The sequence below is a fragment of the Aquarana catesbeiana genome, linkage group LG13, assembly GCF_042186555.1.
Source record: "Aquarana catesbeiana isolate 2022-GZ linkage group LG13, ASM4218655v1, whole genome shotgun sequence".
Classification (NCBI taxonomy): Eukaryota; Metazoa; Chordata; class Amphibia; order Anura; family Ranidae; genus Aquarana; species Aquarana catesbeiana.
Window position 1 is genome coordinate 210062545 of NC_133336.1, and position 72089 is coordinate 210134633.

General features: G+C 43.7%; 1 protein-coding gene across 1 annotated transcript; it reads right to left on the bottom strand.

Moving 5' to 3' along the window:
• Nucleotides 1–4115: 4115 nt before the first annotated feature.
• LOC141116661 (ribonuclease inhibitor-like) lies at nt 4116–56080 on the bottom strand. The gene is made up of 4 exons (XM_073609054.1): nt 56025–56080; nt 21682–21846; nt 15899–16063; nt 4116–4416 (listed from the first exon to the last, which is right to left on the bottom strand). The coding sequence occupies exons 1-4, from the start codon at nt 56078–56080 to the stop codon at nt 4368–4370; spliced, it is 435 nt and encodes a 144-aa protein (XP_073465155.1). The 3' UTR covers nt 4116–4367.
• Between the last annotated feature and the right edge of the window lie 16009 nt (nt 56081–72089).

The window sequence follows — 72089 nt, forward strand, 5'->3', positions numbered from 1 at the left end:
AAGTACACTCTGGTTAACATATACCTGCCAAACAACAACCAATTGAGATTCCTTAAAAAAATTTGGAAAAAAGTAGAATCCCTGAAACAGGGTCATGTAATCTTGTGCGGAGATTTCAACGCAATACCTGACAAAACCATTGACTGCACTAACCCTAAGCAAGTGACTTACCGAAGAACAACACTGGGAAAATTTATCAACACATCAGAACTATTCGACGTATGGAGATGCCAACATTCTTCAGAGAAGGATTTTACCTTTTTTTCTAATGTGCATAACACCTACTCGCGCATAGATTTATTTTTGGTAGACAAATTTTTATTACAGAAAATTGTAAAATCAGACATTGATATTATATCCTGGTCTGACCATGCTCCAGTTTCCATTAGCGTGGGAGGGAGGAATGCCGAGACAGGAGCGAATAGATGGCGGAACGACATTTTTACTATGTCCAAACCAGAAAATCTTAAATCACTTAGAAGTTCACTAAAAGAATTTTTTGAAATTAATGCTCCTTCGGTATCTGACCCTTTCACACTGTGGAACACTCATAAGGTGGTCATGAGAGGACTTTTAATACAACTAAGCGCTAGGGCCAAGAGGCAGAGGGCGGCGAGGGTTAATGACCTGCTCAATAAAATGAAGTCCCTAGAATCATCCAACAAACAAAATTCTACCCAAAAGACAAGAGACCTATTATTCTATGCCAGACAAGAATTAAGAACCACCCTGGTTTCTCAGCAGGAGAACCGCCTTCGCACCTTAAAAGCACAAAACTACCGTTGCAGCAACAAGGCGGGGAAACTGCTGGCAAACCAATTAAAAGAAAAAATGGCAAAACAAAGAATTCTGCACATAGAGAACCCAAAAGCAAAAAAAAAGTCTTTAACCCCAAAGAAATAGCAGACGCTTTCTGTGACTACTATGAGGTATTATACAACCTCAAGGACGACCCTAACACATCCCAACCTTCAGACAATCTGATCTCAGAATTTCTGGAAGCCATAAACCTTCCAAAAGTCCCACAACCAGCACTTAACAAACTAAACTTACCCTTTACTACCCATGAAATTGAGAAAACAATTAAAAACATGCCTCATGGTAAGTCACCAGGACCAGATGGCTATTCATCTGAATATTATCAACTGTTTCAAACGGAATTATCCCCTTACCTAAAGCAGGTCTTTGATGCCGCAATGTCCAATGCCTCGTTCCCAAAAGATATGTTAACTGCTACTATTATAACGCTGCCAAAACCCGGTAAGGACTTATCTGCTCCACAAAATTTCAGACCCATCTCTTTGTTGAATGTGGATGTGAAATTATACGCTAAGATTATAGCCAATAGATTGTCTTTGTTATTACCAGTTCTCATCAATCAAGACCAAGTGGGTTTTGTATCAGGCAGGCAAACGAATGACGCTACTAGGAGAATGGTAAATATAATCCATCTTGCGGAGGAGTCTCAAAGGCCTTCTCTGCTCCTTACTTTGGATGCGGAGAAGGCCTTTGATAGAGTCCACTGGAGATATTTGGCCAGGGTACTAGAGAAATTCGGTCTGATAGGCCCAATTCAGCAGGCAATTCTAGCCCTGTACTCATCCCCATCAGCATATGTTTTCACCGAAGGTTTGTTCTCTAGAAATTTTCAAATAACAAATGGGACAAGACAGGGGTGCCCATTGTCACCCTTAATCTTCGCATTGATTATGGAACCACTAGCAGAAACAATTAGAAGTAACACAATGATCAGAGGCATCCCATCCCAAGATAATGAACACAAAATATCATTATTCGCAGATGACGTTATCTTAACACTATCTGACCCGTACAAATCATTAAAAGCAGCACACGCAACACTAACACAATTCAGCAAAGTAGCATATTATAAAGTTAATGCCTCCAAATCCAGTATTTTAGGAATAGCAATTGACAAAACCACTAAATCAACCATGCAAAAAGACTTCCCATACCCATGGTCCACAGATTCTATCTCCTACCTAGGATTACAACTAACAACACCCGTAGCCAAACTATTCCAACTCAACTACCAACCTTTATTGAATGACTTCAAAAAAGATATTCTTAAATATCAGAAACTTCACCTTTCATGGCACGGCCGCCTAGCAGCATATAAAATGCTACTTTTACCAAAACTAATGTACCTCTTCAGGGCCCTCCCAATACCTATCCCAACCCCATTCTTCAAAGCTATGCAAACACAAATGACAAACTTTATCTGGGAAGGCAAAAGAACTAGATTCCCAGCCCAAATGCAAGGGAAACACAAAGAGGTGGGAGGTCTAGGAATTCCAAATCTAAAAGACTATCACGCTGCAGCAATTCTAGATCAACTGAGAAACTGGTTTAGCCAAAAAGAGACAAAACATTGGTGCCAACTAGAACAAAACTGGATTTACCCCAGATCCCTTCAATCACTTATACTAGCACACAACATACATCCAATCGTAGTTCAAATTAACCATCCCACTATACAGGCCACTTTACAGGCATGGTCTCATCTAAAAAAGTTCACCAATCCCAAAGCGAGCCACACGGAAATTCCTATCCCACTAGAAGCACTTCACTGGCTGATCCCGAATGTCTCCTTGACACAATGGCACAAAGTAAACATTCTATTACTGGAAGACATAACAAGTACAGGCAGTGTAGCTCCTTTTGGTGTACTGCAGGAAAGATTCAACCTAAACCCCTCAGAATTCTTGACATACCTACAGATAGTTTCATGGTTTAAGACATGGAAAGTATCTGACTCTCAAATCCCAACACAAGCATGGAAATATCTTCAATCCACCAACCTAAAAGCAAAAGGCATATCCCAGATGTATACCCTAATCCATGACAAAAGAACATTCACGAAATTCAATACTCTAAATAGATGGGAGACAGAACTGGGCCAAAAATTCACTGATAAACAATGGTCACTAGCATTCCAGTGTAACCGCAGATTCTCGAGGTGCTCCAACTATGAGGAACTGGCGGCAAAATTATTAGCAAGATGGCATTACGCGCCATACATGATGGCGAAATTCTCCAGTGAAAACTCTAACTTGTGCTGGAGAGGGTGCGGGCAGGTGGGAACCCTGGTCCACATGCTCTGGTCTTGCCAGCATATTAGAAGCTTCTGGTCAGAAATATTCAAATTAATAGCGAAAACCACAGGTGTTTTCACCACACCTTCAGCTGAGAAAGCAATTTTAAGTATAAACATGGTAGACTACCCTATCCTAGTCAGATCAATAGCGATGCATATTCTATTTGCTGCCAGGTCCTTATTGGTGAGCAGATGGAAATCCAATGAAATCCCAAGCGTAAGAGAACTGAAAACAAAAATCAATATAATTTCTGAGTATGAAAAAATAATGGCATTCAAAGATGGCACTCAAGCAAAATACACGTCTAATTGGAATATATGGAACACAATGTACCAAAGCTTGGTATAATCTGTTACCTGTAGTGGGACACCCACATAAGATAACCCTTTCCTTCCTTTCCTTTCTTTGTTTTTTTTTTTTTATTTAGTTTTGCTTTTCTTCTTCCTTTATCTCTTAACAGTTTTTGCACTAATGGTGTGTTGATCTAACGCCATAATCTTTACCTCAACGGGTTAATATAAAACAAGGAACAAGTTTGATTAAGTATCACATATTCATTAAAGATAAGTACTTACATATGTTTTACAAAACGGCATAGTTTACCAACACTGTTGTTGATAACATTGACAACAATACATTCACTGAAAATTACAAGTGATATTATATGTGGACTCATATTCAATATGTCTGTATCATTTGTTTTTTCTTTGTATCATTAACCAACTTCGGCTGAAGAAACCTGATGTATCTTCTTAATTTGTACGCATGTTAAATTTCAATAAAAATTATTCTTAAAAAAAACAAAAACATTTATTTATTGACCAGAAATCTGTAGAAGAATGCTATACCTGACTCCAGCTGGGCTCCTCCACTTCTTCCTGGCTGGAAGGCTCAGGTTGGACATCAGAAGCCTCAGCTGGTATGGAAGGAAGCGTGGAAGGAAGAGTAGAGAGGGATTCCCTGACTTCAGTCTGGTCTGACAGAAATCACAGTCTCTCGTAGTACCACAGCCTGGGGACATAAATGTCATCTGCTGCAGCTCCGTATCTCTGGGAATCTGTGACCTTCTTGCGCTCCCTAAGATAAGTGCTCCTCAGGCCACCAATTTAAGCTTTCAAATAGGTGATGGTTGCTGTGGGGACCACCGGCTTCACCAACTCCAGCAGTTTCTCCAGCGCTGCCTGCCTCTTCTGTTTGTGGTTATAATGGGGGTGTCTGACCTGCCACAGACAGGGCAGCTCTCTGTACTTGTCAATAAACAGGGGCAGGAAATTGTGGTCGTTGAACCCATCCATTTTCTCTGCAAGACACAACACAAGACAAACCCTAATGTCAGGCCAAACTCCCCTAATCTTGTTACAATATAGGCTTCCATTTCGAAGCAGTATAGGCCCAAGTTTAGATCCTACCTTCGTTAGCACGATTGGCGTCTCCGATGCTCCTTCCTCCGCTCACAGATCGTACGTAAGACGCGCGCGTTACGATTTATACACACTGCGCATGCATATAACTCCGCCCGCCCCTGAAGTTCTTTCTAGTCTATTCCCCGCCCCTTTTCGTTCGGCGCAGTGGGGGAAGAGCACATGGCGGATAGACAGCAGGTGCTTGCTAACTGTAGCAACGAGGAGGAGGAGGAGGAAAGGCCGGAGCCTGAAACGTCCCGATCCATAAGGAGATTAAAGGACTCAAATATGTCCTTTGGGGAGATGTTGGAGATGGTGGACATCCTGAAGAGGGCCGACTATAAGGGAAAGTATGGGCCTTACCCCAACACCAATGTCCGAAAGGCCAAGATCATGGCGAAAGTGGTCAGGAGTCTGCACCGGAATTTTGGGGTACAACGATCCAAAGATCAGCTCAGGAAGCGGTGATCGGACCTCAAATTAAGAGAACATGAGCAGTACAGAAAGATCCGGAGAGTGCTGCAAAAAAGTAAGTAGTTGTGCTGTGTTCCTATTTTTTTGGTGTTTATTACGTTTGTGCTGCTCCATGTGCTTTTAGGAACTGTTGTACAGTTTAAAATGGCAACTTTCATGTTCATGGGCACATTATTCGTTCGGATCACACATTTTTATTTCGGACAATAAAATACCATTGTTTAGGCCATATGCATTTGGCCACCATTTTGACGCCCTATACTTGTCTTCAAAGAATTGGGTTGTGTAGATGGCTTTGTTACTAGAATGAAATGCAAACTAGATTGTGTGTAAGGAGAGGACACTGAGCAGCTGTTTTCACGTCTGGACACTGGAGCACTAGTGTGGGACACAAGAACACCCTTTTTATTAGGGGGCCCACACAGGTGCTCCAGTGTATACTATAGGGGGGTCTCCATCTGTGAAGCTTGTACAAAACAGGTAAAGTATTGCAGCTTGACAAAGGACACTAAAAAAGCTACATCTTGGAACTCTGCTAAAATTGACAATTGTACCCCACTTCCAAGCAATGTTTCATCTTTATAGTTCTGCCATCAAATATCTGTGTGCTAATTATACCATTTTTGTTTTACATAGGGGAGAAAAGACTCGGAGGACACCCCTCATCCGAGGAGACCAGAGCCCCCCCCCCTCTGGAAGAAGGGGAAATCCCCCCAACACAAGATGAGCAGGAGGAAGAAGACGTGGTGGAAGTAGTCACCACAACAGGTGAGTGTCTGCGACCACAGGCTCAGATAAGAGATGGATGGCGGCATTTTTTTTAAACCAAATTTATTTTGGGGTTCCTCTCTTTTTAGGTGATCGTGAGGTTGTGGATGAAGATCCTTTCACATCCGAAAGTGCCCAGATCCTGATCGGGGAGATCATGGGGTGTAATTTACAGTTGGAAAACATCAAGCAAAACATCAATGATGTTATTCCAAAATATAAAAACATCATTGATGTTTTGGGGCGAGTTTAAAGCCCCTCCAAATCACTTTCTTCTTTTGTGTGCTACAATGTGCGAAATGTTTTTGTGATTTTTCCCTAAGCCAAATTTGGAGGATGCACACAGTGTGTCAACATGTGCTATCTGCCATCACGGGAGATCAATGGACGCATTTTGGGGGTGCAACCCCTTCCTCAATAATAAAGTAGCGGTGAGGAAGGGCTTTCTCCCCCAAAACACGTCCCTTGATACCCCGTGATGGCAGCTAGCACATGTTGACATTGTGAAATTTGTGTGCATCTTCCAAATTTGGCTTTTCCTGGGGTGATTTCCCCCCATCTGAACGCAATATCAAACACAGTTCCTAAATACTCATGTCTGATATTGCCTTCAAGTTCTACCAAATGTGACGTTTGTAAGATCAAGATTTGTGTCTTTCTTGTGGCTTTTACACAGGCCTGTTTTCTATAAAATGCACATTTTGATTTTGGATAATGACAACACAAAAATTGTTATACAACAAACATGTTGGTTTGTCAGAAAAACCTTTGGTAAATGCACATGTGATTGTGCAGGTATTAAAAAGATTGTTCATCAAGAATGTGTGGATTATTGTCTCAACGCTACAACATTTTTGGGGTGATGTAATTGTTGTTTTATGAGAAAATGGGGGTAATTTCCTAAGAGCAAATACTCTTTGCACTACAAGTGCAGTTTCAGTGTAGTAGTGCAAAGTGTCTTTGCATTTAGTAAATAACAGCCAACAGTGCTTTGTATAAGGTTACACAATCACGACATTTTCTGAACTCCACACATTTCTGTCAGGGTCAGCTCAAACAAACACAAGCAGTAAATGTCCACAAAGAAGAGCCTGGGGGGAGATGCCTGTCGAGAACTTGAGGTCCTGCAGGCTTCTCCCTGTGGCCAAATACCGCAAGGTAGCGACCAACCTCTGCTCCGGAGTGATTGCTTGCCTCATGCAGGTATCCTTCCTGCTGATATAGGGGGTCAGCGAAGCCAACAGACGGTGAAACACGGGGTCCGTCATCCGGAGAAAGTTCCTGAAATCATCAGGATTATTCACACGGATCTCACGGAGCAAAGGCATATGACAGAACTGGTCACGCTGAAGCAACCAATTCTTGGTCCATGAACTCCTCCCCACCCTGTTCATGGACTGGACTTGTGTCAAGGTCAGGACCCCAACACCAAGCCCCCGCACAGCACGAACTCTACGAGGAGTACACATACGAAACATGGCTAGAAGACGATCGGCTGCTCAGAACGAAGTAACAGAATGCACTGAAGAACAGCAAGGCCTGTGAAGAGCGACCTGAAAAACAGTAACGAACGAACAAGAATACAATGACTAAGTCACGCGGAACTTGCTTGCACGCACTGAAGAGCAGATACAAACCCACAAGCACAAACTGAACAGCAGAAAACGATCTGAAAGCCACGAGTCTGAAAAAGCGCGAATCGTCTCTCACCAAACTTTTACTAACACGAGATTAGCAAAAGGAGCCCAAAGGGTGCCGCGCTTGGTTCTGAACCGGCCTTTTCTAGTCTCGTCGTACGTGGTGTACGTGACCGTGTGAAATTCCGACAACTTTGTGCGACCGTGTGTAGGCAAAACAAGTTTGAGCCAACATCCGTCGGAAAAAATCCAAGGATTTTGTTGTCGGAATGTCCGAACAATGTCCGACCGTGTGTACGGGGCTATATACATAGAATTATATTATACTATTTGTACTTCTATATCAGACTTCCTGCTGGCGGCTGGTTTTCATTCATTAGATTTGCACAAAGTTGTTCATGTTTTTTAGTGCAGATATTAAATGTTTTATATTTTTATATCCAGCTTTAGAGAACTGTCTGATATTGGTGATATATAAAGACAACCAGGAGATGAAATATATCTCCATTATTAAGTTTATGTAGTTTAGACATACACTATATTACCAAAAGTATTGTGACGCCTGCCTTTACAAGCACATGAACTTTAATGGCATCTCAGTCTTAATCCTCGTACACACAATCAGATTTTTGGATGACCGTTCGTCCATTTTTTTGTGGCATGCTAGTCTCATATCGAAAGTGAAGAGGTTACTCTCCATATGAAAATTCCCTTCTGACAGAATACAACTTCAGAAGTGACGTGATGTGTTGAATAGTTTTGTATGTATTCTTTCATTTCTTAGCATGCATAGTCTTGCTCTCACAATTTATTTTGGATTAAACAAAAATCAGATACTGAGTTCATGTACGATAAAAATTTTATAGCCTGCACATCCAGCTTTTGTCGGACGAAAAATTGGAATTGGCTGTCAAAAGCACCATACTAACGATCATGTTGGATTAGAAGGCCTGGCTTGCAGTCTCCACTCTAAATAATACCAAAGATGTTCTATCGGGTTGAGGTCAGGTCTCTGTGCAGGCCAGTCAAGTTCCTCCACCCCAAACTCACTCATCTATGTCTTTATGGACCTTGCTTTGTGCACTGGCAAATCATTTGGTGGAGGGGTGATTATGGTGTGGGGGGTATTATGGAGTGGGGGGAGGGGGGATTATGGTGTGGGGGGAGGGGGGATTATGGTGTGGGGGGTGTTTTTCAGGGGTTGGATTTGGCCTCTTAATTCCAGTGAAGGGAACTCTTAAGGCATCAGCATACCAAGACATTTTGGACAATTTCATTCTCTCAACTTTGTGGGAACAGTTTGGGGATGGCTCCTTCCTGTTCCAAAATGACTGTGTACCAGTGCACAAAGCAAGGTCCATAAAAACATGGATGAGCGAGTTTGGGGTGGAGGAACTTGACTGGCCTGCACAGAGTCCTGACCTCAACCCGATAGGACGCCTTTGGGATGAATTAGAGCAGAGTCTGCGAGCCAGGCCTTCTCATCCAACATTAGTGCCTGACCTCACAAATGTGCTTCTGGAAGAATGGTCAAACATTCCCATAGACACACTCCTAAACCTTGTGGACAGCATTCCCAGAAGAAATTAAGCTGTTATAGCTGAAAAGGGTGGGCCAACTCCATATTGAACCCTACAGACTAAGACTGGGATGCCATTAAAGTTCATGTGTGTGTAAAGACAGGTGTCCTAATACTTTTGGTAATCTAGTGTAATAGTCCAGTATTGGATATTTAGGCTCCATGCACACTGGCTTGATACATTGCTGCTACTATAGGAGTTTTGTATTCTGCCTGTAGAAGCAGCTCCATGTTCCAAGACATACTTTGAGCTCAATGTTTAGAGGCAGGAAAAAAACCTTCTGGTTCATGTTTCTGATTGGAGCTTTCTGGCAGAAAAAATGCAAAACTCTCCTAAACTCGTCTAAACTTTGTACAATAAAATCTCTATATGAAAGTTTTTTCTGCCAAGGGAACTGACATTTTTTAAGCCCAGTGTGCATGGAGCCTTATGGAGTCTAAAGATGGAAAGTGATGACATTTTCATATTTCTATATTATTTATGTGGTTTAGATATAAAACTGTCCCAGAATATTATTGTCTCAGTCAGTCCTGTTATACTCACTCTAATTCCTCTATCCGGCTTGTTGTCAGAGCTTCCATCAGATCCCTGAATTGAGGACCCTCCAGATTGTTCCCAGACAGGCTCAGTGTCCTCAGTGTCTGGTTATTTCTTATTCCAGATGCCAGGTGGGGGCAGGAACTGTCTGTCAGGTGATTACCCATCAATCTGTAGAAGAAGAGAAGAATGTTACCAGAAGAAAATGAATTTCTCCCCCAGGAATGAATGTAACTATTCTCTACATGAATGGAACTCATTTCTCTTTATTGGAATCATTAATATGAGATCACTTTATAAAAGACGATCGATCATCTACACTATTGGAGGATTTCTCTTTTTGTGGACCCCAATTACTAAATGTGACATGAGAAGTGGATGAGGTGGTGTGATCCATTCATTATTCCTGTATGGGGATTGGACCATACACACTCACACTGACCTCTAGGCTTTCACCTCCAACCTTCTGCTAAGTCTTGGATTCAGTTGTGGAGATTCACTTTGATGGTCACAGAAGTCTCACTCATGTTGTGGACACTTCATTGACTAAAAGTGACACCATTGTACTTTGGGATTTCCTTTGAACATCATGGTGGAGGATTTGATCTTATGGTGTGGAGAAGATTTTATTATTACCGTTCTTTATTTGGAACTTTTTTGAAAATGTTGTACTAATATTGCTGCACTAATTTTATATCTGCTGATTATAAATTCTCTTCATTAGTTATCAGTGAAATAGTCTCCATACCATTATTATATATACACTTATAGGGAGTTTTGTGATGAGGAGTCTCACTTTTATTGTTATATTGTCACATTTATATTGTGTGAATGTTATATACTAGTGCTACAGTCTTCATATTATACTAGATGTGATAATTCCACCAATAGGGATCAGATATAACAATTCCATTCACTACAAAAATACTTTCATACATGTGAGGAAGGGCAGATCTCCTCCAATCTATTCACAGCTACTTCAATCTATATAACATATAATGTACAAAAATACATAAACATGAAGAGCAACAAAGTTATCTTATAAAATTACAAATATCAAGAGAAAGTTCATAAATGTGAAAAAGCAGATTTCCTACAAGCCATTCACCACTACTTCCATCTCCAATCACCATACAGTGACTTGTGTAGTAAGACCCCTTTCACACTGCAGAGTCGATAAAACATCCCTAAATCGCCGGTCATTTTTGAGGTGCTTTAGCTGCGCTTTTCGTGCGCTTGTGGGCCGGTGACAACGGGACCTTAAAATGGAGCTCCACCCATATTTTAAAGTAATTTCCCTCCAAATCTGCTGTGTGTGCTGATAAAGAATTGGCCTATTTTTTCCTTAAACTCACTTTTATATACTGTATAGTAGTTGGCACTTCCTGTCCTCAGCCGCGGCCCAGCATTTCCTCCCCTCTCTGCAATGCCTCCTGGGAGATATTTGTCATCAATCCCAGGAGACAATAGGCATCGCTGGGCCGTAGCATCGCTTTTGTTGCCATGGTTACCAAAGCTTCTCATACACAGTGATGGGCGGTGGGGGAGGTGGCTGGAGCATCTCAGCTCTGATGACATACAGAGCCCGGGGGAGGGGACAGACACACCATGTACTGATTTATAATAGAGGAATATGATGGGGCAGTTTTAAGGGGGCAATTCTGATGGGGCAGTTTTGATGGGGCAGTTCTGATGGAAGCAATTTTGATGGGGCAGTTTTGATGGTGGCAATATGATGGGGCAGTTTTTTATTGGGCAATTTTTATGGGGCAGTTTTGATGGGGGCAGTTTTGATGGTAGCAATATGATGGGGCAGTTTTGATGGGGGCAGTTTTGATGGGGCAATATGATGGGGCAGTTTTGGTGGGGCGATTCTGATGGGGGCAGTTTTGATAGGGGTATAATGGGGCAGTTTTGATGGTGGCAATATGATGGAGCAGTTTTGATGGGGCAGCTTTGATGGGCCAGTTTTGATGGGGGCAATTCTGATGGTGTTAATATGATGGGGCAGTTTTGATGGGGAAGTTTTGATGGGGCAATTCTGATGGGGGCAATTTTGATGGGGCTGTTTTGATGGTGGCAATATGATGGGGCAGTTTTGATGGGGCAGTTCTGATGGTGGCAATATGATGGGGCAGTTTTGATGGGGCAATTCTGATGGGGGCAATTTTGATGGACCAGTTTTGATGGTGGCAATATGATGGGGCAGTTTTGATGGGGGCATGTGATGGGTGTTATGATACGCTTTGCTGGGGGCAATGTGATGCGATTTGTGGGGGGTGTTGTGATGCGAATTGCGGGGAGTGATGTAATGCCATTTGCGGGGGATGTTGTGAAGCAATTTGCAGGGGGCCATGTGATGCGATTTGCGGGGGTGTTGTGATGTGATTTGCAGGGAGCGATGTGATGCCATTTGTGGGGGTGTTGTAATACGATTTGTGGGGGGCTATGTGATGTGATTTTTGGTTGTGTTGTGATGCAATTTTTGGGGGGTGTTGTGATGCGATTTACGGGAGCTGTATGATGTGATTTGCTGGAGGCAATGTGATGCGATTTTTTCGGGGGGTGTTGTGATACAATTTGCAGGGAGCAATGTGAAGCCATTTGTGGGGGGTGTTGTGATGCGATTTGCGGGGGCTATGTGATGCGATTTGTGAGGGTGTTGTGATGCAATTTGCGGGGGGTGTTGTGATGTGATTTGTGGGGAGCTGTATGATGCGATTTGCAGGGGGTATTGTGATGCGATTTGCGGGGCTATGTGATGCGATTTGCGGGGGTGTTGTGATGCAATTTGCGGGGGGTGTTGTGATGTGATTTGTGGGGAGCTGTATGATGCGATTTGCAGGGGGTGTTGTGATGCGATTTGCGGGGCTATGTGATGCGATTTGTGGGGGTGTTGTGATGCAATTTGCGGGGGTGTTGTGATGCGATTTGCGGGGGTGTTGTGATGCAATTTGCGGGGGTGTTGTGATGTGATTTGCGGGGGCTATGTGATGCGATTTGCGGGGGTGTTGTGATGCGATTTGCGGGGGTTGTTGTGATGTGATTTGTGGGGGCTATGTGATGCGATTTGCGGGGGGCTATGTGATGCGATTTGCGGGGGTGTTGTGATGCGATTTGCGGGGGTGTTGTGATGCGATTTGCGGGGGGTTGTTGTGATGCAATTTTCTCAGGACGATGTGATGTCATAGAAATTCATCTTTACTTGATCTACGCCATTTGCAGGTAGGCAATGCAAGAAATAATGCAATTGTAATTTATTTACTTATTCCTGGAGGGAGGAGGGGAGGAGAGGTTTGCATAGCTAAGGGGCAGTAACTTCCTCTGACACTGCCGTAGCTATGGAAACCTGACCTGAAACCTATCACACTGCTTGTGCTGCACTGAGCATGTGCGAGATCTGCAAGGATGAGATCCAGGAAGAAATACAGTCTGGCTTCAGATGCCCACACTTAAGATGGCCACGGCCTGCTGGAAGTTTATAAAATAACAAACTAATGCTATAATCTAACAAAACGGACCTTAGTTTACAGACTAACTTTACTAGAATACATTAAGCTTGTGTATTATAGGGCTATTTTTATTTAAAAAGTATACATTCGGCCGGAACACAGCTTTAAAAAAAGAAAAAAGACCAGTTTTGCGGCGCGTTCAAAGTGCTTGGAAGTGCTGCCCATTCATTTCAATGGGTAGGGGCGTTTTGGGAGCGCTATTTATAATGCTCATAACCCGCCCCAAAGATGCTGCTTGCAGGACTTTTTCTAATGTCCCACAAGCGCACCGCCCCAGTGTGAAAGCACTCATACAAATAAATGGGAGGCAGTTTTCAGGTGCTATTTCTAGCGCTGAAATGTCTGAAAACTGCCTCAGTGTGAAGGGGGTCTAACAGAAATACCAGAGATTCATCCAGATGGATTAAATCAATGCTGATCAACTTCCACCTCTTTGCAGCAACTTCAATCAACCTCCCCCACACCGGTGAGCAAACATGTCACTTACCAAAAGGTTTGTCCCCACAAGGCCCAGACACGCTTGTTTATATCCTTCCAGCAGCGCCACTCCACTCAAGCCGGCTTCCGATGAGAACAGACTGTGCCACGGAATGTCAGACCTCCAGGTAGTATCTCCAATATCACCCGAGGTATCCAGACAATGGCCGCAATCACATTACATAGAAAAGAAAAAGCCTCCATAGTGCATAATCCTTAAATATATATAGAATCACAGATTGTACACTTCCATCATATACACGAGTATACACAGAACTCAGAGCACACACCGCTCCGGACTGCAGCCGTGTATGATGGAGTCCAGGCAGTGACATGGAGGCTTTTTATCTTCTATGTAATGTGATTGCGGCCATTGTCTGGACACCTCGGGTGATATTGTATTTTTGTACATTATATGTTATACAGATTGAAGTAGCTGTGAATTTGTATTATTGATCAGTATTGGTGGAGTTATCACATCTACATTAGAAGTGTTGGTATTCGGACACATTGTAGGTAGCAGATTTCTCATTTGTCTCATCACACATTTTATCACTAAGTGTAGGGCTCTATACATAGAATTATATTATACTATTTGTACTTCTATATCAGACTTCCTGCTGGCGGCTGGTTTTCATTCATTCGATTTGCACAAAGTTGTTCGTGTTTTTTAGCGCAGATATTAAATGTTTTATATTTTTATATCCAGCTTTAGAGAACTGTCTGATATTGGTGATATATAAAGACAACCAGGAGATGAAATATATCTCCATTATTATTAGGTTTATGTAGTTTAGACATACACTATATTACCAAAAGTATTGTGACGCCTGCCTTTACAAGCACATGAACTTTAATGGCATCTCAGTCTTAATCCTCGTACACACGATCAGATTTTTGGATGACCGTTCGTCCATTTTTTTGTGGCATGCTAGTCTCATATCGAAAGTGAAGAGGTTACTCTCCATATGAAAATTCCCTTCTGACAGAATACAACTTCAGAAGTGACGTGATGTGTTGAATAGTTTTGTATGTATTCTTTTGTTTCTTAGCATGCATAGTCTTGCTCTCACAATTTATTTTGGATTAAACAAAAATCAGATGCTGAGTTCATGTACGATAAAAATTTTATAGCCTGCACATCCAGCTTTTGTCAGATGAAGAATCAGAATTGGCTGTCAAAAGCACCATACTAACGATCATGTTGGATTAGAAGGCCTGGCTTGCAGTCTCCACTCTAAATAATACCAAAGATGTTCTATCGGGTTGAGGTCAGGTCTCTGTGCAGGCCAGTCAAGTTCCTCCACCCCAAACTCACTCATCTATGTCTTTATAGACCTTGCTTTGTGCACTGGCAAATCATTTGGTGGAGGGGCGATTATGGTGTGGGGGGGTATTATGGAGTGGGGGGAGGGGGGATTATGGTGTGGGGGGAGGGGGGATTATGGTGTGGGGGGTGTTTTTCAGGGGTTGGATTTGGCCTCTTAATTCCAGTGAAGGGAACTCTTAAGGCATCAGCATACCAAGACATTTTGGACAATTTCATTCTCTCAACTTTGTGGGAACAGTTTGGGGATGGCTCCTTCCTGTTCCAAAATGACTGTGTACCAGTGCACAAAGCAAGGTCCATAAAAACATGGATGAGCGAGTTTGGGGTGAAGGAACTTGACTGGCCTGCACATAGTCCTGACCTCAACCCGATAGGACGCCTTTGGGATGAATTAGAGCAGAGTCTGCGAGCCAGGCCTTCTCATCCAACATTAGTGCCTGACCTCACAAATGTGCTTCTGGAAAAATGGTCAAACATTCCCATAGACACACTCCTAAACCTTGTGGACAGCATTCCCAGAAGAAATGAAGCTGTTATAGCTGAAAAGGGTGGGCCAACTCCATATTGAACCCTACAGACTAAGACTGGGATGCCATTAAAGTTCATGTGTGTGTAAAGGCAGGTGTCCCAATACTTTTGGTAATCTAGTGTAATAGTCCAGTATTGGATATTTAGGCTCCATGCACACTGGCTTGATACATTGCTGCTACTATAGGAGTTTTGTATTCTGCCTGTAGAAGCAGCTCCATGTTCCAAGACATACTTTGAGCTCAATGTTTAGAGGCAGGAAAAAAAAACCTTCTGGTTCATGTTTCTGATTGGAGCTTTCTGGCAGAAAAAATGCAAAACTCTCCTAAACTCGTCTAAACTTTGTACAATAAAATCTCTATATGAAAGTTTTTTCTGCCAAGGGAACTGACATTTTTTAAGCCCAGTGTGCATGGAGCCTTATGGAGTCTAAAGATGGAAAGTGATGACATTTTCATATTTCTATATTATTTATGTGGTTTAGATATAAAACTGTCCCAGAATATTATTGTCTCAGTCAGTCCTGTTATACTCACTGTAATTCCTCTATCCGGCTTGTTGTCAGAGCTTCCATCAGATCCCTGAATTGAGGACCCTCCAGATTGTTCCCAGACAGGCTCAGTGTCCTCAGTGTCTGGTTATTTCTTATTCCAGATGCCAGGTGGGGGCAGGAACTGTCTGTCAGGTGATTATAGGACAATCTGTAGAAGAAGAGAAGAATGTTACCAGAAGAAAATGAATTTCTCCCCCAGGAATGAATGTAACTATTCTCTACATGAATGGAACTCATTTCTCTTTATTGGAATCATTAATATGAGATCACTTTATAAAAGACGATCGATCATCTACACTATTGGAGGATTTCTCTTTTTGTGGATCCCAATTACTAAATGTGACATGAGAAGTGGATGAGGTGGTGTGATCCATTCATTATTCCTGTATGGGGATTGGACCATACACACTCACACTGACCTCTAGGCTTTCACCTCCAACCTTCTGCTAAGTTTTGGATTCATTTGTGGGGATTCACTTTGATGGTCACAGAAGTCTCACTCATGTTGTGGAAACTTCATTGACTAAAAGTGACACCATTGTACTTTGGGATTTCCTTAGAACATCATGGTGGAGGATTTGATCTTATGGTGTGGAGAAGATTTTATTATTATCGTTCTTTATTTGGAACTTTTTTGAAAATGTTGTACTAATATTGCTGCACTAATTTTATATCTGCTGATTATAAATTCTCTTCATTAGTTATCAGTGAAATAGTCTCCATACCATTGTTATTTATACACTTATAGGGAGTTTTGTGATGAGGAGTCTCACTTTTATTGTTATATTTTCACATTTATATTGTGTGAATGTTATATACTAGTGCTGCAGTCTTCCATATTATACTAGATGTGATAATTCCACCAATAGGGATCAGATATAACAATTCCATTCACTACAAAAATACTTTCATACATGTGAGGAAGGGCAGATCAACTCCAATCTATTCACAGCTACTTCAATCTATATAACATATAATGTACAAAAATACATAAACATGAAGAGCAACAAAGTTATCTTATAAAATTACAAATATCAAGAGAAAGTTCATAAATGTGAAAAAGCGGATTTCCTACAAGCCATTCACCACTACTTCCATCTCCAATCACCATACAGTGACTTGTGTAGTAAGACCCCTTTCACACTGCAGAGCCGATAAAACAGCCCTAAATCGCTGGTCATTTTTGCGGTGCTTTAGCTGCGCTTTTCATGCGCTAGTGGGCCGGTGACAACGGGACCTTAAAGTGGAGCTCCACCCATATTTTAAAGTAATTTCCCTCCAAATCTGCTGTGTGTGCTGATAAAGAATTGGCCTATTTTTCCCTTAAACTCACTGTTATATACTGTATAGTAGTCGGCACTTCCTGTCCTCGGCCGCGGCCCAGCATTTCCTCCCCTCTCTGCAATGCCTCCTGGGAGATATTTGTCATCAATCCCAGGAGACAATAGGCATCGCTGGGCCGTAGCATCGCTTTTGTTGCCATGGTTACCAAAGCTTCTCATACACAGTGATGGGCAGTGGGGGAGGTGGCTGGAGCATCTCAGCTCTGATGACATACAGAGCCCGGGGGAGGGGACAGACACACCATGTACTGATTTATAATAGAGGAATATGACGGGGCAGTTTTAAGGGGGCAATTCTGATGGGGCAATTCTGATGGGGCAATTTTGATGAGGGCAATATGATGGAGCAGTTTTGATGGTGGCAATATGATGGGGCAGTTTTGATGGGGCAGTTCTGATGGAAGCAATTTTGATGGGGCAGTTTTGATGGTGGCAATATGATGGGGCAATTTTGATGGGGCAATTCTGATGGTGGCAATATGATGGGGCAGTTTTGATGGGGCAATTCTGATGGGGGCAATTTTGATGGGGCAGTTTTGATGATGGCAATATGATGGGGTAGTTTTGGTGGGGCAATTCTGATGGAGGCAGTTTTGATGGGGCAATATAATGGGGCAGTTTTGATGGTGGCAATATGATGGAGCAGTTTTGATGGAGGCAGTTTTGATGGGGCAATTTTGATGGGGGCAATATGATGGGGCAGTTTTTATGGGGCAATTCTGATGGTGTCAATATGATGGGGCAGTTTTTATGGGGCAATTCTGATGGTGGCAATATGATGGGGCAGTTTTGATGGGGACATTCTGATGGGGTCAAGTTTGATGGGGCAGTTTTGATGGTGGCAATATGATGGGGCAGTTTTGATGGGGGCAGTTTTGATGGGGAAAATTTTGATGGGGGGCAGCTTTGATGGGGGCAGTTTTGATGGGGCAGTTTTGATGGGGTAATTCTGATGGTGGCAATATGATGGGCAGTTTTGATGGTGGCAGTTTTGATGGGGCAATTCTGATGGGGGCAATTTTGATGGGGCAGTTTTGATGGTGGCAATATGATGGGGCAGTTTTGATGGGGGCATGTGATGGGTGTTATGATACGCTTTGCTGGGGGCTATGTGATGCGATTTGCGGGGGTGTTGTGATGTGATTTGTGGGGGCTATGTGATGCGATTTGCGGGGGTGTTGTGATGCCATTTGCGGGGGTGTTGTGATGCGATTTGCGGGGGTTGTTGTGATGCAATTTTCTCAGGACGATGTGATGTCATAGAAATTCATCTTTACTTGATCTACGCCATTTGCAGGTAGGCAATGCAAGAAATAATGCAATTGTAATTTATTTCCTTATTTCTGGAGGGAGGAGGGGAGGAGAGTTTTGCATAGCTAAGGGGCAGTAACTTCCTCTGACACTGCCGTAGCTATGGAAACCTGACCTGAAACCTATCACGCTGCTTGTGCTGCACTAAGCATGTGCGAGATCTACAAGGATGAGATCCAGGAAGAAATACAGTCTGGCTTCAGATGCCCACACTTAAGATGGCCACGGCCTGCTGGAAGTTTATAAAATAACAAACTAATGCTATAATCTAACAAAACGGACCTTAGTTTACAGACTAACTTTACTAGCATACATTAAGCTTGTGTATTATAGGGCTATTTTTATTTAAAAAGTATACATTCGGCCAGAACACAGCTTTAAAAAAAGAAAAAAGACCAGTTTTGCGGCGCGTTCAAAGTGCTTGGAAGTGCTGCCCATTCATTTCAATGGGTAGGGGCGTTTTGGGAGCGCTATTTATAATGCTCATAACCCGCCCCAAAGATGCTGCTTGCAGGACTTTTTCTAATGTCCCACAAGCACACCGCCCGAGTGTGAAAGCACTCATACAAATAAATGGGAGGCAGTTTTCAGGTGCTATTTCTAGCGCTGAAATGTCTGAAAACTGCCTCAGTGTGAAGGGGGTCTAACAGAAATACCAGAGATTCATCCAGATGGATTAAATCAATGCTGATCAACTTCCACCTCTTTGCAGCAACTTCAATCAACCTCCCCCACACCGGTGAGCAAACAGGTCACTTACCAAAAGGTTTGTCCCCACAAGGCCCAGACACGCTTGTTTATATCCTTCCAGCAGCACCACTCCGCTCAAGCCAGCTTCCGATGAGAACAGACTGTCCCACGGAATGTCAGACCTCCAGGTAGTATCTCCAATATCACCCGAGGTATCCAGACAATGGCCGCAATCACATTACATAGAAAAGAAAAAGCCTCCATAGTGCATAATCCTTAAATATATATAGAATCACAGATTGTACACTTCCATCATATACACGAGTATACACAGAACTCAGAGCACACACCGCTCCGGACTGCAGCCGTGTATGATGGAGTCCAGGCAGTGACATGGAGGCTTTTCCTTTTCTATGTAATGTGATTGTGGCCATTGTCTGGACACCTCGGGTGATATTGTATTTTTGCACATTATATGTTATACAGACTGAAGTAGCTGTGAATTTGTATTATTGATCAGTATTGGTGGAGTTATCACATCTACATTAGAAGTGTTGGTATTCGGACACATTGTAGGTTGCAGATTTCTCATTTGTCTCATCACACATTTTATCACTAAGTGTAGGGCTCTATACATAGAATTATATTATACTATTTGTACTTCTATATCAGACTTCCTGCTGGCGGCTGGTTTTCATTCATTCGATTTGCACAAAGTTGTTCATGTTTTTTAGCGCAGATATTAAATGTTTTATATTTTTATATCCAGCTTTAGAGAACTGTCTGATATTGGTGATATATAAAGACAACCAGGAGATGAACTATATCTCCATTATTAGGTTTATGTAGTTTAGACATACACTATATTACCAAAAGTATTGTGACGCCTGCCTTTACAAGTACATGAACTTTAATGGCATCTCAGTCTTAATCCTCGTACACACGATCAGATTTTTGGATGACCGTTCGTCCATTTTTTTGTGGCATGCTAGTCTCATATCGAAAGTGAAGAGGTTACTCTCCATATGAAAATTCCCTTCTGACAGAATACAACTTCAGAAGTGACGTGATGTGTTGAATAGTTTTGTATGTATTCTTTCATTTCTTGCTCTCACAATTTATTTTGGATTAAACAAAAATCAGATGCTGAGTTCATGTACGATAAAAAATTTTATAGCCTGCACATCCAGCTTTTGTCAGACGAAAAATCGGAATTGGCTGTCAAAAGCACCATACTAACGATCATATTGGATTAGAAGGCCTGGCTTGCAGTCTCCACTCTAAATAATACCAAAGATGTTCTATCGGGTTGAGGTCAGGTCTCTGTGCAGGCCAGTCAATTTCCTCCACCCCAAACTCACTCATCTATGTCTTTATGGACCTTGCTTTGTGCACTGGCAAATCATTTGGTGGAGGGGCGATTATGGTGTGGGGGGGTATTATGGAGTGGGGGGAGGGGGGATTATGGTGTGGGGGGAGGGGGGATTATGGTGTGGGGGGTGTTTTTCAGGGGTTGGATTTGGTCTCTTAATTCCAGTGAAGGGAACTCTTAAGGCATCAGCATACCAAGACATTTTGGACAATTTCATTCTCTCAACTTTGTGGGAACAGTTTGGGGATGGCTCCTTCCTGTCCCAAAATGACTGTGTACCAGTGCACAAAGCAAGGTCCATAAAAACATGGATGAGTGAGTTTGGGGTGGAGGAACTTGACTAGCCTGCACAGAGTCCTGACCTCAACCCGATAGGACACCTTTGGGATGAATTAGAGCAGAGCCTGCGAGCCAGGCCTTCTCATCCAACATTAGTGCCTGACCTCACAAATGTGCTTCTGGAAGAATGGTCAAACATTCCCATAGACACACTCCTAATCCTTGTGGACAGCATTCCCAGAAGAAATTAAGCTGTTATAGCTGAAAAGGGTGGGCCAACTCCATATTGAAGTCTACAGACTAAGACTGGGATGCCATTAAAGTTCATGTGTGTGTAAAGGCAGGTGTCCCAATACTTTTGGTAATCTAGTGTAATAGTCCAGTATTGGATATTTAGGCTCCATGCACACTGGCTTGATACATTGCTGCTACTATAGGAGTTTTGTATTCTGCCTGTAGAAGCAGCTCCATGTTCCAAGACATACTTTGAGCTCAATGTTTAGAGGCAGGAAACATGTTTCTGATTGGAGCTTTCTGGCAGAAAAAATGCAAAACTCTCCTAAACTCATCTAAACTTTGTACAATGAAATCTCTATATGAAAGTGTTTTTCTGCCAAGGGAACTGACATTTTTTAAGCCCAGTGTGCATGGAGCCTTATGGAGTCTAAAGATGGAAAGTGATGACATTCTCATATTTCTATATTATTTATGTGGTTTAGATATAAAACTGTCCCAGAATATTATTGTCTCAGTCAGTCCTGTTATACTCACTGTAATTCCTCTATCCGGCTTGTTGTCAGAGCTTCCATCAGATCCCTGAAATGAGGACCCTCCAGATTGTTCCCAGACAGGCCCAGTGTCCTCAGTGTCTGGTTATATCTTATTCCAGATGCCAGGTGGGGGCAGGAACTGTCTGTCAGGTGATTAGAGGTCAATCTGTAGAAGAAGAGAAGAATGTTACCAGAAGAAAATGAATTTCTCCCCCAGGAATGAATGTAACTATTCTCTACATGAATGGAACTCATTTCTCTTTATTGGAATCATTAATATGAGATCACTTTATAAAAGACGATCGATCATCTACACTATTGGAGGATTTCTCTTTTTGTGGATCCCAATTACTAAATGTGACATGAGAAGTGGATGAGGTGGTGTGATCCATTCATTATTCCTGTATGGGGATTGGACCATACACACTCACACTGACCTCTAGGCTTTCACCTCCAACCTTCTCCTAAGTCTTGGATTCAGTTGTGGAGATTCACTTTGGTGGTCACAGAAGTCTCACTTATGTTGTGGAAACTTCATTGACTAAAAGTGACACCATTGTACTTTGGGATTTCCTTTGAACATCATGGTGGAGGATTTGATCTCATGGTGTGGCGAAGATTTTATTATTACCGTTCTTTATTTGGAACTTTTTTGAAAATGTTGTACTAATATTGCAGCACTAATTTTATATCTGCTGATTATAAATTCTCTTCATTAGTTATCAGTGAAATAGTCTCCATACCATTGTTATATATACACTTATAGGGAGTTTTGTGATGAGGAGTCTCACTTTTATTGTTATATTGTCACATTTATATTGTGTGAATGTTATATACTAGTGCTGCAGTCTTCCATATTATACTAGATGTGATAATTCCACCAATAGGGATCAGATATAACAATTACATTCACTACAAAAATACTTTCATACATGTGAGGAAGGGCAGATCTCCTCCAATCTATTCACAGCTACTTCAATCTATATAACATATAATGTACAAAAATACATAAACATGAAGAGCAACAAAGTTATCTTATAAAATTACAAACATCAAGAGAAAGTTCATAAATGTGAAAAAGCGGATTTCCTACAACCCATTCACCACTACTTCCATCTCCAATCACCATACAGTGACTTGTGTAGTAAGACCCCTTTCACACTGCAGAGCCGATAAAACAGCCCTAAATCGCTTGTCATTTTTGCGGTGCTTTAGCTGCGCTTTTCATGCGCTAGTGGGCCGGTGACAACGGGACCTTAAAGTGGAGCTCCACCCATATTTTAAAGTAATTTCCCTCCAAATCCGCTGTGTGTGCTGATAAAGAATTGGCCTATTTTTCCCTTAAACTCACTTTTATATACTGTATAGTAGTCGGCACTTCCTGTCCTCGGCCGCGGCCCAGCATTTCCTCCCCCCTCTGCAATGCCTCCTGGGAGATATTTGTCATCAATCCCAGGAGACAATAGGCATTGCTGGGCCGTAGCATCGCTTTTGTTGCCATGGTTACCAAAGCTTCTCATACACAGTGATGGGCGGTGGGGGAGGTGGCTGGAGCATCTCAGCTCTGATGACATACAGAGCCCGGGGGAGGGGACAGACACACCATGTACTGATTTATAATAGAGGAATATGATGGGGCAGTTTTAAGGGGGCAATTCTGATGGGGCAATTCTGATGGGGCAGTTTTGATGAGGGCAATATGATGGAGCAGTTTTGATGGTGGCAATATGATGGGGCAGTTTTGATGGGGCAGTTCTGATGGAAGCAATTTTGATGGGGCAGTTTTGATGGTGGCAATATGATGGGGCAATTTTGATGGGGCAATTCTGATGGTGGCAATATGATGGGGCAGTTTTGATGGGGCAATTCTGATGGGGCAATTTTGATGGGGCAGTTTTGATGGTGGCAATATCATGGGGCAGTTTTGATGGGGCAATTCTGATGGGGGCAATTTTGATGGGGCAGTCTTGATGATGGCAATATGATGGGGTAGTTTTGGTGGGGCAATTCTGATGGAGGCAGTTTTGATGGGGCAATATAATGGGGCAGTTTTGATGGTGGCAATATGATGGAGCAGTTTTGATGGAGGCAGTTTTGATGGGGCAATTTTGATGGGGGCAATATGATGGGGCAGTTTTTATGGGGCAATTCTGATGGTGTCAATATGATGGGGCAGTTTTTATGGGGCAATTCTGATGGTGGCAATATGATGGGGCAGTTTTGATGGGGACATTCTGATGGGGTCAAGTTTGATGGGGCAGTTTTGATGGTGGCAATATGATGGGGCAGTTTTGATGGGGGCAGTTTTGATGGGGAAAATTTTGATGGGGGGCAGCTTTGATGGGGGCAGTTTTGATGGGGCAGTTTTGATGGGGTAATTCTGATGGTGGCAATATGATGGGCAGTTTTGATGGTGGCAGTTTTGATGGGGCAATTCTGATGGGGGCAATTTTGATGGGGCAGTTTTGATGGTGGCAATATGATGGGGCAGTTTTGATGGGGGCATGTGATGGGTGTTATGATACGCTTTGCTGGGGGCAATGTGATGCGATTTGTGGGGGGTGTTGTAATGCGAATTGCGGGGAGTGATGTAATGCCATTTGCGGGGGATGTTGTGAAGCAATTTGCAGGGGGCTATGTGATGCGATTTGCGGGGGGTGTTGTGATGTGATTTGCAGGGAGTGATGTGATGCCATTTGTGGGGGTGTTGTGATACGATTTGTGGGGGGCTATGTGATGCGATTTGTGGGGGTGTTGTGATGCAATTTTCGGGGGGTGTTGTGATGCGATTTAGGGGAGCTGTATGATGTGATTTGCTGGGGGCAATGTGATGCAATTTTTTCGGGGGGTGTTGTGATACAATTTGCAGGGAGCGATGTGAAGCCATTTGTGGGGGGTGTTGTGATGCGATTTGCGGGGGGCTATGTGATGCGATTTGTAAGGGTGTTGTGATGCAATTTGCGGGGGGTGTTGTGATGTGATTTGTGGGGAGCTGTATGATGCGATTTGCGGGGGCTACGTGATGCGATTTGCAGGGGCTATGTGATGCGATTTGCGGGGGTGTTGTGATGTGATTTGTGGGGGCTATGTGATGCGATTTGCGGGGGTGTTGTGATGCGATTTGCGGGGGTGTTGTGATGCGATTTGCGGGGGTTGTTGTGATGCAATTTTCTCAGGACGATGTGATGTCATAGAAATTCATCTTTACTTGATCTACGCCATTTGCAGGTAGGCAATGCAAGAAATAATGCAATTGTAATTTATTTCCTTATTCCTGGAGGGAGGAGGGGAGGAGAGGTTTGCATAGCTAAGGGGCAGTAACTTCCTCTGACACTGCCGTAGCTATGGAAACCTGACCTGAAACCTATCACACTGCTTGTGCTGCACTGAGCATGTGCGAGATCTGCAAGGATGAGATCCAGGAAGAAATACAGTCTGGCTTCAGATGCCCACACTTAAGTTGGCCACGGCCTGCTGGAAGTTTATAAAATAACAAACTAATGATATAATCTAACAAAACGGACCTTAGTTTACAGACTAACTTTACTAGAATACATTAAGCTTGTGTATTATAGGGCTATTTTTATTTAAAAAGTATACATTCGGCCAGAACACAGCTTTAAAAAAAGAAAAAAGACCAGTTTTGCGGCGCGTTCAAAGTGCTTGGAAGTGCTGCCCATTCATTTCAATGGGTAGGGGCATTTTGGGAGCGCTATTTATAATGCTCATAACCCGCCCCAAAGATGCTGCTTGCAGGACTTTTTCTAATGTCCCACAAGCGCACCGCCCGAGTGTGAAAGCACTCATACAAATAAATGGGAGGCAGTTTTCAGGTGCTATTTCTAGCGCTAAAATGTCTGAAAACTGCCTCAGTGTGAAGGGGGTCTAACAGAAATACCAGAGATTCATCCAGATGGATTAAATCAATGCTGATCAACTTCCACCTCTTTGCAGCAACTTCAATCAACCTCCCCCACACCGGTGAGCAAACAGGTCACTTACGAAAAGGTTTCTCCCCACAAGGCCCAGACACGCTTGTTTATATCCTTCCAGCAGCGCCACTCCACTCAAGCCGGCTTCCGATGAGAACAGACTGTGCCACGGAATGTCAGACCTCCAGGTAGTATCTTCAATATCACCCGAGGTATCCAGACAATGGCCGCAATCACATTACATAGAAAAGAAAAAGCCTCCATAGTGCATATTCCTTAAATATATATAGAATCACAGATTGTACACTTCCATCATATACACGAGTATACACAGAACTCAGAGCACACACCGCTCCGGACTGCAGCCGTGTATGATGGAGTCCAGGCAGTGACATGGAGGATTTTTATCTTCTATGTAATGTGATTGCGGCCATTGTCTGGATACCTCGGGTGATATTGTATTTTTGCACATTATATGTTATACAGACTGAAGTAGCTGTGAATTTTTATTATTGATCAGTATTGGTGGAGTTATCACATCTACATTAGAAGTGTTGGTATTCGGACACATTGTAGGTTGCAGATTTCTCATTTGTCTCATCACACATTTTATCACTAAGTGTAGGGCTCTATACATAGAATTATATTATACTATTTGTACTTCTATATCAGACTTCCTGCTGGCGGCTGGTTTTCATTCATTGGATTTGCACAAAGTTGTTTGTGTTTTTTAGCGCAGATATTAAATGTTTTATATTTTTATATCCAGCTTTAGAGAACTGTCTGATATTGGTGATATATAAAGACAACCAGGAGATGAAATATATCTCCATTATTATTAGGTTTATGTAGTTTAGACATACACTATATTACCAAAAGTATTGTGACGCCTGCCTTTACAAACACATGAACTTTAATGGCATCTCAGTCTTAATCCTCGTACACACGATCAGATTTTTAGATGACCGTTCGTCCATTTTTTGTGGCATGCTAGTCTCATATCGAAAGTGAAGAGGTTACTCTCCATATGAAAATTCCCTTCTGACAGAATACAACTTCAGAAGTGACGTGATGTGTTGAATAGTTTTGTATGTATTCTTTCGTTTCTTAGCATGCATAGTCTTGCTCTCACAATTTATTTTGGATCAAACAAAAATCAGATGCTGAGTTCATGTACGATAAAAATTTTATAGCCTGCACATCCAGCTTTTGTCAGATGAAAAATCGGAATTGGCTGTCAAAAGCACCATACTAACGATCATGTTTGATTAGAAGGCCTGGCTTGCAGTCTCCACTCTAAATAATACCAAAGATGTTCTATCGGGTTGAGGTCAGGTCTCTGTGCAGGCCAGTCAAGTTCCTCCACCCCAAACTCACTCATCTATGTTTTTATGGACCTTGCTTTATGCACTGGCAAATCATTTGGTGGAGGGGCGATTATGGTGTGGGGGGTATTATGGAGTGGGGGGAGGGGGGATTATGGTGTGGGGGGAGGGGGGATTATGGTGTGCGGGGTGTTTTTCAGGGGTTGGATTTGGCCTCTTAATTCCAGTGAAGGGAACTCTTAAGGCATCAGCATACCAAGACATTTTGGACAATTTCATTCTCTCAACTTTGTGGGAACAGTTTGGGGATGGCTCCTTCCTGTTCCAAAATGACTGTGTACCAGTGCACAAAGCAAGGTCCATAAAAACATGGATGAGCGAGTTTGGGGTGGAGGAACTTGACTGGCCTGCACAGAGTCCTGACCTCAACCCGATAGGACACCTTTGGGATGAATTAGAGCAGAGTCTGCGAGCCAGGCCTTCTCATCCAACATTAGTGCCTGACCTCACAAATGTGCTTCTGGAAGAATGGTCAAACATTCCCATAGACACACTCCTAAACCTTGTGGACAGCATTCCCAGAAGAAATTAAGCTGTTATAGCTGAAAAGGGTGGGCCAACTCCATATTGAACCCTACAGACTAAGACTGGGATGCCATTAAAGTTCATGTGTGTGTAAAGGCAGGTGTCCCAATACTTTTGGTAATCTAGTGTAATAGTCCAGTATTGGATATTTAGGCTCCATGCACACTGGCTTGATACATTGCTGCTACTATAGGAGTTTTGTATTCTGCCTGTAGAAGCAGCTCCATGTTCCAAGACATACTTTGAGCTCAATGTTTAGAGGCAGGAAAAAAAACCTTCCGGTTCGTGTTTCTGATTGGAGCTTTCTGGCAGAAAAAATGCAAAACTCTCCTAAACTCGTCTAAACTTTGTACAATAAAATCTCTATATGAAAGTTTTTTCTGCCAAGGGAACTGACATTTTTTAAGCCCAGTGTGCATGGAGCCTTATGGAGTCTAAAGATGGAATGTGATGACATTCTCATATTTCTATATTATTTATGTGGTTTAGATATAAAACTGTCCCAGAATATTATTGTCTCAGTCAGTCCTGTTATACTCACTGTAATTCCTCTATCCGGCTTGTTGTCAGAGCTTCCATCAGATCCCTGAATTGAGGACCCTCCAGATTGTTCCCAGACAGGTTCAGTGTCCTCAGTGTCTGGTTATTTCTTATTCCAGATGCCAGGTGGGGGCAGGAACTGTCTGTCAGGTCATTATTATACAATCTGTAGAAGAAGAGAAGAATGTTACCAGAAGAAAATGAATTTCTCCCCCAGGAATGAATGTAACTATTCTCTACATGAATGGAACTCATTTCTCTTTATTGGAATCATTAATATGAGATCACTTTATAAAAGACGATCGATCATCTACACTATTGGAGGATTTCTCTTTTTGTGGATCCCAATTACTAAATGTGACATGAGAAGTGGATGAGGTGGTGTGATCCATTCATTATTCCTGTATGGGGATTGGACCATACACACTCACACTGACCTCTAGGCTTTCACCTCCAACCTTCTGCTAAGTCTTGGATTCAGTTGTGGAGATTCACTTTGATGGTCACAAAAGTCTCACTCATGTTGTGGAAACTTCATTGACTAAAAGTGACACCATTGTACTTTGGGATTTCCTTAGAACATCATGGTGGAGGATTTGATCTTATGGTGTGGAGAAGATTTTATTATTATCGTTCTTTATTTGGACCTTTTTTGAAAATGTTGTACTAATATTGCTGCACTAATTTTATATCTGCTGATTATAAATTCTCTTCATTAGTTATCAGTGAAATATTCTCCATACCATTGTTATATATACACTTATAGGGAGTTTTGTGATGAGGAGTCTCACTTTTATTGTTATATTGTCACATTTATATTGTGTGAATGTTATATACTAGTGCTGCAGTCTTCATATTATACTAGATGTGATAATTCCACCAATAGGGATCAGATATAACAATTCCATTCACTACAAAAATACTTTCATACATGTGAGGAAGGGCAGATCTCCTCCAATCTATTCACAGCTACTTCAATCTATATAACATATAATGTACAAAAATACATAAACATGAAGAGCAACAAAGTTATCTTATAAAATTACAAATATCAAGAGAAAGTTCATAAATGTGAAAAAGCAGATTTCCTACAAGCCATTCACCACTACTTCCATCTCCAATCACCATACAGTGACTTGTGTAGTAAGACCCCTTTCACACTGCAGAGCCGATAAAACAGCCCTAAATCGCTGGTCATTTTTGCGGTGCTTTAGCTGCGCTTTTTGTGCCCTAGTGGGCCGGTGACCTTAAAGTGGAGCTCCACCCATATTTTAAAGTAATTTCCCTCCAAATCTGCTGTGTGTGCTGATAAAGAATTGGCCTATTTTTCCCTTAAACTCACTTTTATATACTGTATAGTAGTCGGCACTTCCTGTCCTCGGCCGCGGCCCAGCATTTCCTCCCCTCTCTGCAATGCCTCCTGGGAGATGTTTGTCATCAATCCCAGGAGACAATAGGCATCGCTGGGCCGTAGGATCGCTTTTGTTGCCATGGTTACCAAAGCTTCTCATACACAGTGATGGGCGGTGGGGGAGGCGGCTGGAGCATCTCAGCTCTGATGACATACAGAGCCCGGGGGAGGGGACAGACACACCATGTATTGATTTATAATAGAGGAATATGATGGGGCAGTTTTAAGGGGGCAATATGATGGGACAGTCTTGATGGGGGCGGTTTTGATGGGGCAATTCTGATGGGAGCAATTTTGATGGGGCAGTTTTGATGGTGGCAATATGATGGGGCAGTTTTGATGGGGGCAGTTTTGATGGGGCAATTCTGATGGGGTCAATTTTGATGGGGTGGTTTTGATGGGGGCAACATGATGGGGCAGTTTTGATGGGGCAATTCTGATGGTGGCAATATGATGGGGGCAGTTTTGATGGGGGCAGTTTTGATGGGGGCAATTTTAATAGGGGCAGTTTTGATTGGGGCAGTTTTGATGGGGCAGTTCTGATGGTGGCAATATGATGGGCAGTTTCAATGGGGGCAGTTTTGATGGGGCAATTCTGATGGGGAAATTTTGATGGGGCAGTTTTGATGGTGGCAATATGATGGGGCAGTTTTGATGGGGGCATGTGATGGGTGTTATGATACACTTTGCTGGGGGCAATGTGATGTGATTTGTGGGTGGTGTTGTGATGCGAATTGCGGGGAGTGATGTGATGCCATTTGTGGGGGATATTGTGAAGCAATTTGCAGGGGACTATGTGATGTGATTTGTGGGTGGTGTTGTGATGTGATTTGCAGGGAGCGATGTGATGCCATTTGTGGGGGTGCTGTGATATGATTTGTGGGGGGCTATGTGATGCGATTTGTGGGGGTGTTATGATGCAATTTTCGGGGGGTGTTGTGATACGATTTGGGGGAGCTGTATGATGCGATTTGCTGGGGGCAATGTGATGCGATTTGCAGGGGGGTTGTGATACGATTTGCGGGGGGTGCTGTGATGCGATTTGCGGGGGGTGTTGTGATGCTATTTGTGGGGGTTGTTGTGATGCAATTTTCTCGGGGTGATGTGATGTCATAGAAATTCATTTTTACTTGATCTACGCCATTTGCAGGTAGGCAATGCAAGAAATAATGCAATTGTAATTTATTTCCTGGAGGGAGGTGGGAAGGAGAGGTTTGCATAGCTAAGGGACAGCAACTTCCTCTGACACTGCCGTAGCTATGGAAACCTGACCTGAAACCTATCACACTGCTTGTGCTGCACTGAGCATGTGCGAGATCTGCAAGGATGAGATCCAGGAAGAAATACAGTCTGGCTTCAGATGCCCACACTTAAGATGGCCACGGCCTGCTGGAAGTTTATAAAATAACAAACTAATGCTATAATCTAACAAAACGGACCTTAGTTTACAGACTAACTTTACTAGAATACATTATGCTTGTGTATTATAGGAGTATTTTTATTTAAAAAGTATACATTCGGCTGGAACACCGCTTTAAAAAAATAAAAAAAGATCAGGATCATAACAACAGCAATTGTCTTCAGGTAGCTTTAGGTGCACACTGTGCAGAGGACACAATACACTAATTGTAAATACTGTAGCTGTCTGCCTGTGGTATTAATAGGATCAGAAGAACACCACCAATTTTATTCAGGTAGCTTTAGGTGCACACTGTGCAGAGGACACAGTACACTAACTGTAAATACTGTAGCTGCCTGCCTGTGGTATTAATAGGAGCAGATCAACAGCAATTGTCTCCAGGTAGCTTTAGGTGCACACTGTGCAGAGGAAGCACTACACTAACTGAAAATACTGTAGCTGCCTGCCTGTGGTATTAATAGGATCAGAAGAACACCACTAATTTTCTTCAGGTAGCTTTAGATGCACACTGTGCAGAGGACACAGTACACTAACTGTAAATACTGTAGCTGTCTGCCTGTGGTATTAATAGGATCAGAAGAACACCACTAATTTTCTTCAGGTAGCTTTAGGTGCACACTGTGCAGAGGACACAGTACACTAATGCTCTGTACACACGATAGGATTTTCCGCTGGAAAATGTGTGATAGGAGCTCGTTGTCGGAAATTCTGACCGTAAGGCTCCATCACACATTTTCCATAGGAATTTCCGACACACAAAGTTTGAGAGCTTGCTATAAAATTTTCCGACAACAAAATCCATTGTCGGAAATTCCTATCGTGTGTACACAAATCCGACGCACAAAGTGCCACGCATGCTCAGAATAAATTAAGAGACAAAAGCTATTGGCTACTGCCCCGTTTATAGTCCTGACATACGTGTTTTACGTCACCGCGTTCAGACCGATCGGATTTTCCGACAACTTTGTGTGACCGTGTGTATGCAAGACAAGTTTGAGCCAACATCCGTTGGAAAAAATCCTAGGATTTTCTTGTCAGAATGTACGATCAATGTCCGACCGTGTGTATGGGCCATAACTGTAAATACTGTAGCTGCCTGCCTGTGGTATTAATAGGAGCAGAACAACAGCAATTGTCTTCAGGTATCTTTAGGTGCACACTGTGCAGAGGACACCGTACACTAACTGTAAATACTGTAGCTGCCTGCCTGTGGTATTAATATAGGATCAGAAGAACACCACAAATTTTCTTCAGGTAGCTTTAGATGCACACTGTGCAGAGGATGCACTACACTAACTGTAAATACTGTAGCTAATAGGACTAATAGGATCAGAAGAACACCAGCAATTTTCTTTAAGTAGCTGTAAATACTGTAAAAACACCTGTCTGCCTGTCATTAGTAGGGATGAGCCGAACACCCCCTTGTTCGGTTCGCACCAGAACATGCGAACAGGAAAAAAGTTTGTTCGAACATGCGAACACCGTTAAAGTCTATGGGACACGAACATGAATAATCAAAAGTGCTAATTTTAAAGGCTTATATGCAAGTTATTGACCTGGGTCCTGCCCCAGGGGACATGGATCAATGCAAAAAAAAGTTTTAAAAATGGCCGTTTTTTCGGGAGCAGTGATTTTAATAATGCTTAAAGTGAAACAATAAAAGTGTAATATCCCTTTAAATTTCGTACCTGGGGGGTGTCTATGGTATGCCTGTAAAGGGGCACATGTTTACCGTGTTTAGAACAGTCTGACAGCAAAATGACATTTCAAAGGAAAAAAAGTAATTTAAAACTACTCGCGGCTATAAATGCATTGCCGGTCCGACAATACACATAGAAGTTCATTGATAAAAACGGCATGGGAATTCCCCACAGGGGAACCCCGAACCAAAGTTTTAAAAAAAAATGACGTGGGGGTCCCCCTAAATTCCATACCAGGCCCTTCAGGTCTGGTATGGATATTAACCACTTGACCACTGGGCACTTAAACCCCCTTAATAACCAGACCAATTTTCAGCTTTTGGTGCTCTCACATTTTGAATGACAATTACTCAGTCATGCAACACTGTATCTATATGAAGTTTTTGTCCTTTTTTCACACAAATATAGCTTTCTTTTGGTGGTATTTAATCACCGCTGGGTTCTTTATTTTTTGCGCTATAAAAGAAAAAAGACCGAAAAATCTGTCAAAGAATGCATTTTTCTTCGTTTCTGTTATAAAATTTTGCAAATTAGTAAATTTTCTTCATATATTTTGGCCAAAATTTATACCGTTACATATCTTTGGTAAAAATAACCCAAATTAGTGTATATTATTTGGTCTTTGTGAAAGTTATAGCATCCACAAGCTATGGTGTATGGTGCCAATATCTGAAAATTGATCACACCTGAATTACTGACGGCCTATCTCATTTCTTGAGACCCTAACATGCCAGAAAAGTACAAATACCCCCCAAATGACCCCTTTTTGGAAAGAAGACATTCCAAGGTATTTAGAAAGATGCATGGTGAGTTTTTTGAAGTTGTAATTTTTTCCCACAATTCTTTGCAAAATCAAGGTTTTTTTTCTTGTTTTTTTTTCACAAAATTGTCATATTAGCAGGTTATTTCTCACACACAGCATATGCATACCACAAATTACACCCCAAAACACATTCTGCTATTACTCCCGAGTATGGCGATACCACATTTGTGAGACTTTTAAACAGCCTGGCCACATACAGAGGCCCAACATGCAGGGAGCACCTTCAGGCGTTCTGGAGCACCCAGGCATTGACATTTCTCTCCTACATGTAAAAATCATGATTTATTTGCTAGAAAATTACATAGAATCCCAAAACATTATATATGTTTTTTTAGCAAAGACCCTAGAGAATACAATAGTGGTCATTGCAACTTTTTATCTCGCACGATATTTGCGCAGCAATTTTTCAAATGCATTTTTTTGGGGGAAAGAAACTGTTTTGTGCTTTAAAAAACCAAAACGGTAAGGTTAGCCCAATGTTTTTGCATAATATGAAAGATGAATTTATGCCAAGTAAATAGATACCTAACATGTCACCTTTCAAAATTGCACACGCTTGTGGAATGGCCACAAACTTCGCTACTTAAAAATCCCCATAGGCGACGCTTTAAAATTTTTTACTGGTTACAAATTTTGAGTTACAGAGGAGGTCTAGGGCCAAAATTATTGCTCTCACTCTACCGATCGCACATGTGTGGTTTGAACACCGTTTTCATATGTGGGCGGGACTGACGTATGCGTTCGCTTCTGCATGCGAGTACACGGACAGGGGCGCTTTAATTTTTTTTTTTAATTGTTCATTTTACTTTATTTATTTTAGTTTGACACTTTTTTCCAAAAAAAATATTTTTGATCACTTTTATTCCTATTACAAGGAATGTAAATATCCCTTGTAATAGGAATATGGCATGACAGGTCCTCTTTACAGTGAGATATGGGGTCAATAAGACCCCACATCTCACCTCTAGGCTGTGCCTGAAATGAAAAAAAAAAAACGATCCTGGCTTTGATTGTAGCGGTGAGTCGGTAGAAGCACCGGAGGGCAGTGGGAGGGGGGAGTCCCCTCTCGCCTCCCGTAAGAATGATCAAGCAGTGTAACAGCCGCTATGATCATTCTTATGGCGTAGGGTATCGCCGGCTGAAAAAGCTGATATCTGAATGATGCCTGTAGCTGCACCCATCATTCAGATATCCCCGCACAAAGTCAAGGACGTCGTATGATGGCAGGAGGGAAGTGGTTAAAATGCTTTTTTTTTAAACACAAAGTTGTCCATTTAAACAATATTTCTAACACATAGCATGTACATACCAAAAATGACACCCCAAAATAGATTCTCCTACTCCTCCTGAGTACGGTGATACCACATGTGTGAGACTTCCACAGCCTGGCCACATACAGAGGCAGAGTATGGCTGAGCATGGCCGAGTATGGCTGAGCATGGCCGAGTATGGCTGAGCATAGCTGGGTATTGCAGAGTATCGCCGAGTATGACTGGGTATGGCAGAGTATGGCTGGGTATCACCGAGTATTGCAGAGTATGGCTGGGTATTGCGGGGTATTGCAGAGTATGGCTGGGTATGGCAGAGTATTGCGGGTTATGGCAGAGTATTGCAGATTTTTGCGGGGTATTGCAGAGCATGACTGGGTATGGCAGAGTATGGCAGAGTATGACAGAGTATGGCTGGGTATCACCGAGTATTGCAGAGTATGGCTGGGTACTGCGGGGTATTGCAGAGTATTGCGGGATATTTCGGGGTATTGCAGGGTATGGCAGAGTATTGCGGGTTATTTGGGGGTATTGCAGGGTATGGCAGAGTATTGCGGGGTATTGCAGAGTATTGCGGGGTATTGCAGGGTATGGCAGAGTATTGCGGGGTATTGCAGAGTATTGTGGGGTATTTCGGGGTATTGCAGGGTATGGCAGAGTATTGCGGGGTATTTCGGGGTATTGCAGGGTATGGCAGAGTATTGCGGGGTATTTCAGGGTATGGCAGAGTATTGCGGGGTATTGCAGGGTATGGCAGAGTATTGCGGGGTATTTCGGGGTATTGCAGGGTATGGCAGAGTATTGCGGGGTATTGCAGAGTATTGTGGGGCATTGCAGAGTTTTGTGGGGCATTGCAGAGTATTGTGGGGTATTGTGGGGCATTGCAGAGTATTGTGGGGCATTGCAGAGTATTGCACAGCATTGCAGGGCATTGCAGAGTAGTGAGGGATGGCTGAGCATGGATGGATGGATGGCTTGATGCCTCTATGCAGCGCTGTGGGCACTACAGATGCAGCCCACAGCACTGCTACCATCCATCCATCCCCCTCTCCGCTCACAGTGTACCGATCGGTACACAGGAGGGGTGGAGAGGAACCGGCATCATGAGATGACGCCGGTTCGTTTACATGTGATCGCTCCGTCATTTGACGGAGCGATCACATGGTAAACGGCCGCGATTAGCGGGGGGGCACGCGAGAGCAGAATTCTGGGAGGACGTCCCTGGATGCCCTCCCAGAGTTAAGCAACCGCCCTGTAGCCTTCATTTGGCTATGGGCTGGTTGTTAAGTGGTTAAGGGGAACCACACACCAAAATTTTTTAAAAAAACGGCGTGGGGTCCCCCAAAAATCCATACCAGACCCTTATCCGAGCATGCAACCTGGCAGGCTGCAGGAAAAGAGGGGGGACGAGAGAGCACCCCCCCCTTGAACCATACCAGTCCACATGCCCTCAACATTGGGAGGGTGCTTTGGGGTAGCCCCCAAAACACCTTGTCCCCATGTTGATGAGGACAAGGGCCTCATCCCCACAACCCTGGCTGGTGGTTGTGGGGGTCTGCGGGCGGGGGGCTTATCGGAATCTGGAAGCCCCCTTTAACAAGGGGACCTCCAGATCCCAGCCCTCCCCCCTGTGTGAAACGGTAGGGGGGTACAAAAGTACCCCTACCATTTCACTAAAAAAGTGTCAAAAATGTTAAAAATGACAAGAGACAGTTTTTGACAATTCCTTTATTTAAATGCTTCTTCTTTCTTCTATCTTCCTTCATCTTCTTCTTCTTCTTCTGGTTCTTCTGGCTCTTCTGGTTCTTCCTCCGGTTTTCTCGTCCAGCATCTCCTCCGCGGCTTCTTCTTCCCTTCTTCTCCTCGGGCCGCTCCGCATCCATGACATGGGGGGAGGCTCCCGCTCTTCTCTTCATCTTCTTCTCTTCTGCATCTTCTTCATCTTCTTCTCCGGGCCGCTCCACACCCATGCTGGCATGGAGGGAGGCTCCCGCTGTGTGATGCTTCTCCTCTTCTGACGGTTCTTAAATAACGGGGGTGGGGCCACCCAGTGACCCCGCCCCCTCTGACACACGGGGACATGACGGGACTTCCCTGTGGCATTCCCCATGATGCCACAGGGAAGTCCCGTCAAGTCACTGTGCGTCAGAGGGGGGCGGGGTCACCGGGTGGCCCCGCCCCCGTTATTTAAGAACCGTCAGAAGAGGAGAAGCATCACACAGCGGGAGCCTTCCTCCATGCCAGCATTGGTGCAGAGCGGACCAGAGAAGAATATGAAGAAGATGAAGAGAAGAGCGGGAGCCTCCCCCCATGCCATGGATGCAGAGTGGCCCGAGGAGAAGAAGGGAAGAAGAGGACGCGGAGGAAATGCTGGACGAGAACACTGGAGGAAGAACCAGAAGAGCCAGAAGAACCAGAAGAAGAAGAAGATGAAGGAAGATAGAAGAAAGAAGAAGCATTTAAATAAAGGAATTGTTAAAAACTGTCTCTTGTCATTTTTAACATTATTGACACTTTTTTAGTGAAATGGTAGGGGTACAAAACCCCCTTACCATTTCACACAGGGGGGAGGGCCGGGATCTGGGGGTCCCCTTGTTAAAGGGGGCTTCCAGATTCCAATAAGCCCCCCACCCGCAGACCCCCACAACCACCGGCCAGGGTTGTGGGGATGAGGCCCTTGTCCTCATCAACATGGGGACAAGGTGTTTTGGGGGCTACCCCAAAGCACCCTCCCAATGTTGAGGGCATGTGGCCTGGTATGATTCAGGAGGGAGGGCGCTCTCTTGTCCCCCCTCTTTTCCTGCGGCCTGCCAGGTTGTGTGCTTGGATAAGGGTCTGGTATTGATTTTTCGGGGGACCCCACGCCGTTTTTTTTTTAAATTTTGGTGCAGGGTTCCCCTTAATATCCATACCAGACCTGAAGGGCCTGGCATGGAATTTAGGGGGACCCCCCACGTCATTTTAAAAAAAATTTGTCCAGGGTTCCCCTTAATATCCATACCAGACCTGAAGGGCCTGGTATGGAATTTAGGAGGACCCCCCACGTCATTTTTACCCTGTGGGGAATTCCCATGCAGTTTTTATCAATGAACTTCTATGTGTATTGTCGGACCGGCAATTCATTAATAGCCGCAAGTAGTTTTAAATTACTTTTTTTCCTTTGAAATGTCATTTTGCTGTCAGACTGTTCTAAACACAGGAAACATGCGCCCCTTTACAGGCATACTATAGACCAGTGTTTCTCAACTCCAGTCCTCAAGGCACCCCAACAGGTCATGTTTTCAGGATTTCCCTCAGATGAAACGGCTGTGGTAATTACTAAGGCAGTGAAACTGATCAAATCACCTGTGCAAAATAATGGCAAGCCAGGAAACATGACCTCTTGGGGCGCCTTGAGGACTGGAGTTGAGAAACACTGCTATAGACACCCCCCAGGTACGAAATTTAAAGGGATATTACACTTTTATTGTTTCACTTTAAGCATTATTAAAATCACTACTCCTGAAAAAACTGCCTTTTTAAAACTTTTTTTTTTGCATTGATACATGTCCCCTGGGGCAGGACCCAGGTCCCCAAACACTTTTTATGACAATACCATGCATATAAGCCTTTAAAATTAGCACTTTTGATTTCTCCCATAGACTTTTAAAGGGTGTTCCGCGGCATTCGAATTTGCCGCAAACACCCCAAATTGTTCGCTGTTTGGTGAACTTGCGAACAGCCGATGTTCGACTCGAACGCGAAGCTCATCCCTAGTCAGTAGTAGGGAGAGAATAACAGGAACGGATCTAGCTAAAATGAATACAGTATATATATGTATATATATATATATATATATATATATATATATATATATATATATATATATATATATATATATTGTAATAGTGAGAGTCCCTGTCACTGTGAAAAGGGATGGAAAATGGACACAGAGTTTGCATGTCAGGTGACTGCAGTGCTACAAAGCATAGCTTTGAAAGGGAGAAAACTGTGTTGGCAGCTTTCTCCAGGTTTTGGTATTCGGTCATGGGGCTCTGTAGTTTGGAGATTCCATAGTGTCTTGGGTGGGACAGGATCTCCAACCCTGTGTCCAGACTTTGTAGATTACCAGCAGGGTGTGTGCTCAGGTGAGCACAGCACTTATAATGAGGATATGGGAAGACCTCATGGCTCCCAGTTGGAGACGGCTCCACACCCAGAGAGACACGAGGTCTCCAGGAGTCAGAGGGGCTGCAGGAGGCAGCCAGAACATGTGACTGAAAGAGGCAGTGGAACGGCCTGAGGACTAAGGCCAAAGCAGAGCTGTGGGCGCTAAAGTGAAGCCATCCACATTGAGGAATCCTGTGGTCTGTGTGACCAGGATAAAGAGCAGAGGTACTGCTAAAGAGAGCCAGGTGGGCTAGCATTTTCTATTGTGTTTATTAGCTGGAGATGAACCCCTGCGTGGGAACCCTTTATGTTACGGACTTTTATTTGCCTTTTTAATAAAAATGGGCTACCATGCCCTTAAATATAGTTCCTGACTGGCTTGAATCACTGACAAACGCATCTGCCACAAGAGCTAATGGTCCCCGATATTACAAGTGGTTGTTGGATGCGGGCACGAGACAGTGGAATCCGGGTCCTTGCTCCACAGTGAGTTCAAGTCAGTAACTATTGGCTGTGTGTGGAAGTGCAGCCAGGCAAAAGGCATTACGTGTTGCAGGTGGTGTACCTGTGAATGAAAAGTCAAACTTATTTTTTTTTTTTTTGCTATGAACTGTGTTTGTGTGCATGAGACAGCACAATCTGTGTGTGCACTGTGCAGGTGAGGAAAGCTTGCATGAAGTGAAAAGCAACTTGCTTTAAAGTGACAGTGCTTCATTCTTTGCTGGAGGCCGCAAACGTGCAGTGGAGTGACTGCGAATATAGAAAGTCCACCAGTGTTTGAATCGGCTGTGGACTGGTGCAAGCGGCACCTGGCAGTGCTGAACCAAGCTACAGAGGAAAGAAAGCCAACCCTCAGTGTAAGGGGAGAGTGGCTGGATGTCCATAACTGGAAGAGGGGTGTTGTTGCCCCTGGCAACACTGCTGCAGTTAAAACAGTAGCTATTGTGAAAAATGTCAATGTGTCAGGATCCAGCAGAGAGAAGCCCATGCTATTTACAAAGAGAAAGGCTGAGACCAAGAGTGGTTGTCTACAGCAACACAGAGCAAGCCAGTCAGGCTGTCTGTGTACCATGGGGTGTGTCTAACCAGGATCGTGGCAAGTGGCTTCAGGAGAAGCCGATACATCATGTTGGAGAGAGCCAGCAAAGTTCTGCTGGGAGAGCGCGATCTCCCATGGCGACGAGAGTGAAAGTGGTGCCAGACAGGAGGAGCTGCAGTGGAGATTTGGCTCAGCATCCCCGCAAAGAGGCTTGTGCGTTCCAGCCAGCTGGGAATCACCAGGAGAGAAGCGCTCTGGGAAAAAGTCATCCAGTACCATGCCTGGAATGTGGCCAGCTGGGGCGTGGCATGTTTTCTTGTCCTAGGTTCTGGAATTCAGCTGGAGATAATATTGCTGAGAAAAAGTCTTTATCTGTGGGCCCAGATTCCTGTGAAAATATGTTTGCAGTCACCCCTAGCAACAAGAAGGAGTTTCCTGTTGTGTCGGCAGGTGGTGCTAAACAGTGGGAGATGCCTGCTGTAGTTTCATCCCATGGCCAGTAAACGTGCAGCAGAGGATTGGTAAATGGCCAGTAAACGTGCAGCAGGGGGAGTTGGCCAGTAAACGTGCAGCAGAGGATTGGTTCATAAGACAACGTACTCAAATGAAGATGGTGACCCCAACTACTGCGGTGGGTAAGACTGTCTTTAATGAAATGATGGCTGGAACTGCTGATTTCCGGTATAAAAGGACTGGTTACAAGACTGTCCCTGATGATGTGAGAGTGACTCCAGTTAGTGGGGCCACTGAATGTGTTCTTGAGGGTGACTTGTCCCTGTGCAGTACCTAGAGTTGCCACCTCATCCCTTTAAGCCTGAACACCTATGAATTACACATGTTCTGAGGCTAATTAAATGCAGATAAGGCACCAAGTGAGTTTAATTACCACCTTAATCAGCCACAGAACCTGTGTAATTAATATGTGTTCGGGTTTAAAGGGATGAGGTGGCAACCCTAGCAGTACCCTGTGCAGTGGGGAGGCAGGGGTTAAACTCAAACCTGCACCTGTGTGTGCATCTCAAGAGGAAAATAGTGATGTGTCTAATGTCTGCCAGTCTCAAGTTGGCAGTGGGCTAGGACAGCCTGCAAGAGGTACAAATGCTATCAATGTTGATGATTATGGAAAATGTTTTGCTGTTGGGAAACCCCCAGGTTCTTGCAGAGCAAAAGCTGTAATCAAAAATGGGCCATTGCCCATAGCAACGGGTGGTAAGACAGCACAGTTGTCCCTAGACATCTCCAGGGAACTCCCGTTTATTGGAGCCGGAGGTTGCCCTGGACAACTGCGATGTCACTCTGGTGGGACAGTGTGGAACTGTACCGTGTAATGGTAATGTGTTAGTGCAAACTGCTAGTACTAAAAATGTGCAGGTAAATGGTGGGTTAACACAACCTGTGAAAAATGCGAAGGTGTGTGAGGTTTATGAAGCGCCAGCCGAGCAAGGTGGTGAATATGGTATATTGCAACCTGCTGTGTTAAAACGCGTATTACCACAACCTGACATGATTCACAATGATTTGTGTAATGAGCCTGAGCCCATCTGTTATGTGTCCCCTTGGGCGGATGAATCGGTTCTGAGGAGTACAGGTGAATGGAGCGCACAAACAATGGATTGGGAAAGTTGGGGTAAAAATCTTATCTCCATGATAGATAAGGTTTTTATGCACAAAAATAAGGTGGACACTGGTTCTGCTGTGCCAGCAGGAGGAACTGCAGAACAGCTTGTACCAGAGTGTGCAGTGGCTGCTGCAGGGGTTAACCCTCATGAGCAGGATCAACCAAATAAGGGTGAGCGCACAGCAGACATTGTCCGTGACCCATAAAACTGAGGTTGACATGGAGTGTCAAAGTGACGTTGTCACTGGTAAGGTTCTGGAGCAGTTCACTGATGCTGAGCCTGAGAAGTTGGGTATGAGTCCAGCACCTGGCAGTGCTCTGGGTGAGCACCAGGCTGTGGTTACCTCCAGCTGGGAGGATGTTGGTTTGACAATTGCAACTTCTCAAGTTTCAGCAAATGAGTCTGTCTGCATTCCCAATGTAATGGAAGTCCCCAGAAAGGACTTGGGTCTGGGATTAAGGGTCTGGTCTGTAACCAAAGCATTAAAGGAGATGCTTAAACTTTGGGATTAACAGCCAATCTATATTGGGGTGTCTCCTCCACAGTCAGATGGCCTGGTACTGTGGAGTACCACTAGGTGGAGCACTAAATGGCAGGCTGTACAGAACAAAGGAGAACAAGACAGAAATGGTTTATTCTTGAATGTATTACTCTTGTTAAAAGTTGCTTCTGGGTATGCTGCTGGGTTAGTTCCTGAAAAAATGTTATATGGGAGATGCTTTGGAGAAACTAAAAATGAGTCCAAAATGTCTGAGGTTTCACCTCCTAACAGCCCGATGGGAAGCATGTCTGCGGCTATGGTGCAGGGTGGTGCTGGTCAGTTGTCGGTGAAGGGCATGTATACTGCACCGGTGGACAAACCACGTGAGATGGAAGGGCCGAGCATGGACCAGAAAACAGCAGAAATCCTGACTGGGGCTCAGACAGAGGTGGTTAAAGAGACTGGGGTCACCAGTCCAATAATAGGTTTATGTGACAAACCTGATATGGTCCCTGAGACAGGGAAATGGGTAAAAAGTGCAATAAGGTTGGTACGCCGATCAGACGAGAGCTCGCCTGTTCTGGTTTTGGATAGAAATCCAGGTGGTATTAAAGGTCAAGTGGTAGGACAGCTGTCTGCAGAGTGGGTGAACCCAGGGGAGGTGACATCGTGTGAGGTTCCCGTGGGTGATGGCGGCCCTCCGGTATGTGTGCCCTCTGCAGACTCTGCCCTAGCAAATGCTGAAAAAAAGGCATTGGTGACATGTGCAACATTGAGAGGTGTAAGGTTGGTTTTAAAATGTCTGTCAATGATGAACCAAGTAATGTGTTAATGGTACATTATAATGTGGTGTCCAAAGGTACAGGTAAACCTGGTAAACAATTAGTGACTGCTGAGTCAGGTACCAGAAATAAGAGGAGGGGTCCCATTATAAACACCATAGAAATAGGCCCCCTACAGTCTCAGAACAGTAATGCTGAGAGAGGTTTTGGGAAACCAGGAAAATTGAAGCGTGGAGGCAAAAGACTTGGAAACCCAAGAGACCTATTGTGATGGGAAAATGGGTACCAGTGAGGGAAAAGGTGGTTACTCATCAGGCGTAGTGTCTGGAGCAGGTTCTCTACAGAATCAGGAAACTGAGTTGGAAGGAAGTAGCAGGAAAGGCAGGGGGCCAACAGAAAAGAAATGTGAGCTCAGGAACCCCAAGGACAGAGGGAGTACGCTAAGTATAGGGAAATGTAGGACCCTGTTAAGATCCAGGGTGGGACGTACCTGGAAGCGCACCCAAAAAAAAGGTTGGGCCTACGTGGCTGACAGCCAGCACAGAGGTGTCCCAACCATGACGGGTGCTGGTGTTCCTCCCTCCGGATCGAAACAAAGGGGGGGATATGTAATAGTGAGAGTCCCTGTCACTGTGAAAAGGGATGGAAATGGACACAGAGTTTGCATGTCAGGTGACTGCAGTGCTACAAAGCATAGCTTTGAAAGGGAGAAAGCTGTGTTGGCAGCTTTCTCCAGGTTTTGGTATTCGGTCATGGGGCTCTGTAGTTTGGAGATTCCATAGTGTCTTGGGTGGGACAGGATCTCCAACCCTGTGTCCAGACTTTGTAGATTACCAGCAGGGTGTGTGCTCAGGTGAGCACAGCACTTATAATGAGGGTATGGGAAGACCTCATGGCTCCCAGTTGGAGACGGCTCCACACCCAGAGAGACAGGAGGTCTCCAGGAGGCAGAGGGGCTGCAGGAGGCAGCCAGAACATGTGACTGAAAGAGGCAGTGGAACGGCCTGAGGACTAAGGCCAAAGCAGAGCTGTGGGCGCTAAAGTGAAGCCATCCACATTGAGGAATCCTGTGGTCTGTGTGACCAGGATAAAGAGCAGAGGTACTGCTAAAGAGAGCCAGGTGGGCTAGCATTTTCTATTGTGTTTATTTGCTGGAGATGAACCCCTGCGTGGGAACCCTTTATGTTACAGACTTTTATTTGCCTTTTTAATAAAAATGGGCTACCATGCACTTAAATATAGTTCCTGACTGGCTTGAATCACTGACAAACGCATCTGCCATGAGAGCTAATGGTCCCCGATATTACAATATATATGTATAATGCCTTGTGTGTGTGTGTGTGTGTGTGTGTGTGTGTGTGTGTGTGTGTGTGTGTGTGTGTGTATATATAATAAAAATAAATATATATATATATATATATATATATATATATATATATATATATATATATTATATACATACACTGTAAGTGCAGCTAACTGACTCGCCTGCCTACTCTATCTAACCTAAATCAAATGACACTGTCTCTCTGTCTATCTCTCTCTCAACGCCGGAACACACTACACAGGGCCGCCGTGTAGGCAGCCTTATATAGTGTGGGGCGTGTACTATACCCCCTGAGCCATAATTGGCCAAAGCCACTGTAACTTTGGACAATTACGGCCCTCTGTACAGGCGGCGCTGTGATTGGCCAAGCATGCGGGTCATAGTGCATGCTTGGCCAATCATCAGCCAGCAATGCACTGCGATGCCGCAATGAATTATGGGCTGTGATGTGCCACTCACATTTGGCGCGAACGGCCCATATCTTTCGTAATTCGGCGAACGGCCGAACACACGATGCTCATCCCTAGTTTACACACACAGATCCATGGTCCTGCTGTGTTACCAGGCAATCGCGGGTGCCCCGCCGGACATTGCGGCCACCGGACACCCGCATCGGTTCCCCAGTGACACGGTGTGCGTGATTGCTGTCGGCGGCACACACGCACCCCCTGGTGGGTCGGGAAGGCAAGGGCATCATATGACGGCCTCCCAGAATGAGAGCCGTGCCGCCTTGCCGTCATATGACAGCCAGTGGGCGGCAAGCGGCTAACTATGTTCGCGTGTTCAAACAAATTTTTTGCCTGTTCACATGTTCTGGTGCAAACCGAACAGGGAGGGGGTGTTCGGCCCATCCCTACTACATACTTGTTGGAAGATTGAACAGAGATTGTACAATCAGACTGTAATGTGTGTGATGAGAATTAGATATCCTGGAGGTTTTCTCTTTTTGTGGATCCCAATTACTAAATGTGAGATGAGAAGTGGATGAGGTGGTGTGATCCATTCATTATTCCTGTATGGGGATTGGACCATACACACTCACACTGACCTCTAGGCTTTCACCTCCAACCTTCTGCTAAGTCTTGGATTCAGTTGTGGAGATTCACTTTGATGGTCACAGAAGTCTCACTCATGTTGTGGAAACTTCATTGATGAAAACTGACACCATTGTACTTTGGGATTTCCTCTGAACATCATGGTGGAGGATTTGATCTTATGGTGTGGAGAAGATTTTATCATTAACATTCTTTATTTTTACTTTGACGATTTGTACTAATATTGCTACACTAATTTTATATCTGCTGATTATAAATTCTCTTCATTAGTTATCAGTGGAATAGTCTCCATACCATTGTTATATATACACTTATAGGGAGTTTTGTGATGAGTCTCATGTTTATTGTTATATTTTCACATTTATATTGTGTGAATGTTATATACTAGTGCTGCAGTCTTCCATATTATACTAGATGTGATAATTCCACCAATAGGGATCAGATATAACAATTCCATTCACTACAAAAATACACTTTCATAAATGTGAGCAAGGGTAGATCTCCTCCAACCTATTCACAGCTACTTCAATCTATATAACAACATATAATACATAAACATGACGAGCAACAAAGTTATCTTATAAAATTGCAAACAACAAGACTTTATACATGTTAAAAAAGCTGATTTCCTACAACCCCTTTACCACTACTTCCATCACCGTACAGTAACAGAAAAGGGAAGTCCCAGAGATTCATCCAGATGGTTTAAATCAATGCTGATCAGCTGCCGCCTCTTTGCAGAAAATTCAGTCAACCTCCACCACACCGATGAGCAAACAGGTCACTTACCAAAAGATTTGTCCCCACAAGCAAGGCCCAGATCAGCAGGCAGGAGCGTAGCTGGGACACAAGCCAAAAGGTCCTTACCACATGGGCAGCGAAGGTACAGGAACATAAGATGGAAGCAGAGTCAGGATAGAGGCCAGAGTCGGTACACAGTCAGGCAGAACGGCAGAGAAGCACAAGACAGGAAAAGAGTCAGAGTACAAGCCAAGGTCACAATAGGCAGGCAGGAATCCAGAGACTGGTCAAGGGCAAGCCAGGTCAAGCATGTGTAGGCAGATATAGAAGGTCAAGGCGCATTTAACCACTTCAGCCCCGGAAGGATTTACCCCCTTCCTGACCAGAGCACTTTTTACAATTCGGCACTGCGTCGCTTTTAACTAATTGTGCGGTCATGCAATGCTGTACCCAAACAAAATTTGCGTCCTTTTCTTCCCACAAATAGAACTTTCTTTTGATGGTATTTAATCACCTCTGCCTTTTTTTTATTTTTTGCGCTATAAACGTAAAAAAGACCGCAAATTTTGAAAAAAAAATATTTTCTACTTTTTGTTATAAAAAAAATCCAATAAACTCAATTTTAGTCATACATTTAGGCCAAAATGTATTCGGCCACTTGTCTTTGGTAAAAAAAATGTCAATAAGCGTATATTTATTGGTTTGCGCAAAAGTTATAGCGTCTACAAAAGGGTACATTTTCTGGAATTTACACAGCTTTTAGTTTATGACTGCCTATGTCATTTCTTGAGGTGCTAAAATGGCAGGGCAGTACAAACCCCCCCCCCCCCCCAAATGACCCCATTTTGGAAAGTAGACACCCCAAGGAAATTGCTGAGAGGCATGTTGAGCCCATTGAATATTTTTTTTGTCCCAAGTGATTGAATGACAAAAAAAGAAAAAAAATACAAAAAGTTGTCACTAAATGATATATTGCTCACACAGGCCATGGGCATATGTGGAATTGCACCCCAAAATACATTCAACTGCTTCTCCTGAGTATGGGGATACCACATGTGTGGGACTTTTTGGGAGCCTAGCTGCGTACGGGGCCCCGAAAACCAAGCACCGCCTTTAGGATTTCTAAGGGCGTAAATTTTTGATTTCACTCCTCACTACCTATCACAGTTTTGAAGGCCATAAAATGCCAAGATGGCACAACCCCCCCCCCCCCAAATGACCCCATTTTGGAAAGTAGACACCCCAAGCTATTTGCTGAGAGGCATGGCGAGTATTTTGAAGCTCTCATTTGTTTTTGAAAATGAAGAAAGACCAGAATTTTTTTTTTTTTTTTCAAAACTTTGACAAAAAGTGAGGTCTGCAATATACTCACTATACCTCTCAGCAAATAGCTTGGGGTGTCTACTATCCAAAATGGGGTCATTTGGGGGATTTTGTGCCACCTGGGCATTCCATGGCCTCCGAAACTGTGATAGGCAGTGAAGAGTGAAATCAAAAATTTACGCCCTTAGAAAGCCTGAAGGCGGTGCTTGGTTTTCGGGGTCCCGTGCGCGGCTAGGCTCCCAAAAAGTCCCACACATGTGGTATCCCCATAATTCCCCATCGATCGATACTGCACTTGGGTGGGCTGGGCTGGGCCGGGCGGAGGGGCAAAATACAGGTGCTAGCAGGTATCTGGGCTGATCCCGCTAACACTGCGTTTTTCGGAACCCTAAACTGCTGGGGACACTAGTATAGATATGATCAGATATTGATCCGTTCAGATACTAAACCACTAAGGGAGGTGTATGCTGCATGCGTGGGTGTAGCAATACTGGCGCTAATCTGACGCTGCCTGGGGTGACGCATATCACCGCCAGGCTATCAGGGGGCTAAACCTTTATTCGGTAATAAACGGTGGGTGCCCTGACACTATAAAAAATAAATGAACTAACCAGCATCACCCGTAACGGTTATACGGTGATCAGTGGTGAAAGGGTTAACTAGGTGCAATCAAGGGGTTAAAACATTTATTGGGTAGTATATGGGGGTCCCTGCCGCTATAAAACGCTGACGGCGAACCTAAATATTTAACTCCCTAACTAGCGTCACCAGTGACACTAATACAGCGATCAGAAAAATGATCGCTTAGCGACACTGGTGACGGGGGGTGATCAAGGGGTTAAAACTTTGTTAATGGGGTACCCTAGACCTAAAGGGGGCTAATACTAACTGCCCTAACACTTCTAACTGTCACAAACTGACACCATCCAGTAATCAGGAAAAAAAACCTGCTTGGTGTCAGTATGACTGGGGGGGGGGGGGGATCGGGGGGAATCGGGGGTGTTTAGTGTGCCTGGCATGTTCTACTGTGTAGTGTTTTACACTTCCTCAGATGTCTTCTCTCCTCAGCGCCGGAACGGAAACTGCAGAGCCGAGGAGAGATGACATCACATCCTCTGCCTCTGTGTACTATACAGAGGCAGGGGATGTTTCTCATTGGCTGGGAGCGACTGCGGGGGGGGCCACGATCGGATGGCCTCCCCCTCACCTCTCAACACTCCCAGACAAATGCCGACCGCCGCTGGCACCGGGGGGGTCTGATCGGACCCCCCCGCTCGCGGGAAGGCAATCACGTACCAGGTACGTGATTTTGCCTGCCCGTGCCATTGTGTTCACGTATATAGGCGTTAGGCGGTCGGCAAGTGGTTAAACAAACTAGCTGAAGACCACTCGGCAATCTATTCATGCCATAGTTCAGCTTAAATTTGGCACCCGTGCACACACTTGTACGTGTGTGTGTGCTCATGCACATTTTATTCTTGTGTACATTCTAATACATTTACACATGTGCACTAATGCCCATTCTGTATTGAGCCTTTGCTCATAATTATGAGCATGTAATGGCCTTATGGTTCCACTACACTACACTGACAAACTTCAATATACTGCATGGAAACACTACACTGACAAACTTCAATATACTGCAGTAAAACTGCATGGAAACACTACACTGACACTACAGTAAAACTGCATGGACGCACTACACTTAACTGTGCACTATCACTATATTCACACTACACTATCACTATACTGACACTCTACTCTCACAACAGAATCACAATAGCAAACTAGAGCACACTAACTCACTAGTAGCAATGAACAGCGCCCTGTTCTATATCTCGCCACTCCAACATCGCACTGCAAATGGCTCCCCTGGGCAGGAACCTTTTTATAGTGTGGGGTGAGTCTATGAGCAATGAGCCATGATTGGGCTAAGTCATCATGACTTTCTCCAATCATGGCTCTCACAATGCTCTGTGCCCTGATTGGGCAAAGCCTTTATTGCTTCAGCCAATCAGGGCTTAGAATTCACTGTGCGGTGTGCAGTGCATTGTGGGACATATGATGGGCGGAACAAACAGTTGAACCATTTGCCCAACACTAGTCTTTTACCCTACTACAGTACTTCCTCACAAACACATATTGCCTCTTAGGAATATCCATAAGCCAACTTTTTTATGACAGCAGGTATTCAGCATGTAACTGTTACAATCTACCTTCTCTCCATTTATGTGGGGTAAAATGCAGATTGGAAGAGTTAGCTTTCACATTTTCCAAAACAAATCCATTTATGCTATAGAGCCCTTACATATACATATAGTGGATGTAATGGGGGTTTACATACTAAAACTGGAGAGGGCAAAATCTGGTGCAGCTCTGAATGGCAGCCAATCGGCTTCTAACTTCAGCTTGTTCGGTTAAGTTTTGATACAAAATACTGGAAGCTGATTGGTTTCTATGCAGAGCTGCAGCAGATTTTGCCCTCTGTTCTGGATGAAGCCGTTTCTATGTAGTGTGATCACAAAGGCTAACCGCCTACTGCAGTCTCTGCCGTTTGACAGTTCTTATATAGATAAGGGGCAGATCCACCTGGTGACGTCACCTGTTGCCCCCCTTGTGATGTCACTGATCCAGCATGCATCGGTTGGTGACATTGTAAGGGGGCAGGGTCACCAGCTGATATCATCGAGTGACTCCGCCCCTTAGCTATTCAAGAAATGTGAAGTGGAGAAGCTGGCATTTGGCAGGGAGCATTCAACAAGGCCAGAGGTTTTTTCTTTTTACGGGTCCGTTGTTGCAGTGAGCGGCGTGATTGACGATGGAGCTACATCGGGAGACATTGTTTTTTTATTTTTATAATAAAGGAATTGTCAAACTTTTGTACTGTCTTTATTCTCTTTTTGCACTTTTTTGGTGAATGGGTAGGGGTAAGCAAAGTTAATTTGTGAAACTAGTCAACTCCTGCTGTGGTTCATCTGTACCTGTGTTTGTCATGAACTGTTCATCTCTTCAATAAAGCAATTTGTTTATCCTCTATGTTGTGGAGTGTGGTCAATACATTTTTTTTTGAGGGGTACTATGTATCCCATACTCATTCACATGGGGGGAACCAGGATCTGCCCCCCCCCCAGTTAAAGGGGACTTCCAGATTCCGATAAGCCCGCAGAACCCCACAACCACAGCCCAGGGTTGTGGGAAAGAGGCCATTGTCCTTGTCAACATAAGGACAAGGTGCTTTGGGGTGTGGGGGGGCAGAGGCCCCCTGCCCTAAAACACCCTCCATGTTGAGGGCATGTGGCCTGGTATGGTTCAGGAGGGGGTGGCCACTCACTCGTCCCCCCCCCCCCCCCCCCCTTTCCTGACCTGCATGCTCAGATAAGGGTCTGGTATGGATTTTTTTTTTAATAAATGGTGTGGGGTTCCCCTTAAAATCCATGCCAGACCCAAAGGGGGAGGGATCCCACACTTTTTAAAAAATGTTCTATTGTTTTGTTTACATTTCAGCTGTCAGTGGGGAAGCCTGCTGACAGCTGATGAGTCATTGGTTGTTAAGGATGCAGTGGACGTCTGCTTAAAGAGGACCTTCAGTCATTTTTTTTTTTCAACTTTCCATCTATTAAATCTTCTGCCCTTGTTGTTTTAACTTTGGATGGTAAAACTTTTTGCCTGTAAATACCTTTTACAGCCCACTTCCTGTTTCTTTTCTGATAAAAAGCCTAGGCTTATGACATCATGCACAGCTCTCCCTCTCATGAGAGTTTGCCAGGAAGGGAGGGGGGATAAGTCATTGAAGGGCCAATGAGAGCTGCAGGGCTGCAGAGCTGTTGGTCTGTCCCTGTGTAAATCCAGGAAGTGAACAGGCAGCAGCTTCAGCTGCCCACAGTTAAAATGGTTGCAGCCAGACTAAAGCCTCATATACACGGTATGATTGTTGGCAGGCGATTGTTTGTTGACAGACTGTTGTCCTAAAATCTTACCATTAGTACGCTCCTTTTGACAATTGTTGTCCAACTTTCAGCCAACAAATAATGGATGACAGGCTAGTAAATTTTTGGTGAACAACGGTTTGACATCAGATTTTTGTATCGTCAGTACACAAATTTGTCACACAAAAGTTGAAAGTAAAAACACGCATGCTCGGAATCAATGCTCACCAAACACAAAATTAGCAGAAGGGGCCCAAAGGGTGGTGCTCAAGAGCTGAATTCCTCGTAGTACATCACTACATTTGCGCTTGTTGCACAATAATTGTGTACCGTTAGTATGCAAGACAAAGTCCTGGCACACACCCTTTTGACAAAAATCAGACGCCCGGCTGGCCAACAATCGTACTGTGTATACGAAGCTTTAGTGGAGGGAGATTACTAATTGCACATGTCAAGTTATTAGCATTTTTTTCTGCTCCAAGAAGCTAAATAGTGTTATCCTATGTGTGTAATAGTGTTATCCTATGCACACTTCATTAGGCTTATCAGCATTTTTTGAGCTTTAGCATCTAGGAGCAGAAAAAAATGATAATTTTGTAGAGTGTTTTTCCAGCAGAAAAAAATACTGAATGTTCCTAAACACTCCCAAATGCTTCTAACTGCTTTTAAATTCTACTAACAACTTTTTTTGTGAGCCTTTTTTTGCCTTCATGTACTGCAAAAAATGATAATGCTCTTCTAAAAGCTACTAGAAGCTGGCACAAAAAATGCTATTATCAACATTTTTTATCAACTGTTTTTTTCCTAGCTTTTTTGAGTTTATGCTAGTGTTCATTGAGTACCAAGAGTTCAAGAGTAACTTCACTTTCGGAGGAAAAAAATCAAATCATAATGTAATTAAAAATTACCTTTCCTTTTACAAAAGGTTTATTGATAGTAAGCAAACTGAATATACAAAGAAAGCAAACAGGGCCATTTCAACATTTCAAAAAGTAGAAAATGTACACATCCACTAAATAAAATATTAAGGGCATAACCATGGATGGTACAACAAAATATATATATATGCAAACACATTTAAGCCACTACAAACAAATGAAAGGCTGCCATGTAGGATTCAGTGCTAAAAACACAAGTCAAATCAGGACCCAGGTGTAAATGGCATCAGAACGTCTCCATCACAAAAGGTAGGTTGAGACTACTTCTATTAAATTGGCAGTCTAAACTGGCTGATACCTAGGAATAGGCTGAACGACCCCCTGTTCGGTTTACACCAGAACATTGCAAATGTTCGGAACAGAATAACAAACCCCATTGAAGTCTATGGACCCGAACTGGAAAAATCAAAAGCACACATTTTGAAGGCTTATATGCAAGTAATTGGGCAGTGGGCATACAATGATTATGAGGGTCTGGGTACTGCCCTGGGGGACATGTATCAATGAAAAAAATTTGTAAAAAAACATCATTTTTAAATGAGCAGTGATTTACTGATGCTTAAAGTGAAAGCATAAAAATGAGAAAACAATAAAAATGAAAAATTCCTTTTAATATAGTGCCTAGGGAGTCCCCTTAGTGTACCTGTAAAATGGCACATCTGTACTGTGTATAGAAGCTGCTGCAGCAATAATTACATTTATAAAGCCAAAAAAATTACATATTCCCTGCAAGCTTTCTTTAATTTATAAACAAAAGCTTGGGGAGCCAGTCTGTATGATGAGGCCGCGATATAGTGCACTGGAAACAAGATTAATAAGGAGGATAAATTCTGGTGTCTCTTCTGCAGAATTTAGATAGAAGTAACAGGTGCAGAAAAATTGGTCTTTGGGTGTTAAAGGTGCCTTCACACCGTAACCCTACAGAGGTACTTTTGATGAAAGAAAGAACTACCTTGCTGTCACAAATTGAAATGATATGCACCTGTCAAACAGGTGTAGAAAAATTGGCCTTTAAGGGTTAATTGTGCCCATGAAACCTAGACCAAAAATTTCTTCCAGATGAAATCAACACCCACAACTCTAGGCAGCCTAGAAGTCTTGCAGAGCTTCCACATCCCAAAAACACTTAATCAGTGACATCGGCATCAGGGGCTTCATAGCTGCTGGTAATACAGGACTGATTTCATTTTGATAAATGTCAGCCGCACAGTCTGTGGACAGATGCGCTCAATTTTCAGTAACAAAACCTCTGGCAGCACTGAATGCCTGTTCGGAAAGCACGCTGGATGCAGGGCAGCCCAGGATCTCAATATTGGGCAAGTTCTGGCAAGTGGTCTATTCTCATGACCCAGTAAAAAAACAAGAAAACGGAGGCGCCTCTGGGTGCAGACTTTAAAACAACTTTAATAGTTAAAGGCATCAACAAAGATTGCACTCACATTTAAGTTGAACTGATAAGGCATAGAAAAGTCCCAAAAGCAACCAAGGTGGTCTGGGAGGTCAGTCTCTCGTGGCCATGGATATGTCTCCCCTGACTGGTCTCTGGTACGCTGGATGTATTGCGGCCGACAGCGATGGAGGAACACCAGAGTGAGGCTTGGAAAGCAAACAGTGATGCAGGCGAGGGGTGATGACGTCACAAACTATGCAACACGTTTCCTGAGCCGGCTAACCATGAGTGACATGACGGCTGTGCTCCTTTTGTCAAGCTTGAGCTCTGGTGTTCCTCCATCGCTGTCGGCCACAATACATCCAGCGTACCAGAGACCAGTCAGAGGAGACATGTCCATGGCCGGGACAGACTTACCTCACGGAAAACCTTGGTTGCTTTTGGGACTTTTCTATGCCTCATCAGTTCAACTTAAATGTGAGTGCAATCTTTGTTGATGCCTTTAACTATTAAAGTTGTTTTAAAGTCTGCACCCAGAGGCGCCTCTGTTTTCTTGTTTTTTTCAATGTCTTTTGGGAATATGGTTTCCACTCCCACTGGAAGGCTGCCATGAATGTGGACTCTTCACATCATCCTTACCATTCACTCCTCTGTGCTATTATTATGGACTTTACCATTTTTATTCCTTATGGCCGTATCTTATAGTTTTATTTTTGCATATTTACATGCACAACATTGTTGTTTATTCATTTTGGATTATTGCTTTTAATTTTTTGTGCCAAACACTTGTTTAATCGTGACCCAGTAACCCAGGGGATTTTTTTTCTCTTCTCTATGTGATTGAGCTTCTATAACAAGTGACCCGACCATCCCGCCAGCAAACAGATCCATTGTGTTGTATCCCGTGGGGAGATCCAGAGCCACAGATGATCCATTGATATATGCTTGTATTCCAGCTTGATCTGGTAAGATTCCAATGCATAGGGAGATTTATTCTCCATTATCCAGGACCATATATTGGAAGAAGGATTGATTAATTTATGTGACTGCTCTCACTCCTGGGATTATCAACACCAATTGCTCATTGATTATTGTATTATGAACTGTGATACCTACACTTTTGGCTACATTTAAAGGGACTATTTTCTTTTCATTTTTAATTATTCACGTTTTAATTCTAATTTTTAAGTGTTAGTTGACTATTCAGTTGACTACGGTCTTACATTCACCTTGAACATTCAGTTGTTGAGTGTTTAAATATGTAGCGCTGCTCACACAGAATATGTTTTTTGGTAATGAACCATAGATCTATTTTGTATATATAACATAGGGGATCGCCAACTGGAAAGCTCTCATCTCTGTTTTCGCCCCTAGATAATCGTCCACTATGTGATGCAGACGCTGCCAATGGGATGTTGAAGCTGGGCGCCGAGGGCTAAAAAAATTGTGAAATGCATCAATTTGGTCAGCCCCCTTCTCCGCCGCTCCTATCTTGACCAACAGAAGCCTCAAAACTATGTTTTCCATGACACTGTAACCTATTAGGAAAGGCATTTGCTAAAATCCTCTTTAAGGTATCCTCAAGAGATTTCATCTTCTGCTCTCTCTCTGGGGATGGGGTAAGTTCTGAGACTTTTCCCTTATAACGGTGGTCAAGGAGGGTTGCCAACCGCGCTTGGAGGGAGTAGTCTGCTAATGGCGATGTGAAAGGGAGCGCCGTAAGATCCCGGGTCTCCCTCCCTGCGAACCCTCGCTGATGCAGTAGCTGCTGTCTAGCAGGCTGGAACCTCCAGCTGGTCGGCATCATTCCCCCTCCTCCCCCCCCGGATATCGGACCCCTCCGAGTGGCAAGGTAAGAAAATTTCCCTTTTGAAGATTGATGATTGAAGTGACTGAGGCGGTGATCTGAAGGCAGATCGGCGGACTCCAGCGGCAGCGTGGATGGTCAAAGCAGTGTCTCCCCCCACTCCACTTTCCTCCGGAGAGCCCGGAGAAATCACTTAGCCTGTAGGCATCGGTTCAATCAGCGATGTGCAAGGCGAGGCGGTGTGAAGGGAACGAAGGGAAAGAGTGTTGGCTTGGGGGATCGTGAGTGCGGTGAGGCTCTCCGCTCCCCCTGCCCCTCTACAGAAGTCAGCGGGGAGGTGGTGTGAGAGAGTGGGGGGTCAGGTAGGAGCAGCGGGAACGCCGAGAAGTCTATCCCCCCTCACCTCTCCGACACCAGTCTTCAGCCATCTAGCTGCACAGCTGAGCGGGACGTCCCGGGCATAGAACGGGATCACTGACACTGGATCTAAAGCATCAGCTGGAAGTCCTCTAAGGGAAAAAAGCAGAAGATACGCTAGAAAGGGTGGAAACAGAAAAGGACTCAAACACGCCCTTTAAGATAAGATAAGTGATTTATATTTTTCTGCTTGATATAAACTGTGTTTCTTCCTACAAAAAATTTGACTCAAAGTAAGATTTTGAAGCGGTGTGAGTGTACTTGGAAGACCTCCCCTAACTTACTTATTGACTGTTACTGACTGTAGCTGCTGATGTTCATTAATAATGAAAGCATCATTACCTACTGTTGGAAGAATAAAAAGCGATAAATAGCAGCTAACAAGGATGGAAATAGTGACATTGTCGACTATTGCCCCCTAGTGCTTGAATATTGTTTGGAAGCAGGTAAAGGAGATTGACTCTGTACCCAGGTGAAGGGGAGGGAAGGGGAGAGAGAGGGAGGAGAGAGGGAATAAAAGAAAAGGTAACAATAAGTAGGGGGCAAAAGTCTTAAAAGTCTGAAAAAATCCAAAGCTTCAATTCTTGGTAGTATATCGTTCCCCCCATCCCCCCCTCCTCTCCTTCCTTTTTTTTTTTTTTTTTCCTTCCCTCTCCTCCACCTTGATGAGGGGTAAGAGCGGAAGGGGTGGTGGGGTAGTGGAAAAATCCCCTCACCCCAGTACAAACCCCACTTCTGGCCCAATGCACAGATATGTAACCCATGGAGTAGCGATGGCAGGGGAAAAGCATCAAAATACTAAAGGAAAACTAGAGGAAACACAAGGAAAAAAAAGATAAAAAGTCTCAGATAAAAACAACATCAGAAAATAGAGTAAATCCAGAAAATAGATTAGAACAGGAAGTTGATGCAGAAAATCCCCTGCAGAAAACGGCCCAGTTAACAACAATGACAGACATGGAAAGGATGTTTTCAGCGCTGGAAAATTCATTAAAATCGGAAATGACAAAACTCCATAAAGACATGGGACATATGCTTGTTAGAGTCGAGGAAGTGGAAAAAAGAGCTGACGCACACACAAAAAGAATAAAAGAGCTAAAAGGAGAGATTAAAACCCTAAAACAAGAGCAATTGGAACAGGCATATAGATTAGAAGATCAGTTAAATAAGGAGAAGAAGAAGAATGTAATGATCCGCGGAGTTCCTGAAGCGCCCCAAACAGAGAACATAATAGAAGTAATTGGGCAAGTTCTCAACCTATCAAGCATAAATGAAGCAAGAAATGAATTAAAGATTGAAAGGGCCTACAGAACAAGAAGGCCAATAGGTCTTTCAAATGAAACCCCAAGAGATATAATAGTCCGCTTCTGTAGCCTGGAAGGAAAAAACCTAGTATGGAAGAGTTTAAAGGAGAAACCACCAATTTTATTAGAAGGAAAGGAAATTCAGGTTTTTCAAGACTTATACTTCAATATAACTGGGGTTTTCCAGCATGCTTAATGGTTAAAAGAAATGGAAGAACTAAAAAATTGAGATTCCTAGAAGAAATCCCAAACTTCTGTAAGACTCTGGAAATCCCTTTACCAAAAGACTTGGTTGAAGCAACTATAAAACCAGATAAGCAAATGGGGGAAGAAACACAGTGGCAATTAGTTTATAGGAAATAGTCTAAGAGGGATGGGGGTGAGAAGTGGGGGAGATAAGGGGAAAGGTTAAAACATCAGAATAGGGGGGGTGCGGGGGGGACCTGGAGGAAAGGGCATCTTTCATAGACATCATCCTAGCCTGTAAGGAGAGGGTGGGTCAAGGGACCAAACAGATTTCCACCTCAGGGATAGGAGTAGAGATAAAGAAACCTCTTTAATTATAGGTACCTACTCATGCCCTTGCGGGTAAATATGCAAGGGCTCGGGGTCTTGGGGGGGGTGGTGGGAGGGGTAGTGGAGGAGTAGATAAGGGGAAAGAAACTGGGAAAATGGATGGGGAAAAAAATAGGGGGGATTCAAAACTGTCTCACCAAGAAGAAGTAGCTGCCCAATCCTGCCGATTGGACAGTTGGGGTTGTCCGGGTGCTGGTTCCCCCCCCCCCTGTGCCCCCGTTTTGGGGCACAGGGGGGAGGTCCTCCTCTGGGGGGTGAGGGAGTGATAATGAGAATTGTAAATGGAAGAAAAAGTCAAAATCTTGACATTTAATGTCCGAGGGATGAACTCACTGCAGAAAAGGCGCTTAATCTTGAGGGAAATTGAACAACTCAGGGCTGACATAATTTTCCTGCAGGAGACGCATATAACACAGGATTCAAGAGTTAAAATATATTCCAAAAAAATCCCAACCTGGTACCATAGAGATTCACCATGCAGAGGTTCAAAAGGCATTGCAATTGGGTTCGGGAAAAACAGTGGCTTTATTATCGAAAAGATAAAAGCAGACCCAGAAGGACGGTTTCTTTTCCTTATAGGGACAATACAGGATATAAAGTACTTGTTAGCTAACATCTACTGCCCTAATAAAAACCCCAAAAAATTCTTAACAGAAAAACTGACAGAGTTACATGATTTCAAACAGGGTAAACTAATAGCAGGTGACTTTAACTTCATTATGGATCATAACTTAGACTCCACCTCTACTGTTCCGGACAGAGAAAGAAAACAACTAAAGATGGTCAAAAAAAAACTACAAAAAAAAACTACATGAGCTGCAATTAGTCGATGTATGGCGAATACAGCATCCAAGTATAAAGGATTATACTTAATTTTCAACAGTACATAGAATCCATACGAGATTGGACTATATTCTGCTGGAACATAGATCATTGGAGGAAGTATTTGAATCAGAAATAGAATCATCAGTACTTTCAGACCATTCCCCAGTCTCTATACAGATAAACTTTCGTGGAGAGTCTTCAGGAAGAGGTACATGGCGTATCAATGAAGAGTTACTGGAGGATAGAGACACAGTAAAAACTATAAAAGGTGAGATCGAGAAATATTTTCAGGAAAATGATACTCCCGAAATAGCAAGAGCAACCCTGTGGGAGGCACACAAGTCTGTTATTAGGGGAAAATTAATATCTATAGGAGCAAGAAATAAGAAAGAAAAGAGAAAAAATATGCTGAATCTTCAAAATGAAATCCATAAATTGGAACAAAGACATAAAAAAGAAGTTAAAAAAGAAATACATCGGTCCCTGATCCTTAAAAGAGAACAACTAAAAGATCTGATGGAAAAAGAATATAGAAAGGAAATCAATAGGGTAGTAAGTGAAAGATTCAAGACAGGAAATAAAGCAGGAAAACACCTCGCGTACATCCTAAGGAAAAAAAAGACCTTACATTATATAGAGAAGATAAAAAATGGAAAGGGAGAAATAAAAAATAAAACCACGGAAATAGCACAAGCCTTTGCACAATACTATAGTTCTCTATATGCAATAAAAAACAAGAAACAAGCCAACAAGCAAAAAGGAAGAAGAAGAAGATCCAAATCTATCTAGAAAAAGCTAACTTACCAAAAATTAATCCTGACCTTTTTTAACGGATTTAGAAAGGGAGATAACACAAGAAGAGATTAAGACTGCACTAAATGAAACCGCTGTCCGTAAAAGCCCCGGGCCAGACGGATTCACGATTAGATATTATAAAAAAATCCAAGACCAATTGATTCCAAAGCTGTGTGAATATCTAAACAAAATAGGGAAAGAGGAAGATATCAGAAAAAAGTCACTTCAGGCACACATTACCATAATACCTAAAGAAGGAAAAGACAAGGTCAACTGTTCAAGCTACCGGCCGATCGCTTTACTGAATACAGACACGAAGCTATACGCCAAAATATTAGCCACGAGAATAAAAAGATTGATGCCACTCTGAATAAACCCGGATCAGACGGGGTTCGTCCCTGGCAGAGAAAGTAGGGACAATAGCATAAAAACAATCTTGATGCTGAAAAAAAAGAATCCCAATGGCTCCCCAGATCTACTCCTGTCAATAGATGCAGAAAAGCATTTGACAGGGTAGATTGGGGATTCATGATGACTACATTACAACAGCTGGGATTTGAGCCTAAAATTATGAAATGGATAAACAACCTCTATAATAGGCCTACGGCAAAAGTAAAGGTAAATGATAAGATGTTGCCCGAATTTGAAATGTACAACGGAACGCGGCAGGGATGCCCGCTCTCGCCTCTTCTGTATGTGCAGTCACTGGAACCCTTCCTGGCTACTCTGAGAAACAACCCTGGGATAGAGGGGGCAAGGATAGAGGAAAAAGAACATAAAATCGCTGCTTATGCCGACGATATCCTAGTCTATGTGACTAAGCCTAGAGAAACTCTGTTAAACATTTTATCGGAAGTGGAAAGATACGGTGAACTTTCAAATTTCAAAATAAACCCCATAAAGACGGAAATATTAAACCTCGGAGTGGAAAAAAAGATATCTTGGCGCTGCAAAGAGAATTCCCGTTTACGTGGGTAAAAGGAGAGCTATCCTACCTTGGAATTAAATTAACACCAACACGTGAGAAAATATATCCCGCAAACTTCATCCCATTACTGAATGAAATTAGGGCAGAAGTCAAAAGGATAAATATACAATCAATATCGTGGATAGGAAGAGTGAATACGCTTTAAATGGTAATCTTACCAAAAATTTTGTATAAAAATTTCAAATGGTACCAATAAGGATCCCTCTGAGCTTCTTTAAGATCTTACAGAAAATACTGACAACATTTATCTGGCAAAGTAAGAAACCAAGATTAAAATTTGCACTTATGTCTAGGAAAAGACAAAACGGGGGTTTAGTAGCACCTGACATATTTAGGTATTACAAAGCAGTTATTCTTGCATGCATGATTGAATGGACGAAAGAGAACAAAGAAAAAAAATGGATTGAGATAGAGAACACTTTAAGCAAAACCACGCTTCACAAAAATATATGGATTGCAAATAGATATAGAATAATAGACCCCAATGCACATGAATTGACAATAAATGTATTTAGTGTTTGGGACGCACTTTATCGGAAACAAAAATGGGTATACAATTCTCCACTAATTGCCCTTACGGGAACAAAATATTTCACACCGGGTGAGGACATATTTCGAAGATTAAGAATAAAGAACCCACAAATTAAAGATGTCACTAGGAAAGGGAAGGTGGAATTGGCACAAGAATTGGAGATTAAATTTGGGGGGAAATTACGTGAATGGGAATATTTACAATTAAAGCACTTAATTATTTCATCACCATATCCGTTCAGGGACACAGAAGAATTAAATAAATTAGAAAAGCTCTGTATGTCACCAACGACAACGAAGGGAGGGATTTCGAAGGTCTATGAATTTCTTTCAGATATTGAAGATCAGAAGAGGCCCTCCTTCATAGATAAATGGGAAAAAGAACTGGAAACAAAATTTGAGGAACAACAAATCGAGAAAATGATTGCAGGTGGATACAATCAAGCCTAGGACGTAAACACTATCGAGATGAATTATAAATTCTTGGTCAGGTGGTATATGACCACGGAAAAATGTCATAGAATTGATCAAGAAAAATCACCATTATGTTGGAGAAATTGTGGGAATAAAGCCACGATGATACACATTTGGTGGGATTGCCCAAAAATAAGAGTATTCTGGCAGGAAGTAATCGCATGTGTTAAGGAGATCACGGGAGAGAAGTTAGAAAATAATAGATTGATCTGTCTGTTCCACGATGCTAAAATTCCCAAAAAGCAATACATGAGAAAAGTAACATCAAAATTATTAAACGCTGCGAAGGGACTGATACCAAAAAACTGGCTAAAGAGCAAAAGCCCAGATTTGGGAGAATGGTTTAAGCAGGTGGATTACTACCACAAAATGGAAATACTCTGTTGTAAAGATGAAGGACAACCTAGATAAATGAGTCTCTGTCTGGAAGCGGTGGGAAAGATACAAGACCTCGGACAGCTATTGGGAGAAGTTGCTGACTAGCAATGGATTTTAAGAGGAAATAACATCTGGGAAAGTTAGGAAGAGTTTTGATGGTGAGGCGGGAGGGAGGGGGGGAATTTTGAAGGGGGAGGAAAATATGGGAATCAGGGTGGGAGGGAACAATACTTAGTTTTACTTAAAGTCATGTGAATAAATAAAGGAAAGGAATTCCTTTGACGTATGTCTTCCTCTGCTTCAATGCCTCCAAAACTGTCAGAATCCTCCTCCTCCCTCTCCTCTTGTGTGTTCTGTGGCATAGAAACAAAGGTGTCTGCATAATGCAGGCCTTGAGAGGAAAGAAAGTCCTCCTCTTCATCACACTGTTCTGCCTCGAGTGCTCTGTCCACAATGCCATGCAGAGCCTGTTCCAGCAGGAACACAACAGGGATTGTGTTGCCTTATGGGTTTATGTGAAATCTCCATTAATAGCTGTAAAATATTGTAATTAGGAATATATTACATTTAGCTTGTATCTATGCAGGCCAGAACATATTAATCTTCACATATATATCCAGACAAGTCGGTGCCCAGGCTTTTGTGTACAAACAATGGGTTTCAAACCTCTTTGTGGTACACAAACTCACTTCAAAGGATCCCATGCTGGGATATGCAATGAAGGTAGGCCCACCCCAGGCCAATACTTAACTTCCCGGGAAAGTTCAAGTCAATCTCCTGCCTTAATAGTCACAAGGATTTGCATTAAAGGGGCTGACTTATGCAAAGTATAGGGATTGGAGATGCAGCCAATCCTTAACCAGCAATAGAGAAGCTCACCAATCAATTACCATGCTATTCCAACCAATGAGGCATCAGCCTGTATTGATATACACAGACTAGATGGGAAAGATTTTCTCTCTTTATGGTAGAGCAGCCATCAGACTGGAACCTTGGTGAGAATCGGTTAATTATGGGAAAGGTCTGCCCTTTTACTTGTAACTAAATATGTTTGTAGATTAATGTTTTAAGGAATATACTCTGTATTCCTTCATGTAATTCTTTTATTTTAACCTAATCTTTTCTTTTTTGGTGTAAGACTATAGATAGATGTTTGTGTATTAGATGCTTTCAACTACTTCCTAATAAATGTTATTATATTAGAACTTTCACTCTTGGTCAAAGAACTCTCATTAAACCCACCTCATATATTTTAGATATTAAATCTTAAATATAATAAACGGTTAACAGATTGTGTCACTGAAGCATGCATTTTCATGGCTCACCATTCTTATGGCCTCTTTAAATGTTGACAGTTCAGTGCATGCATCCTTTATGAGCAGTCATTGGTGCAGGGAAAAAAAGCTGAGTTGGCCTGAGCCAGTCATTGTGCCATTTTCACACTGGTACTCATTGATGGCCCTCTGCTACATATGCAGTGGCATGTAACAAATCAGGCGGGCAGGTGGAATTCCCACTGAATTTAAGCCAATCAAATATTTGCTTCGTATGACCGCCTGAAATGGCTAGACTCTTCTGGCCTGCTTTAGTAGATCTTCCATCCCTGGGTACCTATTTAAGAAATACTGCATCACCAAATTGAGGACATGTGCCAGGCATGGCACATGTGTCAACTTTCCCTGTCTAAGGGCAGACAGGAGGTTTGTGTCATTATCACACACCACCATTCCTGGCTCCAGCTGGCATGGCATGAACCAACTCTGGGTCTGCCCCTGCAAAGCTGCAGGAATCTCTGCTGTGGTGTGGTTCCTGTCCCCTAGACACATCTGCTGAAGCACTGCATGGCACCTTTTAGCCTGACTTGAATAGCCCATTGAAACACTAAAGGGGTACTTGTGGTTCACTGGACAATTCAGCAGAAGAGGGCATGGAGGAGGATGAGGGGGTGGAGCTGACAAATTTCACTTCATCACTATTTGTGTGAAGATGTGGCAGTACAACAAGCTGTAGCACTGAGCACTGTCCTGCAGCATCCTTCCAAGTTGCAAGCAGCATTACCCAGTGTGCTGTGAACAAAATATATCGTCCCTGAGCATGCTTGCTGGACCATGTGCCAGCAGTAATGTGGACTTTGCAGCTGACTGTCTTGCCCTATGATGCCACAACATTGCCTTCCACATGATGGTACAGAGCTGGAATGGGCTTACGTGAAAACAAATCGCGACTGGGAATTTGTGGTAACGCACATTCTGAAAATTCACAGGGGGACAGAATCCACCAGACAGAAAAACAGGAGTTGTAAAGCCAGCAGCTTTGACAAGCTTGCATTTAGATGCTGGGCATGTGGGTGGCAGTGGCTATTTTTTTTTCGCTGCAGCAGATGGGGCAGAGAAATTTTCTTACTATAGTCTACAGCTGGTGGTGTGCTGTTGACAGATGTGCTGCAAGGACATGGGACACCCTGTGCTATACCATCATCCCTGTCAGTGGAGACTGCTGAGAAGTCATAAGGTATAGCAGGGGTAGACTGAGGTGAGGAGTGAGAAGCAGCAGCATTGTGTCCCTTTTGTGTGGCTTTCAGGTGCTCTTGCCATTGGCTGAGTGGTGGGAAGTGCCTTGTCAAGCATGTGGTACCCAAGTGGCTGGTGTTTTTTCCCCGCTTGATGTGCTTGAGACAAAGTTACAAATTGCAACAGTGATCGGCTGCACATGTGCTAAAAAAAGGTCTAGACAGCTGAGTTGTGGGAAGTGGGCCGGGAGATAACAGCTCCACAATGATGGGATAGGGTGGCTGATATCTACTCTTCAATGGGTAAAAGTGAGCGCTAAGCCTAACACAGTTGTAAATTTAAAAGACAATTAAAAAATTAAAATAAAAACAATGTCAATATAGATACTGATGGAAAAGTAATGGAATAAATGAACATTAGTTTTTCAGAAGAAAATATAGGAGAAAATATACTATAACGTCCATATAGGCTGTGTATAAGTCCATATATTAGATGAAGCACTAACCGCATTATAAGGCTGCCTTGTATGAGAAAGAAGCGATCCTCTGGGTACTGCAAAATTGTAAAACACAAGGCACCACTCTAAGTGCAGAATTATCATAAAGTTTATTATACAGGACTAAAAAGATGGTACTCACAGAAGTACATGATTAAAAGCATGTTTGGCAATGTAACCGGAGTGTCCTGAAGTCTGTGTTGTTCAGGTCTGGACGGCGTTGTTGTCCGATGGGCAGGCTCAGCGGTGGGAGCCGTCGCTTCCTGCCACTGGAACGCAAGCTGAGAACCAGGAAACCAAGAAATGAGGTCACTTCCGGGTGACGGGACGTGTAGGCGACGCGTTTGCGGAGCTACGCTCCTTCCTTAGGCCTAACGTGTAACGTGATTGGGCTGAAATGTATAGGCTAATGGATGTTGCTGATTGGTGGAAAAAAGCTCCAGATTATGCTGCGATCGCTCTGGCTGACATTTTAGCTATCTGATATGGATACATTAGACAACAACTGCTTGAATTTTTAAAATATGGCAATATATATAAAACCAATAAAAAGAGTAATAAACACGCAACTGAGCAAGAACATTCCGGAGCTGTTCCGGACCCAGTGCCAAACGGGCGTGGCCTCACAGGCCAAGACCACGTTCTCACCTATCACACCATCCAGCTCGCTAACGATGGCCCCTCCCGACTTAGCCCCGGGCCGAGACCTACTGCCGAGCATCCTAGATCTAGAGAAGTTCGCTTTAGACATTAAGATCACGGTGACAACAGCAATAGCGGACCTGAAAAATGACTTCCAGGCGGTAGCACACCGCATTGAGGCTGTTGAACAAACCTCTAAAACACAAGCGGCCGCCATTCACCAAGTACAATCTGTATATGACTCCCAGCTTTCCCAAATGTTTGACCTGCATAGACATGTTGAAGACCTTGATAATAGGGGCCGGAGACATAATATCAGAGTGCGGGGATCCCTGAGAGTGTGGACCCTGGAGCTATACAACAGAACATCTGCTCATTGTTTAATGATCTAATGGAGCACCCAGCCGATTCCCCTATTGAAATGGAGAGGGCACATCGGGCCTTGCGCCCACAGTCGCGTGATAATGAACCACCCAGGGACATTGTGTGCTGTGTGGTTAATTTCCAACTTAAGGAAGAAATCCTACGCAAAGCAAGAGAGAGAGGACAGATTCTACACAATGGAGCGGAAGTCAAACTATTTCAGGACTTGTCGCAAATCACGCTCCAAAACAGAAGAGCTCTGCGCCCCCTGTTGGATGCTCTAAGGGCCCGCAACATCACTTATCACTGGAAGTTTCCTTTTGGCTTGTCAGCCTCATCTAGGGGTCGCTCTGCACTATTGCGCACGCCGGGTGACCTGCAGACCTTTTGCGAGCAGCTGGACCTTCCAATTATAGAATTACCGGATTGGTATGCACAGTTCTTTCCCGCGGAACCTTGGCTTCCAGTGTCCCTCAACCCATCTCCAAAAGCCCAGCGACACAGAACACGCAGACGCAGAGGTGACCTGGCCTCTCCAAGTGCCCGTGCATCATGACGCGACCTTTACCCACGCAGCCCGAGTTCACCTCCCTCACTATCAGCGAGAAGAGGTCGTCTGGAAGCCTAGAGTTGCTCCTCATATGCTGGTCACGTTGTTTGGTCTTTTTTTTTTCCCCCTTTTTTTTTTTTTTCTCTCCTTTTATTATTATTTGGACCTGACTGATACATGCGCCTTGGATACATCATTAAATCTGCCTATGACTTTTGCATAATCCCATTGAGATCACTATCCTCTGGCACTTTGGTTAACCATGGGATCCCAGCCCCGTCACACACTTTAATACAAACGATCCCTGATGAGATGAAACCAATGAGACTGAGTAAATATAAAAGAATGGAGAACGTATGACGCCTCATCTTCTACCTCCAGATTTTCAATAAGGTGCTCCTCTAGGTTGGTCGGTGAATGACTGGGATCTGCAATCAATCAAGATGTGCACGTGAGGGATTACAGCTTGCATGACGGTGCTTGAAGATACAGAATAGTCTTTCCCGCGGACTTCACCATCGCCTCCTCCACCTCCTCCAACATCCCCTCAGAAGAACTGCAACGAAAACTGTGAGGACTTCATCGGAGCACTTTGAACCCTGTCACCATGGCTTCTGACCTTCCACAGGGTTATTTAACTTTGTCATAATTCTAGAGACACTGAGGACAGCCACAAGACCAGGCTGACGTGCGATGATAGAGGTTTGAGAAAATAACTGTTTTTGGTTTGGGCACCTGGGATACAACGGGGTTTATCATGACATCTCAGGATTCCAAACTAGGGTTGAAGTAACTTAATTTAGTTAAGAGGCTAGGGGTTATATGCAGCTTATGTAGCCGTTATACTCTAGATGACCCAGACATGACCATATTGCAGAGTTTAAGTACTTACTTTGGGGTACATCTACAGGTGAGGAATATGTAAGCTCAAGTTAGGTTAACTTTTTTATCATATTAAGGTGTGTATCTCACTCATATGTATACCATAACATGCTCACCCCCACTTGTCCTTGGGTATCTGCTGCCATTTTACTTCAGATTGTGCCCTCTTCTCTTCTCTTCCATTCTTTGGGCTACCCTCTCTCTATCCTCCTCCAGGTCTCTCTACTACGCTATTCTGCCTGCCAACCCCTTCCTTCTTTTCCTACCCTACTTCCCTTCCCCCCTTTTCTTTACCCCTGGATTAAGTAAAGGTTGCTGAGGATACCCAGAGGGTTATAAAATGATGTATGTTTATCAGATGCTCCCATGCAAAGTTTGATAATGTCCAGCACTAGGGATGAGCTTCGAGTTTGAGTCGAACTCATGTTCTACTCGAACATTGGCTGTTCGCAAGTTCGCCGAACAGCGAACAATTTGGGGTGTTCGCGGCAAATTCGAATGCCGCGGAACACCCTTTAAAAGTCTATGGGAGAAATCAAAAGTGCTAATTTTAAAGGCTTATATGCAAGTTATTGTCATAAAAAGTGTTTGGGGACCCGGGTCCTGCCCCAGGGGACATGGATCAATGCACAAAAAAATTTTAAAAACGGACGTTTTTTCAGGAGCAGTGATTTTATTAATGCTTAAAGTCAAACAATAAAAGTGTAATATCCCTTTAAATTTCGTACCTGGGGGGTGTCTATAGTATGCCTGTAAAGGGGCGCATGTTTCCTGTGTTTAGAACAGTCTGACAGCAAAATGACATTTGGAAGGAAAAAACTCATTTAAAACTACCCGCGGCTATTGCATTGCCGACAATACACATAGAAGTTCATTGATAAAAACGGCATGGGAATTCCCCACAGGGCAACCCCGAACCAAAATAATAAAAAAAAAAAATGATGTGGGGGTCCCCCTAAATTCCATACAAGGCCCTTCAGGTCTGGTATGGATATTAAGGGGAACCCCAGCCAAAATTAAAAAAAAAAAACAACGGCGTGGGGTCCCCCCAAAAATCCATACCAGACCCTTATCCGAGCACGCAACCTGGCAGGCCGCAGGAAAAGAGGGGGGGACGAGAGTGCGGCCCCCCCTCCTGAACCGTACCAGGCCACATGCCCTCAACATTGGGAGGGTGCTTTGGGGTAGCCCCCCAAAACACCTTGTCCCCATGTTGATGAAGACAAGGGCCTCATCCCCACAACCCTGGCCGGTGGTTGTGGGGGTCTGCGGGCGGGGGGCTTATCGGAATCTGGAAGCCCCCTTTAACAAGGGGACCCTCAGATCCCGGCCCCCCCCTGTGTGAAATGGTAAGGGGGTACTTACCCCTACCATTTCACTAAAAAACTGTCAAAAATGTTAAAAATGACAAGAGACAGTTTTTGACAATTCCTTTATTTAAATGCTTCTTCTTTCTTCCTTCATCTTCTTCTGGTTCTTCTGGTTCTTCCTCCGGCGTTCTCGTCCAGCATCTCCTCCGCGGCGTCTTCTATCTTCTTCTCCTCGGGCCGCTCCGCACCCATGGCATGGGGGGGAGGCTCCCGCTCTTCTCTTCATCTTCATCTTCATCTTCATCTTCTTCCTCTTCTTCTTCTTCTTCTTCTTCTTCTTCTTCTTCTTCTTCTTCTTCTTCTTCTTCTTCTTCCTCTTCCTCTTCCTCTTCCTCTTCCTCTTCCTCTTCTTCCTCCTCTTCTTCCTCCTCTTCTTCCTCCTCTTCTTCCTCCTCTTCTTCCTCCTCTTCTTCCTCCTCTTCTTCCTCCTCTTCCTTCTTCCTCCTCTTCCTTCTTCCTCCTCTTCCTCCTCTTCCTTCTTCCTCCTCTTCCTTCTTCCTCCTCTTCCTTCTTCCTTCTTCCTTCTTCCTCCTCTTCCTTCTTCCTCCTCTTCCTTCTTCCTTCTTCCTTCTTCCTCCTCTTCCTTCTTCCTCCTCTTCCTTCTTCCTCCTCTTCCTTCTTCCTCCTCTTCCTTCTTCCTCCTCTTCCTTCTTCCTTCTTCCTCCTCTTCCTTCTTCCTTCTTCCTTCTTCCTCCTCTTCCTTCTTCCTTCTTCCTCCTCTTCCTTCTTCCTTCTTCCTTCTTCCTCCTCTTCCTTCTTCCTTCTTCCTCCTCTTCCTTCTTCCTTCTTCCTTCTTCCTCCTCTTCCTTCTTCCTTCTTCCTCCTCTTCCTTCTTCCTTCTTCCTCCTCCTTCTCTTCTTCATTTCTTCTCCGGGCCGCTCTGCAGCCATGCTGGCATGGTGGGAGGCTCCCGCTGTGTGACGGCGTCTCTTCGTCTGACGGTTCTTAAATAACGGGGGGCGGGGCCATCCGGTGACCCCGCCCCCCTCTGACGCACGGTGACTTGACGGGACTTCCCTGTGACGTCACGGGGAATGCCACAGGGAAGTCCCGTCATGTCCCGTTCATCAGAGGGGGGCGGGGTCACCGGGTGGCCCCGCCCCCCGTTATTTAAGAACCGTCAGACGAAGAGACGCCGTCACACAGCGGGAGCCTCCCATCATGCCAGCATGGCTGCGGAGCGGCCCGGAGAAGAAATGAAGAAGAGGAGAAGAAGATGAAGAAGAAGATGAAGAGAAGAGCGGGAGCCTCCCCCCCCATGCCATGGGTGCGGAGCGGCCCGAGGAGAAGAAGATAGAAGACGCCGCGGAGGAGATGCTGGACGAGAACGCCGGAGGAAGAACCAGAAGAGCCAGAAGAACCAGAAGAAGAAGAAGATGAAGGAAGAAAGAAGAAGCATTTAAATAAAGGAATTGTCAAAAACTGTCTCTTGTCATTTTTAACATTTTTGACAGTTTTTTAGTGAAATGGTAGGGGTAAGTACCCCCCTACCATTTCACACAGGGGGGGGGCGGGATCTGGGGGTCCCCTTGTTAAAGGGGGCTTCCAGATTCCGATAAGCCCCCCGCCCGCAGACCCCCACAACCACCGGCCAGGGTTGTGGGGATGAGGCCCTTGTCTTCATCAACATGGGGACAAGGTGTTTTGGGGGGCTACCCCAAAGCACCCTCCCAATGTTGAGGGCATGTGGCCTGGTACGGTTCAGGAGGGGGGGGCCGCACTCTCGTCCCCCCCTCTTTTCCTGCGGCCTGCCAGGTTGCGTGCTCGGATAAGGGTCTGGTATGGATTTTTAGGGGGACCCCACGCCGTTTTTTTTTTTTTTTTTTTTTTGGCGCGGGGTTCCCCTTAAAATCCATACCAGACCTGAAGGGCCTTGTATGGAATTTAGGGGGACTCCCACATCTTTTTTTTTTTAATTTTGGTTCGGGGTTTCCCTGTGGGGAATTCCCATGCCGTTTTTATCAATGAACTTCTATGTGTATTTTCGGCAATGCAATAGCCGCGGTAGTTTTAAATGTGTTTTTTCCTTCAAAATGTCATTTTGCTGTCAGACTGTTCTAAACACGGGAAACATGCGCCACTTTACAGGCATACTATAGACACCCCCCGGGTATGAAATTTAAAGGGATATTACACTTTTATTGTTTGACTTTAAGCATTATTAAAGTCACTGCTCCTGAAAAAACGGCCGTTTTTAAAACTTTTTTTTGCATTGATTCATGTCCCCTGGGGCAGGACCCAGGTCCCCAAACACTTTTATTGACAATAACTTGCATATTAGCCTTTAAAATTAGCACTTTTGATTATTCATGTTCGTGTCCCATAGACTTTAACGGTGTTCGCGTGTTCGAACAAATTTTTTTCCTGTTCGCATGTTCTGGTGCGAACCGAACAGGGGGGTGTTCGGCTCATCCCTATCCAGCACTAGGGTTTTATGCGGTTCAGTGTTCAAATGGCCATTAAGGCTCTAGTTTCTTTGAAAAGTTTTTGTTCTTTGTTTTTATTATTTTTAAGACCAGGATGCAAGTATGCTCTGTTTGTTGCCCAATGCAGGCTCCCCGCCCTCTCATTTGAAGTGGGATGCACGGACGTGCATAACCACTAGACAAATTTCTTGGACCCGGACGGTACACACACTCTGTGGTTTCCGTCCGTTCTCTCTACCCCACACAGCAATCCTGACAGGACATAGGCTGACACTCCAGAACTGTTTCTTCCTAGGTGGATTAGTATTTCTATATCAATCTCTGGTTTGATATTTCTGTCCCTCTCTCTCTCTTTTTTCTGCTCCTCCTTATTTGTTGTTTGTTGTCCCTTTTACCCCCACCTTCTTCCCTGTCCATCTTAGTCCTCTCCACCCTCATACACTGAGACACCCCTCTCGGCTTGCCCCCCCTTTTTTTCTCTGGGTTTGCTCCGCCCTCGTCCTCCTGCCTAAGGGGGAAAGAGTTTTAAGACTAGGTGAGGCTTATCTCGTCCTCTGCTGGCAAGTCGGCTCGACTCCCCTATCCGCCTGCAATGATGCAGCATAGCAAGGTTATCAATGCTCCCCTGTCACTGAAGTGCATTTCTTTGAATGTAAAGGGTCTGAACCTGCCTGAAAAAAGATTGCAAGTCCTATCGTCTCTGTCTAAACAAAGAGCTCATTTTATATTTCTACAAGAGACCCATTTTCCATCGGATGCCGTCCCCAAATTGTCAAACCACATATAACGCCAGGTATTTCATGCCACTAATGCTGAAGCCAAGACCAAAGGTGTCTCTATACTAATTTCCAGACATGCTAACTTCCTCATGACAGACTCCCTTATTGACCCGGAGGGTAGGTTCATTTTTCTTAAGGGTACTTATGCCTCAAAACCACTGACGTTAGCTAATATTTACAGTCCAAATGACCATCAGGTCTCTTTCTTTCAAAAAGTATGTGACAAATTAGCAGTTTTCCAGAGGGGATTGGTCCTAATGGGGGGGACTTCAATATACCCTTAAACCCCCTACTAGACTCCTCCACGGGATCCTCCAACCTAACATACAAAGCACTAAGACAGATCAAGCTATACTTTTTACTCGGCCCCACATCAAAAGTACTCGAGAATAGACTATTTCTTCCTCTCCCAGGCAGACCTACCATATCTAAAAGAAGCCACAATAGAACCTATGTTCTTATCAGACCACCACCCAATCACGGTAACTCTCACTTTCCCGGAAGTAGAAACTAAGTCGAAAA

Coding starts and splice junctions, on each gene's coding strand:
- LOC141116661 (XM_073609054.1), bottom strand. CDS start 56,080: ATGTCACTATTTCCATCCTTGTTAGCTGCTATTTATCGCTTTTTATTC. Junction 21,847..56,024: donor CGCTTTTTATTCTTCCAACA/GTAGGTAATGAT, acceptor CTTCTTCTACAG/ATTGACCTCTAATCACCTGA. Junction 4,417..15,898: donor AGCCGGATAGAGGAATTACA/GTGAGTATAACA, acceptor TGTGTCTTGCAG/AGAAAATGGATGGGTTCAAC.